Here is a 72,089-nt window from a genome sequence, read left to right on the forward strand (position 1 = left end):
TGTCAAATGGTGTTATTATTAACGACCGTGTTCATCAGGTACATTTTAGTGATGTGAGATAAAGTATGTGTTGTGGCTAACCTGTGGTGGTTCAATATATATCGCTGGTGTGATTGTCGATTGTTTCATGTTTATTTACTCTGTCGTTATCTCGAAAATATTCGTAATTGATTCTGTTTCTTGAGTCTCTGTTTTGTTGAAGTATAATAATGAGTAAAAGTAAAGTTATTAGAAATCCTCTGAAGGCTTTTAAGAAAAGGAGAAATGTTGGAAAGCCAAAGGTATGTGTTATTACTGTCAACAATAAAGACGATGGAAATCCCCAACATAGCTTGTGTCCCAAAGAAGAAGACAGTTGGTGTAAATATAACAAAGGATTGCTAACTGGTGAAGTGTACACTCATAAGCATAGTCTGCCTCATGCAATAATGGAGGTGATAAAACCTATTTTCAGAGACTTAGCAGCACCTGAACTGTTGAAAAAGTGTATTCACGGAAAAACTCAAAACACCAATGAAAGTGTAAATAGTGTTATATGGTCGAGAATCCCCAAGACTGTATTTGTTGGAATAGAGACACTTCACTTTGGTGTGTATGATGCTGTTGCGACTTTCAATGATGGCAACATTGTAAGGTGCAAGGTATTTAGAAATATGGGAATGAAGATAGGTTCTAACATGGTACGAGCGATGCTTGCTTTAGACAAGGAACGCCTTCGGGCTGCAGACAGGGCTGTAAAGAGTCTAGAAATACAAGCAAGAGTAAACAGGAGGAGGAACAAGAGGAAGCTGAAGGAGGAGTTTGCAGAGGATGAAGATAATCCATCCTATGGACCTGGAATGCACTAAAAAGTTAATCCAATCTTTGTCGCTCGATTCCCAAAACTTTTATTTTCTCATACTAATTACATGTTTCCTAAGGATCTTCCAAACATATTTGTTTCAAACTTTCAGTAAATGTTACACAGTACCTTCTGCATAATTTAACACAGCCTTTTTCCAAAAAACTGTATATTTTTGAATATATAAATAAAAAATTGCAAAAAAGTTGTGAATTTTCATTACAATTGAAAAAAATCATCTTTAATAACTGAACTAAAATTTTGTAAAATCCCTGTGTTAAGTGGTAGCCTATATTCCAATAAATAATCTGTAAAAAGTTCAACTTCCTACCTCAAATACTTTGTGAGGAAAGATGTAATTTATAAGCGTTATTTTAAGATTGCAAGTATAGGGCGTTCCGGAGCCCCTTAATGGTGAGTGCTGAGCCACGAAAATGAGCTTGTTCGTTTCAGTGGCTGACCAGTACTGAACCGATATCCGAAAAGAACATATTGCCCATATCTAATCTCGTAACGTTGGAACTAGGTGTGGTCAGGACGCACGTGCCGCTCATTCAGGCGTCGGTGGTCCCGACCTCGACTCTCGAACTGCTACAATGGCATCCTCTGTTGTTTACTGCAGCTTGCTCCTCGCGGCAGTCTCGTAATTCTGCGACACGGTATGGCAAACGACACTCTTGACGCCCTCTTATTTATTTATTTTTCTTCCTCTGCTCTTACTGTACACTGAAGAGGGCTGCTCTACCTGTTCAGTGTACCTGATGTACCTCGAAAGCACAAGCCGATTCGTCCCAAGAAGGGACTTGCTAGTTCTCATAAGGGAAAATTCTTTCGCACAAAGTACCCAGGCAGGTATCGCAGCGTCGAACCCACATCCGACACCAGTTTGTATGTCAAGGAAAGACGTGGGTCGTAACGTACTTAGAAAGAAGCTGACGCTCATATCAGACGTGACACAAGATTTGAGGTCATCCGTCTCTAGCACGCGAGTGACTGTGAGCGGCAGTGATGAGGATGAGGATGTTTTTGTTTTGTGGGGTGTTCACTGCGCGGTCATCGGCGCCCGTACCTAGTCCCAGTTTTTACACAGTCCATTTATTTCACAATCCGATCGCGTCACTGTCACAAATGATGAAGAAGATGACGGTGAAATGAGGAGGACAACGCAAACACACAGTCGCCTGGCAGAGAAAAATCCGCAGCCCGGCATGGAATCGAACCCAGGACCGCGTGATACGAGCGACAATGGAGTCAAACTGAGATTTTTCATGTCTGTGTGTGGGGAGGTAGTACAAAAATGTCTCGAATAAGCTAAGGAGATTGCAATGGTGATGAATAGGAAATGAGACTCTGGATTAGCTTACTGGTTTGCTTTAACACTTCTTGACATGTTTACTATGAATACGTAGAAAAGTACAATCGCTGGTTTATAACTTCAGTAACTGGCCTAGAGAAGTCTACTAGTATCAAACATAGACCTTTATCTGAGGAAGAAACTACTAAGAATATACGTTTGGAGTACAGAATTGTATGGTAGTGGAACATGGACTGTGGGAAAACCGGAACAGAAGAGAATCGAAGCTTTTGAGATGTGGTGCTGCAGGCGAAGGTTGAAAATTAGGTGGACTGATAAGGTAAGGAACGAGGAGGTTACGTACAGAATCGGACAGGAAAGGAATGAGGAAAACACTGATGAGGAGAAGGGACAGTATGATAGAATATCTGTTAAGACATGTGGAAATGACTTCCATGGTACTAGAGGGAACTGTGGAGGGCAATAACTGTAGAGGAAGACTGAGATTGGAATACACCCAGCAAATAATTGTGGACGTAGGTTGCAAGTGCGACTCTGAGAAAAAGGGTTGGCACAGGAGAGGAATTCGTGTTGGGCTGCATTAAACCAGGCACATGACTGATGACCAAAGAAAAGAAGTGGTAAACACAGATGAGGCTTACTAGATTCTCCAGTCAATTAGCTGAGCAAACGATCAAACTATCCTATAACTGTACTAGGATTCGGGTGTACACAGTATTGTAGGGCACTACATATTACGAACCACGGAGGTGTCACGTCCTATTTCTCTACCCGAACCCTTAGCTTAGATCACTAGTCATAATGAAGAAGATAAGCGGATACAGGTACACGAGTACATATGTACGAAGGAAACCTCGCATTCGGGAGGACGACGGTTCAAACCCGCGTCCTTCAATCGTGATTTAGGTTTTTCATGATTTCCCTATACCGCTTCAGGCAAATTCTGGGATAGTTGCTTTTCGAAGGGTAAGGCCAACTTCTTTCCCCAGCCTTCCCTAATCCGATGGGACCGATGACGTCCCTGTTTGGTCCCTTCCCCTAAATCAACCAACCAATGAACGAAGGAAGCTTGGACCATAGTCTAGATGTACGTAAGGCAAGTTTTACAAGTCCTTCTTAACACAACCTTAATTGCGTATAATTTTCGTATACATAGTATCTGCTGTAGGACGTTGCCCTTCCGATGCTGCTGACTGTAACTGTTCTATGACTAGAACTGTGCTCTGTATGGAACTCTGCTGAGTCGGAAACTCTGCCCCGTCTGACGTTCGAAGGCCTCTGCTTACGGCATTTGGGCCTGTTTGTTTGTAAATGGTACGTGAGTGTATCACCTTTCACTGCCAATTTGCAAACAGTGGGCGTAAACTCAGCGGTTTCACAGTGCATATGACCCTGCGTACTGAACTGGAGAAAGTAGCTTGCTCTATATGTCTCCATCTAAGTTACAAGGATTACTACTAATATTCATCAAACTTAGACGATTTTTCTTTGTTCTGACAACCCTTCATGATTCCGTCATTACAAATCTGTAACTATAAAACAACAGTATTAATATCAAAATTCTCCTTATGCAGTAGAAAAGTGTACTTAGTTAGATAGTTACATGTTCGATAGAGCATTTGAACGGTTCTTTTACCAAAATTATGTGGAACGAGTGAGTTCAGAAGATATGTATACATGAATAGCAATAACATTAATGAACACATTTCTTTTCGTCCTACTCATGTAATTATAATTTAAAACAATCATTTTACGTGTTACCTTTTTACATAGAAATTTCTGTATGCAATAGAAGGAGTTGTCGAGGAGCGATGATTTTACTTTATATTTAAAAACTTGCCTTGCTACTAGTCAGTCATTTTACGTTGCTGCACAAAGGAAAAAAATTCCTCTTTGCTGCATACTGAACTTCTCTCTGAGCCAGTGACAGGTTTAGTAATGGGTAATGGATTCACTTTCCCTCTGATTTTGTTGGTATGGACATCACTACTCACTTTAAATTGTGATGGGTTATTTATGATGAATTCCATTAGCGAAAGTATGAACTGTGACGGCACAGTTTAAATCTCTCACTCTTAGATGATATACCCACATTACGTTTGAGGGTGAATAACACATATTGTTCTTAGTGCTCGCGTTTTTGCAGTCTACAAAATGACCACTTTGTCTGCAGTAGGTAGGGCAAAGCGGCCAGAGACAGAGAAAGATTTTGAGTAATCTCAGAGTAACTTAATGCAAAATTTGAAGAAAGGAATTTACGTATTTCATTTTTCTTGCGTTAAGAGTAAATCAGATGATAATTTGCTTAAAATAAATTCAATTCAGTACTGAACTGAATTTATTTTAAGCAAATTAGAAACTGATTTACTTTTAACGTTAGAAAAAGGAAATATGTACCAAGCGAGCAGAAGTCACTCGCTAATCTAAATACAGAATGAATGAAATTGCAACCTCTTAAGTTGTGGCGTATCTTTAGGTATCAGTTTTTCCAGTGAAATTTTACTTACTTTAAGTGAATGAAGCTACTACTCAAAATAGCCAATTAGCTGAGATTCTTTTATGCAATACTAGAATGTATAGCTACCGCGGCAGCCAACTTTAGATTGAAACTTGTCATTAGGAAAGAAAGAAAACTGGCAGTAAATAGTTAACCAGTTTTCATACTTTTACGACACTCGGTGATTGCTTGGAAAGGAATAGGACATTGCTTGGTAATAATGCCTGAGGACAATGACAGCATACGTGCTATCAGACCAATTGTGTGATTGGATTGAATGGCTCCTAGGTAACATAACCCAGCATGTCATTCTCAACGGAGAGAAGTCTTCCGAAGTAAGAGTGATTTCTGGTGTGCCGCAGGGGAGTGTCGTAGGACCGTTGCTATTCACAATATACATAAATGACCTTGTGGATAACATCGTAAGTTAACTGAGGCTTTTTGCGGATGATGCTGTAGTATATCGAGAGGTTATAACAATGGAAAATTGTACTGAAATGCAGGAGGATCTGCAACGAATGGACGCATGGTGCAGGGAATGGCAATTGAATCTCAATGTAGACAAGTGTAATGTGCTGCGAATACATAGAAAGAACGATCCTTTATCATTTAACTACAACTGGAAGCAGTTAGTTCCGTAAATTATCTGGGATTAGGCATTAGGACGTACCCCCATGAACCATGGACCTTGCCGTTGGTGGGGAGGCTTGCGTGCCTCAGCGATACAGATGGCCGTACCGTAGGTGCAACCACAACGGAGGGGTATCTGTTGAGAGGCCAGACAAACGTGTGGTTCCTGACGAGGGGCAGCAGCCTTTTCAGTGGGGCAACAGTCTGGATGATTGACTGATCTGGCCTTGTAACACTAACCAAAACGGCCTTGCTGTGCTGGTACTGCGAATGGCTGAAAGCAAGGGGAAAGTACAGCCGTAATTTTTCCCGAGGGCATGCAGCTTTACTGTATGGTTAAATGATGATGGCGTCCTCTTGGGTAAAATATTCCGGAGGTAAAATAGTCCCGCATTAGGATACCCGGGCGGGGACTACTCAAGAGGACGTCGTTATCAGGAGAAAGAAAACTGGCGTTCTACGGATGGGAGCGTGGAATGTCAGATCCCTTAATCGGGCAGGTAGGTTGGAAAATTTAAAAAAGGAAATGGATAGCATGAAGTTAGATATAGTGGGAATTATTGAAGTTCGGTGGCAGGAGGAACAAGACTTTTGGTCAGGTGAATACAGGGTTATAAATACAAAATGAAATACGGGTAATGCAGGAGTAGGTTTAATAATGAATAAAAAATAGGAGTGCGGGAAAGCTACTACAAACAGCATAGTGAACGCATTATTGTGGCCAAGATAGACACGAAGCCCATGCCTACTACAGTCGTACAAGTTTATATGCCAACTACCTCTGCAGATGATGAAGAAATTGATGAAATGTATGATGAGATAAAAGAAATTATTCAGGTAATCAAGGGAGACGAAAATTTAATAGTCATGGGTGACTGAAATTAGAGAGTAGGAAAAGCGAGAGAAGGAAACATAGTGGGTGAATATGGATTGGGGGAGAGAAATGAAAGAGGAAGCCGCCTGGTAGAATTTTGCACAGAGCATAACTTAATTAAAGCTAACACTTGGTTCAAGAATCGTAAAAGAAGGTTGTATACGTGGAAGAATCCTGGAGATTCTGGCAGGCATCAGATAGATTATATAATGGTAAGACAGAGATTTAGAAACCAGGTTTTAAATTGTAAGACATTTCCAGGGGCAGATGTGGACTCTGACCACAATCTATTGGTTATGAACTGTAGATTAAAACTGAAGAAACTGCAAAAAGGTGGAAATTTAAGGAGATAGGACCTAGATAAACTGACTAAACCAGAGGTTGTACGGAGTTTCAGGGAGAGCATAAGGGAAAATTGACTGGAATGGGGGAACGAAATACAGTAGAAGAAGAAAGGGTAGCTCTGAGGGATGAAATAGTGAAGACTGCAGAGGATCAAGTAGGTAAAAAGACGAGGGCTAGTAGAAAACCTTGGGTAAAAGAATAAATACTGAATTTAATTGATGAAAGGAGAAAATATAAAAACGCAGTAAATGAAGCAGGCAAAAGGAAATACAAACGTCTCAAAAACGAGATCGACAGGAAGTGCAAAATGGCTAAGCAGGGATGGCTAGAGGACAACTGTAAGGATGTAGAGGCTTATCTCACGAGGGGTAAAATAGATACTGCCTACAGGAAGATTAAAGAGACCTTTGGAGATAAGAGAACCACTTGCATTAACATCAAGAGCTCAGATGGAAACCCAGTTCTAAGCAAAGAAGGGAAAGCAGAAAGGTGGAAGGGGTATATAGAAGGTCTATACAAGGGCGATGTACTTGAGGACAATATTATGGAAATGGAAGAGGATGTAGATGAAGATGAAATGGGAGATACGACACTGCGTGAAGAGTTTGACAGAGCACTGAAAGACCTGAGTCGAAACAAGGCCCCGGGAGTAGACAACATTCCATTGGAACTACTGACTGCCTTGGGAGAGCCAGTCCTGACAAAACTCTACCATCTGGTGAAAAAGATGTATGAGACAGGCGAAATACCCTCATTCTTCAAGAAGATTATAATAATTCCAATGCCAAAGAAATCAGGTGTTGACGGATGTGAAAATTACCGAACTATCAATTTTAATATGTCACAGCTGCAAAATACTAACGCGTATTCTTTACAGACGAACGGAAAAATGGTAGAAGCCGACCTCGGCGAAGATCAGTTTGCATTCCGTAGAAATTTTGGAACACGTGAGGCAATACTGACCCTACAACTTATCTTAGAAAATAGATTAAGGAAAGGCAAACCTACATTTCTAGCATTTGCAGACTTAGAGAATACTTTGGAGAGTGTTGACTGGAATACTCTCTTTCAAATTCTGAAGGTGGCAGGGGTAAAATACAGGGAGCGAAAGGCTATTTACAATTTGTACAGAAACCAGATGGCAGTTCTAAGAGTCGAGGGGCATGAAAGGGAAGCTGTGGTTGGGTAGGGAGTGATACAGGGTTGTAGCCTGTCCCCGATGTTATTCAATCTGTATATTGACAAAGCAGTAAAGGAAACAAAAGAAAAATTCGGAGTAGGTATGAAAGTCCATGGAGAAGAAATAAAAACTTTTAGGTTCGCCGATGACATTGTAATTCTGTCAGAGACAGCAAAGGACTTGGAAGAGCAGCTGAACGGAATGGACAGTACCTTGAAAGGAGGATATAAGATGAACATCAACAAAAGCAAAACGAGGATAATGGAATGTAGTCAAATTACGCCGGGTGATGCTGAGGGAATTAGATTACGAAATGAGACGCTTAAAGTAGTATAGGTGTTTTGCTATTTGGGACACAAAATAACTGATGATGGTCGAAGTAGAGAGGATATAAAATGTAGACTGGCAATTGCAAGGAAAGCGTTTCTGAATAAGAGAAATTTGTTAACATCGAGTATAGATTTAAGGGTCAGGAAGTCGTTTCTGAAAGTATTTGTATGGAGTGTATCCATGTATGGAAGTGAAACATGGACGATAAATAGTTTGGACAAGAAGATAATAGAAGCTTTCGAAATGTGGTGCTACAGAAGAATGCTGAAGATTAGATGGGTAGATCACATAACTAATGAGGAGTTACTGAATAGAATTGGGGAGAAGAGGAGTTTGTGGCACAACTTGAGAAGAAGAAGGGACCGGTTGGTAGGACATGTTCTGAGGCATCAAGGGATCACAAATTTAGCATTCGAGGGCAGCGTGGAGGGTAAAAATCGTAGAGAGAGATCAAGAGATGAATATACTAAGCAGATTCAGAAGGATGTAGGTTGCAGTAAGTCCTGGGAGATGAAGAAGCTTGCACAGGATAGAGTAGCATGGAGAGCTGCATCAAACCAGTCTCAGGACTGAAGACAACAACAACATGCATTAGGAGTGATTTAAAATGGAATGATCATATAAAGTTGATCGTCGGTAAAGCAGATGGCAAGGTTAGAATCATTGGAGGAACCCTAAGGAAATGCAATCCAAAAACAAAGGTAGTAGGTTACAGTACCCTTGTTCGCCCACTGCTTGAATATTACTCACCAGTTTGGGACCCCCACCAGATGGGTAGATAGAAGAGATAGAGAAGATCCAACGGAGAGCAGCGCGCTTCGTTGCAGGATCATTTAGTAATCGTGAAAGCGTTACGGAGATGATAGATAAACTACAGTGGAAGACTCCGCAAGTTTGGCGCTCAGTAGCTCGGTACGGGCTTTTGTTGAAGTTTCGAGAACATACCTTCACCGAGGAGTCAAGCAGTATATTTCTCCCTCCTACGTGTATCTCGCGAAGAGACCATGAGGACAAAATCAGAGAGATTAGAGCTCACATAGAGGCATACCGACAATCTGTCTTTCCACGAACAATACGAGACTGGAATAGAAGGGAGAACCGATAGAGGTACTTAAAGTACCCTCCGCCATACATCGTCAGATTTCTTGCGGAGTGTGGATGTAGATGTAGATGTAGATAAGTTTGAAGCATCGCAAGTTATTATTCAAGTAAGTCATTAAAGTTGCTGAAATAAATGTCACTGTGTAATGAAACTTCCTGGCAGATTAAAACTGTGTGCCCGACCGACACTCGAACTCGGGACCTTTGCCTTTCGCGGGCAAGTGCTCTACCATCTGAGCTACCGAAGCACGACTCACGCCCGGTCCTCACAGCTTTACTTCTGCCAGTATCTCGTCTCCTACCTTCCAAACTTTGCAGAAGCTCTCCTGCGAAACTTGCAGAACTAGCACTCCTGAAAGAAAGGATACTGCGGAGACATGGCTTAGCCATACTGGCAGAAGTAAAGCTGTGAGGACCGGGCGTGAGTCGTGCTTCGGTAGCTCAGATGGTAGAGCACTTGCCCGCGAAAGGCAAAGGTCCCGAGTTCGAGTCTCGGTCGGGCACACAGTTTTAATCTGCCAGGAAGTTTCATATCAGCGCACACTCCGCTGCAGAGTGAAAATCTCATTCTGGTCACTGTGTAATACCTGTATAGTATTAGTTATGCTCTGTCAGTTACGTCTTACGTTGTTGTAGCTGTGCAGAAGAATCTAGACGACGACATTGCTGCGCAGCTCCTGTTGCCGCTGCTGCTGGATGAGAACCCCGAGTCGTCTCCGGGATAGGCAATAATTACAGCTGCAGCTTCTTCCGCCTGCCCACTCCGATCGTGCTCTCTCTACTCGTTGTTAAATGAAGCAGGTGCGTCTACAGTGGCATGCGTGCGTGTACAGCGATCATGACTGCACACCGCGTCCTAGGGAGCGCCCAACAAACACTTTCGCACTCTTTCTGGACTCAAGCAGCGCGACAAAGACTCTCCATACGCTAAGGTGAAAAACGGCACAGCTACTGCCATCTCCCCGTTGTTATCGACGTATTTCAACGAAGTTACCTGGACAATTACCCACCAATTTACAACGTTTACTTTATAATTACAATAATTATTCACGAATAAACACACTATACATCCATTGCGTATTAAATATAGTTTCTGTAATAAAGCTTACAGGTTCCGAATTAGCAGAGTATTACAATTTATCGTCAGATATTAAATGGCGAAAAATTTGGATTATGCAGAAGGTATTTTGCCTGCATTTTCGGTGTTGCACTACGATAATTCGTTGTTCAAGGGAGCCCTCTCAGGTAACCTCCCTGCAGATGTTCTTTGGTCGGTACTTCACTCTAGAGCCTTCTCTTTACAATCATGAAGTAACGCGCACTCGAGACCGGCATCCGTAGTTTACGACATTTTCTACAGATTTCGTTGTTTTGTAATATGGGGTTGCGTTTTATGCAGCATTTGTAAATACAGTTTCGAGTTTTACACATTTAAGAGCTGTATAATATGTCAAAACTATTTGTAAACTACAGATAATTCATGAGTTACAGAATTTTCATGTCTAGTAAAATTCTATGTATGAATTTTATCCACAGTTGATGCTGTCGAACCCCGTTACTGTTCCTTTATAGGGTGTAGAGAAATATCTGCTACCAGTGACAATAAAAGGTTATTTATTTCTCACACGACCGGTTTCGGGCTTGCGCCCATCCTCAGGTGTTTATACATTCGCGTACATGTTTGCGCTGCTGGAGATCACTGTAAAAATACAAGAAAATTATTTATACAGTGATCTCCAGCAGTATAAACATGTACATGAATGTATAAACACCTGAGGATCAGCGCAAGCCTGAAACCGGTCGTGTGACACATAAATAACCTTTTATTGTGATTCATAGCGGGTATTTTTCTACACCCTATAATATTCTATGTATTTTCTAAACCTCTCAAACTATATAACGACTGCACCGTTAAGCCATGCTTCGTCAATCACGTACAAAATGTTCAAATGTTGTGAACTCCTAAGGGACCAAACTGATCAGGTCATCCGGCCCTAGACTTACGCTAAGGAGACCACAAACACCTACGCCCGTGGGAGGACTCGAACCTCCGACGGGAGTGGCCGCCCAAACCACGTGGCTCGTCTACCACCTCGTACATTTAACAGGATAAGGTCTTTTACCAAGAAACATTGGCGTTTAAAAATTAACTGAGTTTCGTTACTGTCTTAACAAGTGTACGTCTTGAAACTAGAAATCTATGATAGTTTCCAGTAGCTCCTCCTTCAAAATGTATTTCACTTGTGACCTGTATTTCATGATACTCATATTTAATTTGATGTCACTTATTGAAGTGTGGTGTGTAGTAGAGTAATAATGTAAGAGAGAGACTATTAATTACAGTACTTACAACATTTTCTCTTTTTTAGTGCTTTTAAATTACTGTCGAATATTTGCTCATAGATACGTGTCAGTGTGGTACTGAAACGTCCCCTTTGAACAATTATACGTGACTGTGCTTAAACTGATACACAATATTTTTAGCGCAACGCAATCTGACTTTCAAAAATCCCTACAAAAGAATGGCCCTGACTAACATTAACCTATACCTTTCACAGATCACTTACCTCACCAAAATCTTCGTTACTCAAGCTACTGGAATACAGCGAGCGCCACTACTGTCAGCTAAATAAAAGATTCAAACTACTGAAGGCACTAACTACTGATAGGCATAGTTAGCAAATGAAAGATTTTAATAGAGAACAAACAATGTATTTACCTTAATAGTCATAATATATACAGCAGTTCATGACATCCAGTCTTACAAATTTCAAAACTCAGCCATTTCTCTCCCGACATCCACCACTGCTGGCGGCTCACCTCCAACTGCGCAACGCTACGCGCTGTTAACTGCCAACTGCCCAACGCCACAATGGCGAATATGACAACAACGCAAAGCAGCCACAGACTGCACACAGCACAGCCAGTGATTTCCATACAGAGTGCTACGTGGCGTTAGCAATAAGAAAACATAAACAGCCTACTTACAGTACCTCCGAACATAATTTCACATTTGGAGAAACCTTAATGTTGCTGAGTGATTTTTGTAATTTTAGGAAACAACTGCTCCGCATAAAAAGTGAATACGACAACAGTAAATGGAATAAGAAAATATATTAAAATATTAAAAAAACCAAAAACCCGCCTCGATTGCGAAAAAAGCACCTAGTGTTAATTGTTAACCCAGGTTTCGGCGTATATAACTACACCTTCTTCAGAACAACAATAAAACCCATAAGTGCCTAAAAAGACCTTTGTCAATTATTAAAAGAACACCATAGCTATACATTTATAAACGAAAAAGAAAAGGAAAACACAAACAATAACATGTACAAAGTCAAAACCGCTACTTAACTTAATGGTATGAGGTGGAGCGAACACCATTAAGTGAAGTAGTGGTTTTGACTTTGTGCATATGTTTGTGTTTTCTTTTTCTTTTTCGTTTACAAATTTATAGCTGTGATGTTCTTTTAATCATTGACAAAGGTCTTTTTAGGAACTTGTGGGTTTTATTGTTGTTCTGAAAAAGGTGTAGTTATATAGAACGAAACCTGGGTTAACGCTTAACACTAGGTACTTTTTTCGCAGTCGAGGCGGGTTTTTAGTTTTTTAATATATTAACCAACGGTTGCTGACGCGCTGCGATTTTGAAGGTTCTTATATATTAAAATTTTATTACAGGGATGGCTAGAGGTGATAGTCTGAAAAGTGTACTACAGTACAATACACTCCCCTACTAACGAAAATCACTCGTTTTCCAGTCAGGTGGAACATTGCTACCCGGCTTTAATGCCGAGTGTCTTTCATTAGGATATTTCACATCATAAATAATAATATCGTAAGTATTTCGGTACGTAAATAGTTAAACTAATAATGATTTCACTTGAATATATGCATCATGCTTACTTTAAATTTTTGCATCTTCTTGGATCCCATGTAACATACTGGGGTACCAATATGTGTGTGTGGGATATTGTAAACACGGCCAGTCACTATGCAATGGAGGTTCCTTGACAGTCTAAATATTATTCTAAGAGTAATCCTATACTGACTAAAATTCCACTGCCCTTTATTTATCGTCATACTAGATTATCGACTTTGGATCTAGACAACCCCATTGGTAGATGTCCATGTCACTGTTTTGATCTGCAATTATTGAACGTCGTTGATGAAGCTAGTGAGATGGTTCGCGATAGGGACGCTAACGCATCATCTGGCCTTACAGGACCGTCGTCTTGGATCCCATGTAACATAGTGGAGTACCAATATGTGTGTGGGAGATTGTTAACACGGCGAGTCACTATGCAATGGAGGTTCCTTGTCAGTCTAAATATTATTCTAAGAGTAATCGTATACTGACTAAAATTCCACTTCCACAGGACCGAAAATTCTAGAGGCACCCAGATACTGAACGAACATCGGTCATTTGCGGCTCTAAGGGTAGCAAACAAAAGCAGGGCGGTTTGTGACCAGCAGCTAGGCGTTGTCAGGCGGGAATAATTTATGAGGAGGGCCCGGCTGCAGACTGGATTATTATTAAACAAGGTGTCGAGGCGTGCCCCATTTGTCAGCGGCTTCGTTAAGCCCTCGGTGTCCCCAGCAGCTCTCTGGCAGCTGGCTGGCTCGCTAAGCTGCCGAATTAAAAGCACAGCCGGCAAAGTCGCATTAATCGGTACGACCGGAAATTATTCTTTTTAATAAATACCCTCCTGATATTGGCTAAAATTTCATTATTTACAAGATGAAAGGGGTGAAACGTCCTACTACAAAAAGTTTCAGAAGGAAATTTCCGCGTGGCCCGAAAGTGTCCTACCAAGAAGACTAATAACAAATTTGCTTTGCAGATGTTGCCAGCAGCAGACGCTTCTCGTCGTTGATTACGAATACTGTACAGTTGCCTCCTAGTGGTTATTATAAAAAAAATTAACGTTGTTAGTACGACAGCTGGAGAAGTTTCAAGAATGAATCATCACAGAGTCGATGAACCCTCTGCGCATTAATTGGATTGACTGGCCATGTACGTTAATATAAATATTCATATTGTAAGTGTGCGGTATCCTTACACGCAAATAAAAGTATGTAAATTCGCACACTTTTCAATTACGTAAACCGAAGGTACTGTAAATGATAATAATATATAGCACAAGTATTTGCTCTGCTTTAATCTGTTGCAGTTGTAACACTTGATAATTGCCTAAGGCCGAAATCTAGATTGTGAAATAAACCTGTTCTACAGTCAAAATGGCGCTTACATCTTTCAAAGAAATGTATATGACTGTGGTTCCATACAAAAGTATAACCATTAAGTAGAACTTTATTGCTGACATCGGCAAGAATGAAGTCTTAGTAACCTCTGTGTCATTTGCGGACTACTTAGAACGAAAAGACAACTCCACCTTACAAAGTAAGTTCTTGGTACACAGTCTTAATAGAAACATACGTTTCGAAATTATATATATATATATATATATATATATATATATATATATATATATATATATATATATATATATATGATGATGATGAAAAATTGAGTTCCAATAACGCGTATTACATCCGTTTCCGTTTGTTGTTAATGAAATATAACTCTCTTTTTAATTCTAATCGGTGCTCGAGATGCAAAGTAAGCCAATGAGTACAATAATAATGTCACTACGGGAGGATCAAATGTTCATGTCGGAACTAGTTAAGTTGAGGACGATGGTCCAACACGCGGCAGTATTCCAATCAGTTGACTACCAGTGTCGTTTTCTGGACGTAGATGAACTGGATATCTTGCATCATACAGCAGTATCGTGTTTATAGTGCGTGGGGCACGCAGTTTTAACTCTGGCTTGAAGATATACATGTTTTTATAGCGTTCCACACAGATCGAACCAGACATTGCTTTCTCATAGTAGAATATCATCGTAGAATTGTTATAAAACTCTCTTGTCTGATACATAAAAATGGGTTACCGAATTGGTCAGATGAGACCCGTCACGATTTACTCTGTATCAAGGTCTTCATCTCAAAGTACACCCCACATCATCAGTTAGTTGTTGGATAGATTACAATCTTTGTCTTCCTCTACAGGTCCTATCTTCTACAACTTCCTCGAGTGCAGTGGTAGTTATTCTATGACGTCCCTTCCCTGACCCATTCCGCTAAGAACATCGTCATATCTTCTCAGTCGCTCCACAGCATCGAATCTCAAACGCTTTCGTTCTCTTCTTTCAGCTATATCGATAACCCACAGTTCACTTGCATACTGTGCTGTGCTCCAGCTGTAAGTTCTCAAAATTTCTTCCTCATATTAAGGCCGCTTTTTGGTACTACACTCTGTTTTCCCTAAGAACAGACCCGACGCAAGCCTACACAAGCGCAGTGATTGGTCAGAAGCCGTAACACACGTACAATGGTGTCATTACGTTCTTGGAAGTAGGTCCCACTTACGTATTACATATATTATTGTTGAGTTACGTTAAATGAAACTTTAAGACATACGAACGTATTAACAGCCATCAACGATTTTTTCTTAATGACACTTTAGCTGTGTTGTTTCCATTTCAAAAATCGTGTACTGCCACAATGATTATACTTTTGTGCTCTGTTTGTCGCGCTGTTAATACACAGAATCAAAATAGCTGAAGCTGCTCCCTGTTGCGTAGTGAAAGAAGCGTGTAGAATACGGTTAAAAAGTGCCGAAAATTAGGTTGTTCTTAATGTTTTTCATAAATTTACAGAAAAAAATCGGCTCTGAAGTTTTCCGAGAGACTGTATTCGATACAGTTGAGAAACAAGTACATATTGGATGTATAGCGGTATCGGTAGCGTAGTAGTCTGATACCCTCGTGCAGTTTATGGATCGTTGGTTCAAGTATCGATTTACTCTTTTTTTCGTTCAATTTGAAATACCTACATCTCGTAATTGTAAAATTCATCATCATTTCTATGAGTAATGCACGTGTTCTTGTTTCTACTCACATATTGCTCGCAAAATTTCTGCTTCCATTTAAAAAATAAATTCTTAATTATCGATATTTTATGAAAGGTTGTTCATAAAATTGCTTAAATTAAGAAAACATGACAGTTTAATATTTTAGGGCGAAAATGAAAACCAGGTTATCTTTATTTGGACTATGTCAATTGTTTTACACCACAGTTGTAGTCAGACACGGACTAGAATGATAAGTTTATGGGAAACATGAAGGGCAATCACAGAATGAGATTTTCACTCTGCAGCGGAGTGTGCGCTGATATGAAACTTCCTGGCAGATTAAAACTGTGTGCCCGACCGAGACTCGAACTCGGGACCTTTGCCTTTCGCGGGCAAGTGCTCTACCAACTGAGCTACCGAAGCACGACCCACGCCCGGTACTCACAGCTCCCGAGTTCGAGTCTCGGTCGGGCACACAGTTTTAATCTGCCAGGAAGTTTCATATCAGCGCACACTCCGCTGCAGAGTGAAAATCTCATTCTGGAAACATCCCCCAGGCTGTGGCTAAGCCATGTCTCCGCAATATCCTTTCTTTCAGGAGTGCTAGTTCTGCAAGGTTCGCAGGAGAGCTTCTGTAAAGTTTGGAAGGTAGGAGACGAGGTACTGGCAGAAGTAAAGCTGTGAGTACCGGGCGTGAGTCGTGCTTTGGTAGCTCAGTTGGTAGAGCACTTGCCCGCGAAAGGCAAAGGTCCCGAGTTCGAGTCTCGGTCGGGCACACAGTTTTAATCTGCCAGGAAGTTTCATATCAGCGCACACTCCGCTGCAGAGTGAAAATCTCATTCTGGAAACATCCCCCAGGCTGTGGCTAAGCCATGTCTCCGCAATATCCTTTCTTTCAGGAGTGCTAGTTCTGCAAGGTTCGCAGGAGAGCTTCTGTAAAGTTTGGAAGGTAGGAGACGAGGTACTGGCAGAAGTAAAGCTGTGAGTACCGGGCGTGAGTCGTGCTTCGGTAGCTCAGTTGGTAGAGCACTTGCCCGCGAAAGGCAAAGGTCCCGAGTTCGAGTGTCGGTCGGGCACACAGTTTTAATCTGCCAGGAAGTTTCATATCAGCGCACACTCCGCTGCAGAGTGAAAATCTCATTCTGGAAACATCCCCCAGGCTGTGGCTAAGCCATGTCTCCGCAATATCCTTTCTTTCAGGAGTGCTAGTTCTGCAAGGTTCGCAGGAGAGCTTCTGTAAAGTTTGGAAGGTAGGAGACGAGGTACTGGCAGAAGTAAAGCTGTGAGTACCGGGCGTGAGTCGTGCTTCGGTAGCTCAGTTGGTAGAGCACTTGCCCGCGAAAGGCAAAGGTCCCGAGTTCGAGTCTCGGTCGGGCACACAGTTTTAATCTGCCAGGAAGTTTCATGAAGGGCAATCATTTTCACAACTTCGAGCACACCATACAAATACTGCATTTTTACATTTGCCACAATACCATTGTAGTATGAATCCAAGTGAACTTATCTGGAGCCAAATTAAGAGATTTAGCCCGAGAAATAACAAGACTGTGAAGCTGTCATACGGAAGGGAACTAATGCACGCAGCTTTTTCACTTGTCACTGCCGAACGCTGGCGGCATGTGAAACGGTGCGTCATGTAAGAAGAGGAGAAAATGCGGCTCCTGTGTGGCTTCGTGAATTCTTTTGTTGACTGACTTACTCGTTATCAACGAAGCAGATGGCAGTTACAGAACTGAAATGTATTTCTCATGTTCGGATAGGGGAGAAGCTAAGAGATTACCTGATGACTGACTGTAATTAATACCATCAGAGGCTTCAGTATTCAACACAACTGTGAAATCCCTGCAGTATGCTCTTGCAACACACATAGCTCGCTCAGAAAAATTATCGTGTGATTAATTTAGGAATTTTCATCACTATTGTTTGTAATTACAATACTACGTTAGGTGAGAACGAGAGCATTTTATGCTTTCCGTCTGGTCACCTAAGAACCGTGCGGCAGTGCTGGAGTTTTGCCGAATATTATATCATTCTCTTTAAAAATTAAATGACATTCGAACCTATATGGTTTCTTTGCTCGTCTCTTATTACGTCTGAACTGTAACTGCTCATTTCACTGCAGGTTAGTTCGACCAGCCGGCTGTACAGTGCTGGCAAAGTTTAATGTGCCGGTAAAGCTGTTGTTCCGCATTATAGCTCAGTCTATGTGCGTGTAACACAGCATGAAACATATCATTATGATCGTACTTGACTGTACTGGACACAGTTTGGTTTCCGCTCCATGTGAAACGAAATCCAATGAGATTAAAGCAAACACGGAAGAATACACGGCTTAACGTTTCCTTCAGGTTTATTCTTTTGATGAACACAGTATAGCAGACTTCTTTGGACCAGGTATGTCCTCTTATCCTCTGCTTCGTAGAACGTCATGCGTTACTTTACTTCCAAGGTAGCCGACTTCCTTCACTTCATCAACTCTGACGTCAAGTTTATCGTTAATCTCATTTATGCGTCTCTTCATTACGGTCGTCCTTTTTCAGTTCACTTTCAGTCCAATTTTTGACCTCAAAAAACATTATATTCAATTCCAAATGTCCGGCAGTTCTTCCTCACTTCCACTGAGGAGAGGAATGCCATCAGCGACATTTATCACTTATTTCATTTCACTCCGAGTTATACTCCTACTTCTTAAACCTTTCTCGTATTTCCTTCGTTGTTTCTTTTACACATAGATTGAACAACAGGAGCGAGACACAGCATCCCCGCCTTACGTCCTACTGATTTCAAGCACTTCGTTCTTGGTCTTGCAGTCTTACCGTCTCCTCATTGTTTTGCAGATATTGTATATTACCCATTTTAGCTACAGCTTACTCCTATTTTTCTCAGAATTACTCCCATCTTGAACCATTCTAAATTGTCTAACCCTTTTTCTTTATCAACAAGTCCTATGAATGTGTCTACCCTTTTCTTAAGTCTTGCCGCCATTAAAAGGTGCAGCGTCACAACTGATTCCTTCGTACCTTAACTTAAACCAAATCGAACGTCATTTAAAAGATCCTCCATTTTCTTATCCTTACTTCTGCACATTATTCTTGCCAGTATCGATACTAAACGCCAATGCCAATAATCGTTTCCCCATCAACTGCCCCAGTGATTTCACAAATTCCGAAAAAAATGTTACCTATTCCATCCGCCTTATTTGACCGCAAGTCGTCCAAAGCTCTGTTAAACTCTGTCTTCCATGAGGACTCTCAAATCTTTTTCCGCCCCCTCATACAGGAATTGAGGGTTTGTTTTACTCCTGTCAGCTCCATCCTCTGTGACTATCAGTAGAGTTCCTTTTGCACTCTTGATGTCGAGGCCTTTACTTTTAAGTTGTTTTGACTTTTATATGTGCTGAATCTGTCCTTCAGGCGACCATTTCTTTTTATATTTCTTCATATTTCGTTTTGACCTCCCGACCACATGTTAAACATTAACCTTTCTCCTTTTTTCCTTCTTTTGACCTTCGCGAACTTCCTATTTATTTTATTCGTAATTGATTTGTATTGCTGTAATACTCTGTTTTTCTGAGTATTTCTGTACTTCCTTCGTTAGTCGGTCAGTTGAGTATGTCCGACTAACTTCTGTGACGTTCCATTTTTAAGATGCCCGCTCATCTTCAACTGCACTGTCTATTGCAGTACTCATTATCGCAGTATCTACAGCATTAGAGAACTTCATACGCATCTCATCACTGCTCAGTGATTCAGTACCCCACTTCATTTCTCATTGCTCCTTCCGAACAACTCTCTTAAACTCCAATCTGTTCTTCATCGTTGCTAAATCGTGATCTGAATCCATACCTGCTCGTGTATACGCCTTACAACCCACAATTTTACCGCGCTGAAATCTTCCCGTACCTCAGGCACTTTCTAACCATCCTCACTCCTCTTGTGATTTTTCAACAGTAATTCGCTGTTATTTTCTAAAAATTATTGCAAAACTCAATTTTTGGGGCAAAATGTTCGCTAGCGTTTCGCGTAGACGTCTTCTTATTGAATTCGCCTGCCTTGGGACAAGGAGATTTTACCGAACTAGCAAGATCTATCGGCAAATTACCTAACCCAATAAATCTACAGAGTGTTTTTCAACCAGTAAACCTTAAAAACGAGTGTCTGTCACTGGAGAAAGATCTTTTAGTTGGCATAATGAAATTCAGACCCGCAGTAGTTTCGAATGATGTGTTCAACTAAAATGAATAGTCATGTGGCGGTTGTAATGGTTGGTAGTGCGTAGCTTAATGGATGATTTGGTAATGAGTTTAGGACTCGAAACTGGTCATCAATAAAGAAATTTAATATTGCAGCTTCGACGGTTTTTGCAATTTATTGCCTAATTTGGTAAACCATACAGTTTCTGACGTCATGCTTTCCAGAATCCTGGAATATTTTAGAAGCTCGGGTTACCCTGTTTCATTGGAGTAGATGACCTGAATGTAGGCAACACATTTTGCACACGAACACCGCAAGGTGTCTATGCCCCGCTGCCTCTCCGGGGAATAACCAGTTACCGAAGACGTCTAACATCGCCAGAAAGCATAATCGAACATTTTGTCACTACCAAACGCTGTTCTCCATGACGTGATCTGTCATCTATAAACGTTTGGTGAAAAGACTGAAACACTCATATACTTCTCTCCCTTTCGAGTCTCGCTGCTGTTTAAACTTGACAGTGAATATGTTGCTTAAGTTATCAAATAACGATATGAACTTGCAACTTAAGTTGCAGCCTATGTAGGAGTGTCACGTCACACATTCCTAAATTATTGCAGTAAGATAATAAATTATGTGGTAAGATAGTTACAAATATTACGAGCTGCTAGATCAGCTTATTCTAGGCTGTATTTTGTTCAATGTATGATGAAACCTAACACAAAGGAAGGCCCGCCCACCGAATGGTCGTCTGGTGCAGCGTAAGGACCGGCCGGCCATATCTTGTGACGCAAATGGAAACACACTATGTAAGTTATCAGTGATTTCGTTGTCGTTCTAGAGCGAGTAGCACAACAAAGCACGCTAAAGCCTTGAAAATGTTCAGATTTGGACAATCGCTGGGTCTCTGTTGCTAACAAAGCTCTCTGGAGAGTTGTCTTTTCTGCCTCGCCAGACACGCTCATGACGTCATGTTGTTCGTATACGCTGTGCAAAAGTGCGAAGTTACTTTCTGTTTTGTAAGGAAAAAACTATCACGAAAAATCGTTAAGAAACACCGAGAACAACACTGAACGTAAGTAATTCAAGATTTTTTAGAAGAAACATTCATCACTATCTATGCTGTAGGTTGAAGAAATAACAGCTGAGTTTATCGTAGTTTCAGTATTAGGTGTGTGGATAGCAAAGCAGAACTCAGGTAAACTGTCTGCTCCTGTCAAGATGAGGAAACGACAACGGTGTGTGTTTGGAAAATGTGACAATTTTGTGAACAGTAATGTGCGAATGAAGTTGCCTACGTTTTTCTCCATAAATGAAGCAGCAACAGGGTGAATAAAAATCCTTACTACTTCATTGTTCTTGTACTACATTTAATATGAATAATCGTTCGTTACTGTATCGGATATGGCGTGATTTACATTCCACATAAAAGGATTCTCTAATGAAATAACAAACACGGAGGAAAACAAAGCGCATTGTTTACTTCCGTACTGAACTTACAGGCAATAGAGTATAAAATACACAATGTAGTCAGCGAAAGTTTAAAAAGTTTGCGAACGGTACGGTATAAGCATCATGAGGATAGTGCAACAGTGATACTCAAAAATTAATTGCGTATTTCATTTTTCTACGCACGTAATTAGACAGAAGTAATTTGCGACTGAACGGCTCTTTTAGGAAAATCTATTACAAAATGTTCGGTTCTAATAGTTGCTGTCAGCTATGGCATACAAGTGGTCGACGTAGTCACAAAATGTAACTTAAAAATATTGCTTGAAACAGTAGTGAAGTAGAGATCAGATGCGAATCGTCGTCTAACCTATGTGTAAAATTAACACCTTCCATCGGAATTATTACACAGTTTAACGGCAGCCCTTTTTAATAACTGGCAGTCGGATTGGACGCACATGGAATTAACAACGTAAGTAAGAGGCTAAATACAAATTTAAATTTCGTCTTGTTGTATGAAGGATGCCGTTGCCATCTTCCGACGTTTAAACTGACTTCAGTAGCTCGTTACTGTGGGTTACAGGTTCACGTTGTCTCAACAATGGTTTTTTGCACATTAAGAAATCGGTAACAGAGGTTAAAGGACTTAAAAGTGACAGAAAAAGATACTGCAGGCCATATTGGGAGAACTACCACGTACCTCTGTATTTACCCTTTACTTACTCTTCACTGTAGCTTTAGCGTGTATATTTAAAATTAATGTAATGTGTGATTACAGACACAATAGCCTTTTAAGGAAAGGGTTTGCTCCATACCGCAGCTATATACCGAACAACACAATGCGAAATTCTCTTCGCTCTCTTTCATCTAATAATCACTTTAACTGTTTTCTTCAGACGTCCTGCTGTTGTTGTTGACGTGGTCTCCTGTCCGAAAACTGGTTGGATGCAGCTTCTTAAACTAGTCGATTCTGTCCAAGCCCCTTCATCTTCGAATAACTACTGCAATCTTCATTCTTTTGAATCAGGTTACTGTTTTCAGCCCTTGGTCTCCCTCACATTCATGTGCCTGGCAGAGGGTTCATCGAACCACCTTCAGAATTCTCTATTATTCTAATCTCGTAGAGCGCGCGGGAAGAATGAACACCTGTATCTTTCCGTACGAGCTCTGATTTCCCTTATTTTATCGTGGTGATCGTTCCTCCCTGTGTAGGTAGGTGTTTTCGCATTCGGAGGAGAAAGTTGGTGATTGGAATTTCATGAGAAGATTCCGTCGCATCGGAAAACGCCTTCCTTTAATGATTTCCAGCCCAAATCTTGTATCATTTCTGTGACAATCTCTCTCACATTTCGCAATAATATAAAACGTGCTGCCTTTCTTTGAACTTTTTCGATGTACTCCGTCAGTCCTCTCTGGTAAGGATCCCACACCACGCAGCAGTATTCTAAAAGTGGACGGACAAGTGTAGTGCAGGCAGTCTCCTTAGTAGGTCAGTTACATTTTCTAAGTGTCCTGCCAATAAAACGCCGTCTTTGGTTAGCCTTCCCCACAACATTTTCTATGTGTTCCTTCCAATTTAAGTTGTTCGTAATTGTAAAACCTAGGTATTTAATTGAATTTGCGGCTTTTAGATTAGACTGATTTATCGTGTAACCGAAGTTTAACGAGTTCCTATAAGCACTCATGTGGATGACCTCGCACTTTTCGTTATTTAGGGTCAACTGCCTATTTTCGCACCATTCAGATATCTTTTCTAAATCGTTTCGGAGTTTGTTTTGATCTTCTGATGACTTTATTAGTCGATAAACGACAGCGTCATCTGCAAACAACCGATACTGACTATCCAGTTTTCTGCCTTTCAGTTTTGAAGTACTGATAGTTATCGTAATTTCAAACGGAAGCCTCTGTGTAGTAATAATACAAACACAGGGAAACCCAATGGGCGATCGGACTTGTACTGTACTCACAAGCGAGAAACATGGCAAACTGAAGGCACCCAAATGTGTTACCACATAACAGTACCTCTCTGCGCATGCGCTGTTGTCCCCCGGGAGTTACATTGCTACGATCTCGATCAATTGTCTGGCGTGGAGCGTACTAACCGTTTAACCACATGAATTGACTAGTTGTCTTAAAAGTTGTAATGTTCCTCATAGGTATTAAATTCGAATTTAATTCAGGGTTGAAAAAATTTTCGCTCTATGACTAACACTTTTTAACACTATCTGATTTCGTAGAATATTACGTAGACTTACATTTTTGGGCAAAAATTCACAGTAGCATAAAGAAAGGAAACTGAATTTAAGCGATGATGACAAAGCATACCAAATATCTGACCAAGCATAAAGAGGAGTTAACCAGACTTATAGCATGAGGCAGTGGAAGCATGTAAACCCCAATGTATTGTAATAACTCTCAGATGCAAGGCATGAAATTGACACACTTCTTATTCTTCTTCGTGTGGCGTTGTCTCTCATCGGCATTTGATAATTTACGGATTTAGCATGATTAACGTAGGGGGTGGCCGGATGTTCTTCCTTTCGCCAATCCTGCCCACCTGGAGTGAATGTTTGCACTCTAGTTGACTGCGTGAAGTGTTTTGTGTGTGTAACTGAGTGAAAGTTTTCTAAAAATTTTGAAGTCGTGTAAATGAGGCGAAACATGGGCACGAACCCGATATTCAAGAAGTATCATGTGGGAAACCACCTAAAAACTACAACCAACTTCTACGTTAGTCTACTGGTGGGATTCGATCCGAGGCCGACTCATCTCTCCTTCCCGCAAGCGGCGTTTTAATACGTACGGCTGACAGAGAGGTTCATTAGATACATTATCGATAGAATAAAGCACTGCGTCTTTGTAAACTGCGTTAAAACAAAAACCTATCTTTTCTGCAGGAAAGTGCGCAATGAATTGCGAAATACAATATCAGTGGTGATCATTACTCTTGTTGATATTAATCGCATTAAGGAATCGATGAAGATTCTATCAGCTGATGAAGGCAAGTAGTATATTTCACTGTAAGTTATATTGCTAATGCTGATTGCCAGCAGGTGTAATTCGTTTAAACAGAAAAGTGCATGGTACTGAAAATTGATTTGAAAGATTATTTTAATGTAAATCCATGTAAATGATTCACAGAGAGTAACTCAGTCCCTTTTTCTCTTTGGGGGGGGGGGGAGGGGGAGGGTCATCTGTCTTCTGACTGGTTTGATGCGGCCCGCCACGAATTCTTCTCCTGTGCTAACCTCTTTTTCTCAGAGTAGCACTTGCAACTTACGTCCTCAATTATTTGCTGAGTGTATTCCAGTTTCAGTCTTCCTCTACAGATTTTGCTCTCTACAGTTCCCTCTAGCACCATGGAAGTCATTCCGCCATGTCTTAACAGATGTCCTATCGTCTTGTCCCTTCTCCTTATCAGTGTTTTCCACATACGTCTTTCCTCTCCGATTTTGCACAGAACCTCCTCTCTCCTTACCTTATCAGTCCAATTTTCTTTCATGATTCGTATGTAGCGCCACATCTCAAATGCATCGATTCTCTTCTGTCCCGGTATTACCACAGTACCATGCCATTCTATACTCCAGACGTATGTTCTCAGAAATTTTTTCCTCAAATTAAGGCCTATGTTTGATACCAGTAGACTTCTCTTGACCAGGAAAGCTCTTTTTGCCATTGCTAGTCTGCTTCTGATGTCTTCCTTCCGCCGTCCGTCATTGGTTATTTTACTGCCTAGGCAGCAGAATTCCTGAACTTCATCTACTTCATGACCGTCAATCAGGATGTTAAGTTTCTAAATGTTCTCATTTTTTCTACTTCCATTACTTTCGTCTATCTTCAGTTTACTCTCAATTCATACTCTGTACTCATTAGACTATTCATTCCCTTCAGCAGATCATGTAATTCTTCTTCTGTTTCACTCAGGATAGCAATTTCATCAGCAAATCGTATCACTGATATACTTTCACCTTGAATTTTAATTTCATTCCTGAAGCTTTCTTTTTTTTCCCTTACTGCTTCTTCGATATACAGATTGAACAGTAGAGGCGAAAGACAACATCGTGTCTTACATCATTGATATACTTTCACCTTGAATTTTAATTTCATTCCTGAATCTTTCTTTTTTTTCCCTTACTGCTTCTTCGATATACAGAATGAACAGTAGAGGCGAAAGACAACATCGTGTCTTACATCATTTTTAATCCGAGCACTTCGTTCTTGGTTGTCCATTCTTATTATTCCCACTTGGCTTTTCTACATTAGTACGTGTAATAGACATTCTCAAGAAACATGTGGAACAGAAAGTTCCAACACACAAGAAATTCAAACGAAATAAAATCTTTAGAAGTCGCGAAGCACTGACAAAAGGTAATTGATAAAAGGCTGTGCTACCATTCGTATGAATTAATAGCAAACAGATTATGTACATCAATGGAATTTTCACTCTGTGGCGGAGTGTGCGCTGATATGAAACTTCCTGGCGGCTTTAAACTGTGTGCTGGACCGAGACTCAGGACCTTTGCCTATCGCAGGGAAGTGCTCTACCATCTGAGCTACCCAAGCACGACTCGCGCCCCGTCCTCACAGCTTTACTTCCGCCAGTACCTCGTCACCTACTGGCGGAAGTAAAGCAGTGAGAACGGGGCGTGAGTCGTGATTGGGTAGCTTCCGCCAGTACCTCGTCACCTACTGGCGGAAGTAAAGCAGTGAGAACGGGGCGTGAGTCGTGATTGGGTAGCTCAGATGGTAGAGCACTTGCCCGCGAAAGGCAAGGGTCTAGAGTTCGAGTCTCAGCCGGGACCACAGTTTGCATCTGCCAGGAAGTTTCATATTATGTACCTAGCCTCGAAACATACTCTCCTCACATAGACACAAAAACCGAGTCTCCACACTTAAAAACGCTTCCATACTTCCATACCATGAAAGTTTAGCTAACTTCGCGAAAGAATCAAGTAAATAATTATGCATGTACCACTCGCTCGCTGTGAATGGTTAGCCAAATCGTACTGCAAGTGTGTTCAGCTGACACAGTGTCGAGCTACACAGTACCACAGAAACGTACAGCTACACAGCAACAAGCGACAGCAGACACCAAGAAACTACCGACCTTCGGAACAGAAGAACAGAAGAATGAGATCTTCACACTCATGCACCAGCACTGTTAGCGAGGTGGGCTGTAAGGTGATTGGCTGGCGCAGCCGGAACTCAAATAACACTTCCTGAATACCTTACAGACTGACCCAAAGTTTTATTTATTTATTATTGGCTTCTGGCATACATATTTTATAGCCTTCAAAAATTAAAAGAGCCGACAGATATAGCAAGGTAAATGTTGATCATCACCATACATACAACTTAGTGTATACATTGGTAAATTTTTCTTCAGACGGAAAATGTTATTGGCGGTGACCAAAATTCAAGATATTTTTTCAGAGTTTGACTCTGCCTTTCTCGTGGCGCTTACACTAAGGCACGACGTAATTTACATCAGTAACTGTTACTTCACGACACTCGCTGCAGGATGTCTGCAGTACGCCGATTCAATTTAAGTGGTTGGGGAAAGATGCTTGAACGTGAATCAATCTCACGTTGGACGTAATTTTCGGTGAATGTTGGGAATTTATAAACAGTGGCGGTCTTAGTATAAATGACTCTACAGTTGAAAAGTTTTTAAATACGCTACTGCCCATTAAAATTGCTACACGACGAAGATGACGTGCTACAGACACGAAATTTAACCGACAGGAAGAAGATGCTGTGATATGTAAGTGATTAGATTTTAAGAGCATTCACACAAGGTTGGCCGCGGTGGCGACACCTACAACGTGCTGACATGAGAAAAGTTTCCAACTGATTTCTCATACACAAACGGCAGTTGACCAGCGTTGCCTAGTGAAACGTTGTTGTGATGTCTCGTGTAAGGAGGAGAAGTGCCTACCATCACGTTTCCGACTTTGATAAAGGTCGGATTGTAGCCTATCGCGATTGCGGTTTATCGTATCGCGACGTTGCTGCTCGCGTTAATCGAGATCCAATGTCTGTTAGCAGAATATGGACTCGGTGGGTTCAGGAGGGTAATGCGGAACGCCGTGCTGGATCCCAACGGCCTCGTATCACTAGCAGTCGAGATGACAGGCATCTTATCCGCATGGCTGTAACGGATCGCGCAGCCACGTCTCGATCCCTGAGTCAACAGATGGGGGCGTTCGCATGCCAACAACCATCTGCACGAACGGTTCGACGACATTAGCAGCAGCATGGACTATCAGCTAGGAGACCATGGTTGCGGTTACCCTTGACGCTGCATCAACGACGAACCTGGGTGCACGAATGGCAAAACGTCATTTTTTCGGATGAATCCAGGTTCTGTGTTTGGCGACATCGCGGTGAACGCACATTGGAAGCATGTATTCGTCATCGCTATACTGGCGTATCACCCGGCGTAATGGTATGGGGTGCCATTGGTTACATGTCTCGGTCACATCTTGTTCGCATTGACGGCACTTTCAACAGAAGACGTTACATTTCAGATGTGTTACGACAAGTGGCTCTACCCTTCATTCGATCCCTCCGAAACCCTACATTTCAGTCGGATACTGCACGACCGCATGTTACAGGTCCTGTACGGGCCTTTCTGGATACAGAAAATGTTCTACTGCTGCCGTGGCTATCATATTCTGCAGATCTCTCACCAACTGAAAACGTCTGGTCAATGTTGGCCGAGCAACGGCTCGTTACAATACGCCAGTCACTACTCTTGATGAACTGTGGTATCGTGTTGAAGGTGCATGGGCAGCTGTACCTGTACACGCCAACCAAGCTCTGTTTGACTCAATGCCCAGGCGTATCAAGGCCGTTATTACGGCCAGAGGTGGTTTTTCTGGGTACTGATTTCTCAGGATCTATGGACCCAAAGTGCGTGAAAAAGTAATCACATTGCAGTTCTAGTATAATATATTTGTCCAATGAATACCCGTTTATCATCTGCATTTATTCTTGGTGTAGCAATTTTAATGGCCCGTAGTGTATATTTTTGTATACATTGATCCAGTTCTTCCCGCCACGAAAGAATTAATTTGCTGAGAATGGAAACTTGGTACGGAATTGCATCTTTTCAATAGGCCTGAGGATATTAATACACGAAATAATCCAATCGTAAAAGCAGCAAATTAAATGTTTTGAAATTCGCAGTGTAAACCTAACTTCTAACGTGCATGAGACAAACTGGCACTTACTTTCGCGTTTCCACTGTGCTGGACTGTTCTTTACTGGATGCGGTTAGTGTTACATCAGGGGGCCCTCTGCTTAGCCTACGTACACATTAGTGTGCTAGTAGCTGAGTAGAAGAGAATAATTAGTTTCTCACTAATTTCCCGTACGGAAGTGTAACACTAGCCGGAAAGGAGCTAAATGAGCTGCCTGCATCCCCCCTTATCGCGAGATGCTGAGGCCCCTTCTTTTGTGGCGAGTGCAGTGGCCCCTTTGTGCGCAGGACACGCGGTCTTGCCAGTCTCTTGGGACAATGGGCGCCCGCCGCCGTGTGTGGCCACGCCCCCACACCGCGCCTGCAAATTGTTTAATGGGCTCGCCGGTAGCGCCGGCGCTTCCTCTTCATTAGGTGGAATTTTCTGTCTTTTGTGGACGGACCCTTCCGGCCGCATTCTCCGTGAGCGACGTTAATTAGGAGCTCCTGTGAGGGCTGCACAAGAAACCAGAGGCGCCGTTACATACCTCCTCTACCTGCGCTGCTTTGTGCAAGACGCCCCTGCCTGCCAGGTTTGTCACAGCTTCGCGACACCGGAAGTTTCCACGTCCTTCAAGAATTTGTGGAACGCTGCCCTCGAAGTCAGCACTAGAGGACATCAAAAAGAGATGCAGTCCTATTCTGTTTGCCGGCCAGGGTGGCCGAGCGGTTCTAGGCGCTACAGTCTGTAACCACTACGGTAGCAGGTTCGAATCCTGCCTCGGGCATGGATGTGTGTGACGTCTATAGGTTAGTTAGGTTTAAGTAGTTCTAAGTTCTACGGGACTGATGACCTCAGACGTTAAGTCTCGTAGTGCTCAGAGCCATTTGAACCTATTCTGTTTTCTGTTAGCCTTGAACTAAATGTGCACTGAAACCTCCAGCAAACAGTCTGGAGCGCAGCGTGCTCAGTTTCTTTTGCTCGGTAACATGTTGCAGAAACTTGGATGCTTTGGTGGCTAAACCACCTATTCCGTTAGTTTAGGCAGTATGGAAAATGATCCAGCTCAAGGAGAAATCGGAATGCTTGCGCGCCTCGGTTTTCAAGCGTACCAAAGGAGAATCTCAGCGTAGTAATTATATTGTCTGTGCAGGATGATGACTCTGTCGAAATGGCCGTTATTGATTCAGATGGCGATGGAGCTGCCGATACGAGCACATTTTCCGAGCTGCTATCCACAACGAAGAAAAAAATTATTCATACCTAAGAATAAACCTGATTAAATAGTAAATTTGCCATTTTTAAGAACTCACCATTTTCACTCGAAAGATAAAACCAAACTTCCTAGAATATCTAAAATATAGCCAGATCCAGCCAAGCGACCAGTCGTTTGTGATTATTGCGTCCATGAGGAATGTGGCGGATTAACGAAAGATTAAGAAGGTAGTTTCATAAGCCCAAGCTGTGAGGATAGTGATCCACAGAATGTAGCAATATGTTTCTGTCAGTTCCGTGTAATAAATAACTTAAGAGAATAACTGACCCTCCAGAAACCATTACATTTGTTGACTATGTTCTATAAAACAATTCTGTGAGACTGAATCATAACGGCTCTTTAAGTTTCGTTCTCAATTTATAACTGTGTCCGTTAAATTCCCTACAGTTAACTTTGCCACACAAGTGATCCCAGTTTATATTTGTTTCTGTTAATAAACAAAATGCATATTGTAAATCAGATTTCATTAGTTTTCCACATTTTCTAGTATTCTGGCGTTGGATTTCGTGAGGCTCCTGCTCCTATTATCTTCATTTCCAGTTTCGATTTCCATTTCGAGAATTCCTATTTCCATAGCCCTTTTCAAAATTATTATTACTATCGTAATTATTTCTGTTATGATCACTATAATTATTGGGGATATTACTATTGTCCCCATTCTGGTACACTTATCCCTGTTTACTGTTCCAAATATGTGGCCTGAATTACAATGCCTGTTCAAGTGCCTGAATAAAACATAAAAACTCGTCAACGGAATTTGTCGTCCTGTGGACCAGATCCCGTAGTAAAAATTCTGTTAGTTGTTTTCTGGACGTCATAATCTTCATCAGCACTCCCTGTGGGCAATTTAAGTGCGTTATCTTAGCTAGCTCACGCACACAGAAATCCCCCATCGACCCACTTCCGCGTCTGAAACTTGACCCATTTAGGAACTCATTCAGAAGTCGCGTTTGCATAGCTTTTCTACAGAATTTCTTCAGCAAACAATTCTCAAACACTTCAAAGGTAGTAAATGAAGGACTCATTACATTTGGCCATGACAGTGCGTTGCCTTCAAGATGCCTTGTGTACTTAATTTTTGTCTCTTCTGACTTTCCTTGCACAAAACCTTCTATACATACAGCTAGAAAATCAACTTGATGGTATTACCAATCACCAAAAAAAAAAAAAAAAAACACTTTTTCGTTCCTGAATTAACTCACGGCACACTTGTCTCAGTAGTAGCTTGATTTACTGCTAAAGAATTTAATTCTGCCCTCACATCTTTAAACTGCTGTCCATGCCGCACAGCTTCTTTGGTTAATTCAGCTTCAAAATGTTCTTTGTTCTTAAACACGTTTTTCTCGCGTTCTGTTACTCTACCTGACAAATTGCTAACAGATTTAGTGGTCACTTCCTCAAGCGTTTTTTGCTTCAGCACATAATTCTTTTCTTCGCAACCCAGCCCATAATGTATCTTTCCAACTTGTCCCCGAAATCTTTTTCCACTGTGCCCACTCTGCTGTTAACCAGGTCAACCTCTTCAGAAATTTTGCCTACATCTACCCTTACAGCTTCTGATTTTGAATCTATCATCCCTTCTACGTCGGCTTTTATAACCAACACCACCACTTTAGAGATCAAGTTCGTCAGAATTTCCCTTAACCACGTCACTGAATCACTCGCAATTACATCTCCTACCTACGATTTCATGTTCTCTGTCCCTTAATATCTTCCCTACCAACCTCACCACATTTAGCGTTTAGCCTAACTGGCACATATGCTGGGTTATGGACGCTCCATCAGTGTCGATGACGCTACAGGTACACACATTTTAACAGCTTTACGCATTTTACCAACATCCTCGCAAGTACTTAACTTAAGGTCATGTTTCTCTGTGCTGCTGCTGCTAGAAGTGTCGATGCGGATGAACTCGAAATCGTTGTGGGTACTCTGTTGCTCCTGGCCACTGCCGACTTCAACTCAGCACGCCTCTGCGTAGCCTTATTTTTCTTTCTTGAAGTTCTGGGGCGAAGTTCCCCACATCTAGCTTTTACTACCAATTCTCACGCACACAACTGCTGTAAAATCTAATGCTCAGAGCCACCAAACAAACTGTCTACATGCAATTGATTTGGGACTTTGATCACAGAGTATTGTAACGTATTAGAATTACAGTTGTAATGCTAAAGAGATTAGTCTCACATCCCGAACGAGAAAACCCCAGTTGCGACGATAACTAACGGTTATTGCTGAGTGTAGTTGCTTTTCCAAGCGTCAGTTCATACGAGCAAACCAGTTGGGTCCGCCACACAGTTTTAATCTGCCACGAAGTTTTATACCGGCACACACTCCACTGCAGAGTCAAAATATCATTCTGGAAACTTCCTCAAGGCTGTGGCCAAGCTATGTCTCCGCAGTATCCTTTCTTCCAGGAGTGTTACTTCTGCTTGGTTCACAGAAGAGCCTCAGTGAAGTTTGGAAGGTAGGTGACGAGGTACTGGTAGAATTGAAGCTGTGAGGACGGGTCGTAAGTCGTGCTTATGTAGCTCAGATGGTAGAGCACTAGCCCGCGCAAGGCAAAAGTTCCGAGTTTGAGTCTCGGTCCGGCACGCAGTTTTAATCTGCCACGAAGTTTTATACCGGCACACACTCCACTGCAGAGTCAAAATATCATTCTGGAAACTTCCTCAAGGCTGTGGCCAAGCTATGTCTCCGCAGTATCCTTTCTTCCAGGAGTGTTACTTCTGCTTGGTTCGCAGAAGAGCCTCAGTGAAGATTGGAAGGTAGGTGACGAGGTACTGGTAGAATTGACGCTGTGAGGACGGGTCTTAAGTCGTGCTTATGTAGCTCAGATGGTAGAGCACTAGCCCGCGAAAGGCAAAAGTTCCGAGTTTGAGTCTCGGTCCGCCACACAGTTTTAATCTGCCAGGAAGTTTCAGTTGGGCCTGTACCTGTGATCACTGGTACTTGCGGTACTTCGGGTTTGCACGGATTTGTCAAAAAGTAATATCTAGATGTAGTCATAGAGTCAAGCTGCGCACGTCTGCTTCCATGCCCGGCAGGTAGTTCGCCACAAGTAATAATCTACAGCAGTAATTCTGCAGTCAAATTGTCTACACATTGACTACAATATGAATTAATAAAATACGTCGGAATGCGAAATAAAAGTTAAATGACTAATTTTAATTACAAATTTCGAATAATTTAATAACAAGTGGTCTATTCTGATGTCTTCAATTGACACAGGTGACAGGGAATTACGTTGATATTGCTTATTAAAGAAGTGAGATGTCAAATAAACTGGAAGTAGTCCAACGATATTGAGTTAAAATTCTGACAGCAAAACCCGTATCAAATGCAGTAAAGTTACGTTGAGAGCTTCACGAGAATGGTGGCAAAATCCCCAAACTAAATAATCGTTGAAGATATCTGAAACTATTTCGTAATGGCCATAAAGGAAATACTCACCAGCTCAGAACAGTTCAGAGTTCAACATAATGAACCAAGAATTAACATCCGTGATATAAAGTATAGTAATTCGTACTCTGTCAGTTTTCAGTTCCGTAGATGAAGCATAAGTAGTTAGAGCCCTGTTATGTAGTGCATTCCGGCTTCTCAAAATATGAAGTCCCTTCAGAAGTTAAAGTATGGTAGTAGCTGTTCACTACCGGGAATTCAACCTATGATCCAATACCACTCGTTACCACAGACAAGTCAGCTTCCTTCCAAAAATTGCGTAGAAGTGTCCAGAACCGCTCCCTTGAACTTCTAACTCGAAAAGTCTCAGTCTCCACTTGACTTCCTTAGGGTTCTGCTACTGTCTGCTTTACCGTTGGCTAAAAACACCGTTCTTAGGTGCTACAAACATGATCTGACTCATCTTGACAAGTTCCTGGACTAATCTGACATGTTACAACAACATTTAAATACAGAACTGTCATAAACATTCAGTTATACTCCGATCATTTCTAAGTAGGTTGTTTAGGTTTTTATGTTGCTAACGCCACGTAGCTCTCTGTATGAAAATCACTGGCTGTGCTGTGTGCAGGCTGTGGCTGGTTGGCATTGTTGGAATAGTCGCTATTGTAGTGTTGAGCAGTTGGATGTGAACAGTGCGTAGCGTTGCGCAGTTGGAGGTGAGCCGCCTGCATTGGTGGATGTGGGGAGTGAGACGGCGGAGTTTGGAGAGCGGATGATCTGGACGTGTGTCCATCAGAGAGAGAAAATTTGTAAGATTGGATGTTATGAACTGGTATATATATATATATATATATATATATATATATATATATATATATATATATATATATATATATATATACTCCTGGAAATTGAAATAAGAACACCGTGAATTCATTGTCCCAGGAAGGGGAAACTTTATTGACACATTCCTGGGGTCAGATACATCACATGATCACACTGACAGAACCACAGGCACATAGACACAGGCAACAGAGCATGCACAATGTCGGCACTAGTACAGTGTATATCCACCTTTCGCAGCAATGCAGGCTGCTATTCTCCCATGGAGACGATCGTAGAGATGCTGGATGTAGTCCTGTGGAACGGCTTGCCATGCCATTTCCACCTGGCGCCTCAGTTGGACCAGCGTTCGTGCTGGACGTGTAGACCGCGTGAGACGACGCTTCATCCAGTCCCAAACATGCTCAATGGGGGACAGATCCGGAGATCTTGCTGGCCAGGGTAGTTGACTTACACCTTCTAGAGCACGTTGGGTGGCACGGGATACATGCGGACGTGCATTGTCCTGTTGGAACAGCAAGTTCCCTTGCCGGTCTAGGAATGGTAGAACGATGGGTTCGATGACGGTTTGGATGTACCGTGCACTATTCAGTGTCCCCTCGACGATCACCAGTGGTGTACGGCCAGTGTAGGAGATCGCTCCCCACACCATGATGCCGGGTGTTGGCCCTGTGTGCCTCGGTCGTATGCAGTCCTGATTGTGGCGCTCACCTGCACGGCGACAAACACGCATACGACCATCATTGGCACCAAGGCAGAAGCGACTCTCATCGCTGAAGACGACACGTCTCCATTCGTCCCTCCATTCACGCCTGTCGCGACACCACTGGAGGCGGGCTGCACGATGTTGGGGCGTGAGCGGAAGACGGCCTAACGGTGTGCGGGACCGTAGCCCAGCTTCATGGAGACGGTTGCGAATGGTCCTCGCCGATACCCCAGGAGCAACAGTGTCCCTAATTTGCTGGGAAGTGGCGGTGCGGTCCCCTACAGCACTGCGTAGGATCCTACGGTCTTGGCGTGCATCCGTGCGTCGCTGCGGTCCGGTCCCAGGTCGACGGGCACGTGCACCTTCCGCCGACCACTGGCGACAACATCGATGTACTGTGGAGACCTCACGCCCCACGTGTTGAGCAATTCGGCGGTACGTCCACCCGGCCTCCCGCATGCCCACTATACGCCCTCGCTCAAAGTCCGTCAACTGCACATACGGTTCACGTCCACGCTGTCGCGGCATGCTACCAGTGTTAAAGACTGCGATGGAGCTCCGTATGCCACGGCAAACTGGCTGACACTGACGGCGGCGGTGCACAAATGCTGCGCAGCTAGCGCCATTCGACGGCCAACACCGCGGTTCCTGGTGTGTCCGCTGTGCCGTGCGTGTGATCATTGCTTGTACAGCCCTCTCGCAGTGTCCGGAGCAAGTATGGTGGGTCTGACACACCGGCGTCAATCTGTTCTTTTTTCCATTTCCAGGAGTGTATATTATGACTTTTGAACACTATTAAGGTAAATACATTGTTTGTTCTCTATCAAAATCTTTCATTCGCTAATTACGCCTATTAGTACTTAGTGCCTTCGGTAGTTAGAGTCTTTTATTTAGCTGGCAGTATTGGCGCTCGCTGTATTGCAGTAGTTCGAGTAACGAAGATTTTTGTGAGGTAAGTGATTCATGAAAGGTATACGTTATTGTCAGTCAGGGCCATTCTTTTGTAGGTATTATTAAAAGTCAGATTGCGTTGCGCTAAAAATATTTTGTGTCAATTTAGTGTAGATCAGAATAAGTAAAGAGAGAAATGTCTGAGTACGATCAGTTCTGCTCAGCTGTTTGAAAATCCCATAACGTAACAGGTTTATCAGCACACTAATTCATAAGTTTTTCTAAGGGGACGTTTCACATTTATATTAACTATAAATACACTACTGGCCATTAAAATTGCTACACCAAGAAGAAATATAGATGATAAAAGGCTGTTCATTGGACAAATATATTATACTAGAACCGACATGTGATTACATTTTCACGCAATTTGAGTGCACAGATCCCGAGAAATCAGTACCCAGAACAACCACGTCTGGCCGTAATAACGGCCTTGATACGCCTGGGCATTGAGTCAAACAGAGTGTGGATGGCGTGAACAGGTACAGTTGCATATGCAGTTTCAGCACGATACCACAGTTCATCAAGAGTAGTGACTGGCGTATTGTGACGAGCCAGTTGCTCGGCCACCATTGAAAAGCCTTTCTCAACTGGTGAGAGACTGGAGAATGTACTGGTCAGGGCAGCAGTCGAACATTTTCTGTATCCAGAAAGGCCCATACAGGACCTGTAACATGCGGTCGTGCATTATCCCGCTGATATGTAGGGTTTCGCAGGGATCGTATGAAGGGTAGAGAAACGGGTCGTAACATATCTGAAATGTAACTGTTCAAAGTGCCACTGTTCGAAGTGCCGTCAATGCGAACAAGAGGTGACCGAGACGTGTAACCAATGGCACCCCAAACCATCACGCCGGGTGATACGCCAGTATGGCGATGACGAATACACGCTTCCAATGTGCGTTCACCGCGATGTCGCATAACACGCATGCGACCATCATGATGCTGTAAACAGAACCTGGAGTCATCCGAAAAAATGACATTTTGCCATTCGTGCACCAGGTTCGTCGTTGAGTACACCATCGCAGGCGCTCCTCTTTGTCATGCAGCGTCAAGGGTAACCGCAGCCATGGTCTCCGAGCTGATAGTCCATTCTGCTGCAAACGTCGTCGAACTGTTCATGCAGATCGTTGTTTTCTTGCAAACGTCCCAATCTGTTCAGTCAGGGATCGAGACGTGGCTGTACGATCCGTTATAGGCGCGCGGATAAGACGCCTGTTATCTCGACTGCTAGTGATACGTGGCCGTTGGGATCCAGCACGGTGTTCCGTATTACTCTCCTGAATCCACCGATTCCGTATTCTGCTAACAGTCATTGGATCTCGACCAACGCGAGCAGCAGTGTCGCGATACGATAAACAGCAATCGTGACAGGCTATAATCCCACCTTTATCAACGTCGGAAACGTGATGGTAGGCATTTCTCCTACTTACACGACGCATTACATCAACGTTTTATCAGTCAACGCCGGTCAACTGCTGTTTGTGTATGAGAAATCGGTTGGAAACTTCCATCATGTCAGCACGTTGTAGGTGTCGCCACCGGCGCCAACCTTGTGTGAATGCTCTGAAAAGTTTATCATTACCATATCACACCTCCTTCTTCTTCCTGTCGGTTAAATTTAGCGTCTGTAGCACGTCATCTTCGTGTTGTAGCAATTTTAATGGCCAGTAGTGTAGTAGTTGGCTCATAAATAAATAAGCTAGCGTTCTTGTTTAAGTGTGCTCATGACAAATGACATCAGACTGCCTTTAAATACGTTTAAAAATTATTTAGGCTTCTTCCACCGCCTTACTGGTTCCCTTTCCGCTCCCCATTACCCCCTTCTACATAACGATCGCCCCCTTCCTGACAACCTCATTAAGGCCAACCACTTCGCTTCCCACCTTTCCGAGGTCTTCTCCATCCCAGATGATGCCAACTTTGATTTTTCTCTTTTCCCCACCGTCATGGAACGTGCTGATACCTCGGTCGCTCCACTTGCTCCTAGTCTCCAGTACTTGGGGCAGTTGCCCCCCTGCGACATAAACACTCCCATCACAGCACAAGACATTAAACATATCCTCCAGTCCCAACGCAACATGGCCCCTGGTCGCGACTGTGTCACCTAGTGATACCTTCGAGAAAGCCCCTATTCCTTCCTGACTGTCCTCGCCCATCTCTATAACGTCATCCTCTCTACTGACTTCCACCCTGACCTGTGGAAGACCTCCCGCGTCCTCTTATTCCTCAAACCCAACAAACCCCCTTCTGTCGCCTCTTCTTATCGTCCCATCTGCCTCATCTCCGTCTTGAGCAAGGTCTTCAAATCCATCCTCTCCCACCGTATCCACCAGCACCTTACTCAACACCACCTCCTCCCCCTTACCCAGTGCGGCTTCCGACCGTCCTTCTCCGCTGAAGACCAACTCCTTAACTTCATTCACATTCTCTCCCTCCAGCTCAACTCCCGTCGCTCCGCCATGTTTGTTTCCCTAGACCTCCAAAATGCCTATGACCGTGTATGGCATCCCAGTCTCCTCTTTAAACAACAAACCTACGCCCTGCCTATTAATTTTGTCTGTCTGGTCGCTTCCTACCTCTCGCACCGTCCTTCCTATGTCACCCTCCACAACACCAACTCCCGTATCTTTTATCCCACTGCTGGCGTCCCCCAGTGCTCTGTCGTCTCCTCTCTCCTTTATCTCTTGTATACGGCTGATATGCCCAAGCCACCCCCACCAGTCCACCTTCACCAGTATGCTGAAGACACCGCCTTCCTCGCTGTCTATCCTACCCTTCAACGGTCCCAACATGCCCTCCAAACTCACCTTAACCAGTTCACCACTTGGTGTAACCAGTGGTTCCTCTGCCTCAACCCCTCCAAAACCCAGGCAATCATCATAGGCTGCACCACTCGCTCCTATCGTCTCCATGATTTCTACCTCACCCTTTATGGTTGTCCCATCCAACTCACCCGCACCCTGAGATACCTTGGCCTCACCCTTGACCTACACCTCACCTGGACCCCTCATCTCCATGGGGATTGCATCCTTCTACCATCCTCCACACCTACAAATCCATCTGTCCTATCCTCTGTTATGCCAGCATTGCCTGGATCTCTGCCCCACCCACTTTTACAAGGCCCTCCATATCCTTAATCGCCATGTGCTCCTCCTTGCCTTCCATATCCGCCTTCCTTCCCCCATACGGCTCCTGTATGAACTGATCCCCTTCCCCCCACCTCCTCCTGTTCCTCAAACGTCTCTGCATCCTTTATATTGTCGGCAGGCTTGATCTCCCCCACCCTCTGGTGTCCTCCTTCCTCTTCACCCCCTGCCCATTGCCGCGCCACTATCGCTGTATCCCACCCTCTCACCACCTCCACACCCTCCATCTCCTTCATCAGGGCAATTTCCAGCGCCTCCCCCTCATGGATGATGAACTTCGCCATGACGTCTACCCTTCCTTCCAACTATAAACCTGGCCTTGTTCGCCCCCCCTCCCCAGGGCCCCCTTTTTCCTCTCCCCTCCTTCTCCCAGAGTGGACCTTCCTCCTCCCCCCCTGAGACCCTGCACCCCATACTTGCCTCTTTCCTTCCCACATCCCTCCCTACCTGGCCCTCTTCAGCGCGCCCCCCGCCCATCTCCCCCTCTCTCTTCTCCTCCCTCCCTCCCTCCCTTCTTTGGGTCTCCCTCATCTCCTTGCGCCTGGAAGATCCCCTGTTTTCTTCATCGTCAGTGTTGTGTTAAGTGCTGTTTCTCCTGTGCGTCAAGAGGTGTGATTTTAATTGTGTACTGCTTTGAGGTTCGCTGTCAGTGTTTGTTATGTGCTACGCCATCCGTCGATACTTTTTATGCTCCGGTCATACTGTGCCTTGGGTTCTTTTAACAGTCGCAGTGTGTGGCCTTTTGTGTGTGCTACTTTTTTACAGTTTTTTATCTCCATTTTACGGTCGCCCCTTTTTTTGTCTATTGTCTTCCATGATGTTCCCCATTTTTTATATCTATGTTCACCATATTCTGTCCTTTGTATATTTTTCACTGTCTTCTATTGTTTGTTCTATGTCTTTTGGCTGAAGAGCAGCACATATGCTGCTGCCAGCCCACCCAATGGGGAACTGAAATACAATAAAGGAAAAAAAAAAATTAGGCCTCCTGAACAGAAGCATCTTTAGGTTCTCTTTTCAGTTATGGTCTTCGCTAATACATGCGTAGGCCACTTTGCAACTTTTGACAACAGTTGCAATCAACTTTTAAATAAAGCTACTGGCCAAAATAATAAGCTTTTCATTAAATAACTGCCCAATTATTACATTATGATGTATCGATACCGTGTTCATTTGCTGTGTAAATGTGGAGAATACGATATTATACAAACTTTTGCATAGTGAAAAAGACATCAAAGATATCGTAAATCAATAAATGAAATAGATAAGGAGCAAAATATGTGGAAAACGCTGACAAGGAGAAGAGTCAGGGTGACAGAACATGTTAAGACATCGGGGAATGACTTAGATGGTTCTAGAGAGAGCTGTGGAGAGCAAATATTGTAGAGTAACACACTTCATCATACCAGTCAGAAGACTGATGACCCAAAAACAACAGGGCAGACAAGCTTCCGACCTACGTTTTCTGTGGTGATGTATGAAGACCAACACCTTGTCGCCTGCTATTGATTTCATTATCTTCTGATCGATTTCCATAGTTGTCCACAGACGCAGCACGCCTAAGGCCCTCAAGATTCGCTGTTTGAGAGATGCACGTTCCCAGGCACCGGGCCATAAACATCCGTGCATTTTCAAAGCCATGATCTGTCATGAAGTGTGCTCATATAGACCTAGTACTTAACCAGTCGCTTAGGACAAGCGGAAAATCCGGGTTCGAGCCCCTTTCCAGCATAGCTTTTCAATGCTGTCGTTCCATTATACATCTGAAGGTAGTACATATTCACAACTCCGAATATATTTCATGTATTTCATAACAGCTGTGGTCTTCGCAGTGCCTGTTCCTTCAGACATCATATAATCATTTATGTCAGTGCATCCTCTTTTGGTGCAGTTTTTGTTGGCTCTACTCCATTTACGTACTTTCCTTACCTGCCACAAGTCTGCAATGCCATCTGATGACATTCAGATGCGAGATGAAAATCATATACCAATAAAGACTGCTGTGAAAAACCTTTATTTGTGCTGCCAGTTTCTACCGTTACAGCGCTTGTTAGAGACAAAATGTTCGATTATGCTTTCTGGCGATGTTGACGTCTTCGGTAACTGGTTATTCCCCGGAGAGGCAGCGGGGCATAGGCACCTTGCGGTGTTCGTATGCAAAATGTGTTGCCTACAGTCAGGTCATCTACACCAATGAAACAGGTTAACCGGAGTTTCTAAAATATTCCAGGATTCTGGAAGGCATGACGTCAGCAACTGTATGGTTTACCAAATTATGCAATAAATTGCAAAATATCGCCGAAGCTGCAATATTAATGTTCTATATTGATGACTATTTTCGAGTCCTAAACTCATTACCAAATCATCCATTAAGCTATGCAGTACCAACCATTACAACAGCCACATGACTGTTTATTTTAGTTGAACACATTATTGGAAACTACTGCGGGTCTGAACTTCATTAACCTAACTAAAAGATCTTTCTCCAGTTAAAGAAACTCGTTCTTAAGGTTTTCTTGTTGAAAAACACTCTGTCGATTTATTGGGTTAGGTAACGAAGATGTCCAGGAGAAAGTTAGCGAACTTTTGTCCCAAAAAGTTAGTTCTACAATAAATTTTAGCTAATAACAGCGAATTACTTTTCAAAAATCAAAAGAGGAGTGAGGATAGTAGGAAAGTGCCTGAGATACGGGAAGATTTCAGCTCGGTAACATCGTGGAACTTAATAAATCGCATTTAAACAGTATTCTGTGTGTTTACTGATATCGTCCAATTCTTGTTTCTGAGTAAAGCAGAGCGACGTACGTCATTTACGTATCCACACAAATACTGTAATCGAAAAACATTTTGCAACAAACGATGAAAATGAAAAAAAAAATACACACAGCTGGTAATGATAAACTCTTTCATAGCAGACAGCCGTTGTACACCATGATTTTTCACAAAAAAATACATTTGTTGGAATATAACTATAATATAACCAGAGATCAGGGAAACAAATGCAAGTAAAACAAAGGCAACACTTTATCTGAGCGGCATGGAAAGGCGCCTTGAGAGATACCGGGAGTGGTGATACTGAAGAAACTTGAGAGAAAGCTGCATAAAACGTTCCTTGAGGGAACCCGTATTAGGCTAGCAATATCAGTAAGATAAACTCATTTAATAAATGCTTAAGTAATTTAAGATGACTGATTCTGCTTAGCCGTGCGTGAATTTCATAGAAACGTTAGAATGTGAATCGATACCAGCGGATGTTTGTTCTTGAAGTACTGCACGAAGGTCTGATAAATGCAATATTAGATACAGGGGATCGATCTGAAATGTATCTGGTATACGGACATGCAATGCTCTGTTATTCCAGAGTGAGACTGAGTTTTTTACGTCGTCATTGTTTCACAAACATAGTTAGAATTTATTGGGATAAATTTAACATTAAACACAATACATGTACCTTGAAACAATTGTGTCTAAATGCTTCATTGTGTGTTATTTTAATAAATAATCACTAACAGATGCGATTAGAATCTTGACTGTAATGAAGAGTAAAGCCCCGATAGAGAGCCCAAGTATATTAAATGAGTCGGTAAGAACAGTAACCATTTGTTTCAGTGTTAATCATATTAACGATGGAATGCAGTTTCCTCGTTTGCCACAGACGTTTCCACGGTTTCGTCAAAGTTAAGATTGGTTCTCCCATGATTGCGTCTGGCTCTCACCTGTAGGGAATTGATTTTGAGAGGTATATGTTGGTACCTCCATTCTCTTAGCGTGTATGTTCTACTGTTTTATGCTGATCTATGGTGCTCGCGACATGCCCGTTAGTACCTGGGGATACTATGCACATTGACATCTGGGGAAGGGTGACGCATTGATGTTTGATAAAATGATTGAGTAATGAGCACTACATGTAAGAATTCAGCACACAGTTTAAGCGTGAAATATATGCTCAACGCGATTCTACCCCCAAACCCCACCCAAAAACAAAAATCATTATAGAACTCGTGAAGGAATATAAACAACATGAGCCAGTTACGCTTGTCATTAATTATAAGGCGGAATATCCCACAGAAAACAGTTTACACTACTGACGTGACATACACTACTGGCCATTAAAATTGCTACAGCACGATGATGACGTGCTACAGACGTGAAATTAAATCGACAGGACGAAGACGCTGTGATATGCAAATGATTAGCTTTTCGGAGCATTCACACAAGGTTGGCGCCGGTGGCGACACCTACAACCTGCTGACATGAGGAAAGTTTCCACCGGATTTTTCATACACAAACAGCAGTTGACCGGCGTTGCCTGGTGAAACGTTGTTGTGATGCCTCGTGTAAGGAGTAGAAATGCGTACCATCACGTTTCCGACTTTTGTAAACGTCGTATTGTAGCCTGTCGCGATTGCGGTTTATCGTATCGCGACATTGCTGCTCGCGTTCGTCGAGATCCAATGACTGTTAGCGGAATATAGAATCGGTGGGTTCAGGGGGGTAGTACGGAACGCCGTGCTGGATCCCAACGGCCTCGTATCACTAGCAGTCGAGATCACAGGCATCTTATCCGCATGGCTGTAACGGATCGTGCAGTCACGTCTCTATCCCTGAGTCAACAGATGGGGACGTTTGCAAGACAACAACGATCTGCACGAACATTTCGACGACGTTTGTAGCAGCATGGACTATCAGCTCGGAGACCATGGCTGCGGTTACCCTTGACGCTGCATCACAGACAGGAGCGCCTGCGATGGTGTATTCAACGACGAACCTGTGTGCACGAATGGCCAAATGTCATTTTTTCGGATGAATCCAGGTTCTGTTTACAGCATCATGATGGTCGCATGCGTGTTTGGCGACATCGCGGTGAACGCACATTGGAAGCGTGTATTCGTCATCGCCATACTGGCGTATCACCCGGCGTGATGGTATGGGGTGCCATCGGTTACACGTCACGGTCACCTCTTGATCGTATTGACTGCACTTTGAACAGTGGACGTTACATATCAGATCTGTTACGGCCCGTGGCTCTAACCTTCATTCGATCCCTGCGAAACCCTACATCTCAGCAGGATAATGCACGACCGCATGTTGCAGGTCCTGCACGGGCCTTTCTGGATACAGAAAATGTTCGACTGCTGCCCTGGCCAGCACATTCTCCAGATCTCACCAATTGAAAACATCTGGTCAATGGTGGCAGAGCAACTAGGTCGTCACAATACGCCAGTCACTACTCTTGATGAACTGGGGTATCGTGTTGAAGCTGCATCGGCAGCTGTACCTGTACACCCCATTCAAGCTGTGTTTGACTCAATGTCCTTGCGGATCAAGGCCTTTATTACAGCCAGAGGTGGTTGTTCTGGGTACTAATCTCTCAGGATCTATGCACCGAAATTGACTGAAAATGTAAATTCGGGTGCATGTTAGAAAGCATAATGAGCAGTCAGATAGAAATGATGGAAAAAATAAGTAAACTCTTTATTATTTCAAAATTAATCGTCATAGTTGATAATAAACTTTTCCCAGTGGGAGATCAGACGGTGAATGCCTTCATGGAAAAATATTTGCAGTTTCCTGTGGAACCATGATTGTACTTAAGCGTGCACCCCTTCGTCCAAAGCAAATCAACGGTCACGAATGAGTTCCTTCGAAGGCCGGAGTGGCCGAGCGGTTCTAGGCGCTACAGCCTGGAACCACGCGACTGCTGCGGTCGCAGATTCGACTCCTGCCTCGGGCATAGATGTGTGTGATGTCCTTAGGTTAGTTGGGTTTAAGTAGTTCTAAGTTCTACGGGACTGATGACCTCAGAAGTTAAGTCCCCATAGTGCTCAGAGCCATTTGAACCATTTTTGAGTTCCTTCAGCGCTCCAAATATATGGAAAACGCGTAGGGAGAAATAGTGACTTTACGGAGGCTGTGCAGAGCCTTCATAGTGAAATTTCGCCAGCGTGGTCGAAAAAGTCTTGGTAAAAGATGGGGAGGGGGGGTGGCCCTTACGCCACCTTTTTATCTTTCTTTTTGTATTTTTATCAGGACACATTTAATGTCTTATTCAGTGCCTACCACAAGCATTGTGGTATATCTTATTTTGCTGATCAAATGCTGCCCCGTCCCTCATTTTTTATTCCAGTTACCGTATCTGATGTTCCCATTACGTAGTCACGATCCAAACTGAAAAGAAACAGAGACACTATACATCCCTATTTTAATGCTCTCGTTATCTCTAAACGTTCTGCATATTCTGCGAGAATTTGCAATGTTCCTTTTCAGTTTGTTTCCTTTTTCCGACTACCACTATAAGGCACCCTACATTCCCATAATGCCCTGTCAAATTGTTCACTGGAGTCTATGAAACATATAACTGTTTTGCTGATATTCTGACGTTTGCTATTTGGTCCCTGAAGCCCTTGACCCTTCTGAAACCTAGTTGTTCCCTTGAAAACTATCTATCCGAGTATGATTCTTGACAGAGTTGGTGATACTTAAGAGAATGATTGTTCCGTATTTTAAGACGCGCATGTAGTGTTGCAAAAGAACCTTTTGATCACTACGGGAATCAGCATACGGCTTCCATTTACGATCCCCAGTCTCCATTTCTATGTCGTGTAATGCTACCATCAACTAGGAAGTTTTCTTTAGGAAATATTCTCGGTGCCAAGTTTAGGTGAACCACTCAATACATATACTTAATAATTCCGACGCTAATCGGAGTTATTCATGCGTACCTCTACGGCAGGGACAGCCAAGAATTCGGTTCATTAGCCGTGCCCTTCTACTCTCATGGCATCGCGACTGAGTGGGAGAAGGGGGAAGCTGTGAATATGCCGCATTTAAATGGCAACGCAGTCACATTGCATAGAACTTGGTATTTTTACATTTCACATTTCTCAACAACGCAGATGGCAAACATACAAATTTTCAGTATTGTTTAATTACATTTATCCCACTATATACATAATATAATTTTTATTTCGTACAAGCTGTCGGCATTTGAAGAGATGTGGAAAATTTCACAGATTTTTGCACACAGGTGGCCACATAATTGTGACTTATTTAGTTTCACTTGCGAGAAAAGGTCTTTCACGCACATATTATAATCGAAATATTGTAGTACTTTTATGCTCACATTATGGAGATGTGGAAACACTGTGGAACACAACGTAGACTTCCCAGACGACTCTGACGTAACAGGATTTGCCTTCAAAGCTGGAATTCCATTGCAGAACGATCAGTTACGTCTGCATATGCACAGCGACGCTTTCAACTCAAACGGAAACCGTTTAGGAAACAAATGTCAGTTTGGCAGCGTCTCAAAACGTTTAGAAAATTATCCTTGTAATTCTTTCAAGGCAATAATCAGTTCTGAAACCTCACTTTTCGTTTAATGCCATGAGCTCACGGAAATGGACAGTGTTGTTCGTCTGAATTAGTCTCTTCACAATATGATTTCCTAATATATTCATCCCATCAGATCAGAAATTAATTGTTTCTCACTTTGCAGTGTCTTGCTTTGGACATTGTCTAGTCCACTTAAAATGCGAAGTCAGCAATCCATTCCAGATGTTCTAATTTTCGTTCCTGCACTCCTTTTTTTTTCATAAATTCAACTGCATTCCGTTTGCTACATAAATTCAACAACAGTGGGTTTTAATTCGAAAACTACTTCCCTTGGACTTAACTAATTCACTTGACGGAACTGAATAATCTTAATTCAGTTCCACTGAAAATTGTTGAAACTGACAGTGGAATAGGAAAGGGGCTGTAACTTCCAAAATGTAACTGTCCATACCAGTAATTTCTTCACGTCCCTAATGACTGCATATTTAACAAAAAGTGCTTTTTGATGTAGAGAACGTAGGATTCCGTCTAGCAATCGCTGTAATTTTTTGTCTTTGACTGTCAACTAAATATTTAAATTCTTTCTGTATGTACTGAAGTGTCTTTTCATAGCAAATCTGCAGTACCCGTCGTTTATGTAACTGCATAATACAAGTTAAGCATTGTGATCCCTCTCTTCCGTCATTGCCATTTATTTTTAATGGCTTGTAACGGGAGATCGCTAGTCTGCCTCTTTTTGGTAAACAGCCATTGGATTCGGAACTTCCTTCGCGTCGTGAACTAATAGCGAAGCGTAACAACACTGACATCACCATTGTGCTGAAATGAGGAGAGTTATGCCAACCAAAACATGCCATACCGCAATACTAATTGAAACGTCGCACTGTACCGAGTATTTCCGAGAACGACTCAATAAAGCCGATACAGGGCGAGTGTCGGCCTGCATGCGGCCAGGACACGTGACTTGTAAGCCATTTGGTACGACATGGCCGGCCCTGGTCAAGGGGTTTCAAAAGACGGCCGCGTGAAAGCTACAAAACATACGTACAAAGGACACATATGGGTTGACAGAACGTCTCTGCAAGTTTCGGTTTGTAATACGCGTAGTTGTGTAGTTGCATTAGGGAGCAGATGTGTAAGAGCAAGCAGATGAATCTTCTGCTCCGTAATGTCGCACTCAGTTACACGGCACCTGCAAATAGGCAACCCAATAGACAGATTACCAAAGCTGGCTGCAGTCGCTTCTTCCCAGGCAGTTAGTGTCCTCAACTTAAATGCACGGCATGCAGGTACTGACGTTTGCTGCGTCACGAAAACAGCGTACATGTTGAGCACCTGTAATGTGAGTTGAAAACTTGGAGAGATTGTGGCGTTTGTCAGTCCTAAAACGCAATTGGTCAAAATAACGCGAAACAGGACAACTAAAAATATGAATTTAGCTAGGAATGACCGTCTTTATGTAATAAAAGTGGAGGAATCTTGATACGTCTCCCCTGATATGTCGTGTACAAATGTTGGGCAGTAAGTGACACCAAGAGTATTTAACTTTCTCCAGGATTAACAGGATACTACGACAACACATGCAAATCGCCACCAATCAGCCGAAATCAGAAGTTTCCGCTACCGAAGTACCCGGTGATCAAAAAGTCAATATGAATTTGAAAACTTAATAAATCACGGAATAATGTAGATAGAGAGGTAAAAATTGACACATATGCTTGGAATGGGGTTTTATTAGAACAAAAAAAAATTTCACAAAATGTACGACAGATGGAGCTGGACAGCAAAACGTCAGTGACTGCTCATGACAATCGTGTATAAAAGGAGCTGTAATGAGAGAGAGAATCAGATGCGCCAGCAATCGCAGCATGTTGACGTTACCTGAAGAGGCACTTTTAATGAAGCTGTACTATCAGAATGGGGAATCTGCTAGTTCAGCGTTACGATCTTATCGCCATAGGAAGGGGATTTGAACGGGTAAAGGTACGTTGACAAATGCAGCTGTGGCGAGAATGATTTCGAAGTTCGAAGCCACGGGTTGTTTAGACGATAGACCCTGTAGTGGCCGACCGAGCACAAGGCGTAATGCTGCTGAGACAGTTCAGGAAGAAATGGAGACTGTAGCGGGGTCGTCTATGCACGGGGAAATCAGCGCTCGTGCAGTCGCACGTCGCTCCGGCATTCCATACACTGCTGTTAGGTTGGCACTGAGGCGTACCCTCCTATGCTATCCGTACAAAATCCATCGACATCATGAACTGTTACCTGGCAATTTAGTGAAGCGGAGGGCATTTGCGGTGTGGGCGTTTCAAAAGATGGCGGAAGATGACGATTGGTTGAGTAACGTATTGTGGACCTACGAAGCTCATTTCACGCTCCGAGGGTCTGTCAACGCCCACAACTGCAGAATTCGGGCTACCGAAAATCCTAGAACAGTCATGGAAACTCCATTGCACGACGCGAAAGTCACGGTATGGATTGGATTTACCACATCTACCGTTATCGGGCCTTTTTTCTTCGAGGAAATGCGTGATTCTGGTTTTGTAACTGTTACCGTGACGGGTGAGAGGTACGTCGATGTGTTACAGAACCGTATCATCCCCAGCCTGGCTGATAAACACCTGCTGGAACGTACGATGTTTATGCAGGATGGTGCTCCACCCCATATTGCTAGACGCGTGAAAGATCTCTTGCGCGCTTCGTTTGGTGATGATCGTGTGCTCAGCCGACACTTTCGTCATGCTTGGCCTGCCAGGTCCCCAGACCTCAGTCCGTGCGATTATTGGCTTTGGGGTTACCTGAAGTCCCAAGTGTATCGTGATCGACCGACATCTCTAGGGATGCTGAAAGACAACATTCGACGCCAATGTCTCACCATAACTCCGGACATGCTTTACAGTTCTGTTCACAACATTATTCCTCGACTACAGCTATTGATGAAAAATGATGGTGGACACATTAAGCATTTCCTGTAAAGAACATCATCTTTGCTTTGTCTTACTTTGTTATGCTAATTATTGCTGTTCTGATAAGATGAAGCGCCATCTGTCGGACATTTTTTCAATTTTTGTATTCTTTTGGTTCTAATAAAACCCCATGTCATTCCAAGCATGTGTGTCAATTTTTACCTTCGATCTACATTATTCCGTGATTTATTCAGTTTTCAAATTTATACTGACTTTTTTATCACACGGTACTTCACGAAACACACGGTTGAATCTGATTGGCAGCTGCATGCTAGCTTAATAGCGGACACAATGCGAGGAATTGCACAACAAATACCAATACTGACACAAAAACAAATTGACACACAAAAGTAACACTAGCAAACTGTACAAATGAAAATACAAAAGCGATTAAAGGCAAATAAAAAAAAACAAATGTTATTTTATCATTGTTCTATCTTGTGAACTTCGCACTGTTAATGGTGGTAAAAAAATAAGGACTCAATTACTTTATCCTCTGTGTTAATAACAGAAGTTAGCAACAGTAATGAAGACTGTGTCTGAAATAACTGGATTTAAGCAAAACATGGTGCGAGGTACAAAACAAGTTAGATTTATTAATTTTAGTATTACTGAGAAACGCAGTTCAATATGGCTACAGGTATGTAAAAATTTGTGGCCATGAGAAGCTAATATGGCTTTTACAAAAATTATTTGTAACATTATTTATACATACAGATCGCGAATGTTGAGCTCTGTTTCCAATGTTTGCCGAAAGCCGTCTCCACTCAGCTAGTGCTGTCGAGGAGTCCCGGATGCCTAGGTTGGTGCGTCATCATTGAGCATGCATTTGAGTAATCATTGTCGTCTTGCATTTTTTCTTGATTGTAGTTTCCTGTTGTGAACGCAGCCGGAACGCACAACGTTTGTAGAATTACCTCATTTAGCACATCTACATGCAGCGGTGAAAGTAAGACAAGCTTCATATAATTAAAGCTTGTTAAAGCTCGAGATTCAGACACCGTAACATTCGTCAGCCATTATTAGCAACAGCGTGTGAGAAACCTTATGGGACTTAACCGCTAAGGTCATCAGTCCATAAGCTTACACGAAACTTAACCTAAATTATCCTAAGGACAAACACACACACCCATGCACGAGGGAGGACTCGAACCTCCGCCGGGACCAGCCGCACAGTCTACGACTGCAGCGCCTTAGACCGCTCGTTAGTAACAGTTCTAGATTTATGATCTGTCTCGGCACATTTCATAGTACCACCGTCCGTTGTGAGATAGAACAGTGCTATAAATATACATAGTAATTTGGATTAACAGTCGTAATATGCATCAAATACACTCCTGGAAATGGAAAAAAGAACACATTGACACCGGTGTGTCAGACCCACCATACTTGCTCCGGACACTGCGAGAGGGCTGTACAAGCAATGATCACACTCACGGCACAGCGGACACACCAGGAACCGCGGTGTTGGCCGTCGAATGGCGCTAGCTGCGCAGCATTTGTGCACCGCCGCCGTCAGTGTCAGCCAGTCTTCCGTGGCATACGGAGCTCCATCGCAGTCTTTAACACTGGTAGCATGCCGCGACATCGTGGACGTGAACCGTATGTGCAGTTGACGGACTTTGAGCGAGGGCGTATAGTGGGCATGCGGGAGGCCGGGTGGACGTACCGCCGAATTGCTCAACACGTGGGGCGTGAGGTCTCCACAGTACATCGATGTTGTCGCCAGTGGTCGGCGGAAGGTGCACGTGCCCGTCGACCTGGGACCGGACCGCAGCGACGTACGGATGCACGCCAAGACCGTAGGATCCTACGCAGTGCCGTAGGGGACCGCACCGCCACTTCCCAGCAAATTAGGGACACTGTTGCTCCTGGGGTATCGGCGAGGACCATTCGCAACCGTCTCCATGAAGCTGGGCTACGGCCCCGCACACCGTTAGGCCGTCTTCCGCTCACGCCCAAACATCGTGCAGCCCGCCTCCAGTGGTGTCGCGAGAGGCGTGAATGGAGGGACGAATGGAGACGTGTCGTCTTCAGCGATGAGAGTCGCTTCTGCCTTGGTGCCAATGATGGTCGTATGCGTGTTTGGCACCGTGCAGGTGAGCGCCACAATCAGGACTGCATACGACCGAGGCACACAGGGCCAACACCCGGCATCATGGTGTGGGGAGCGATCTCCTACACTGGCCGTACACCACTGGTGATCGTCGAGGGGACACTGAATAGTGCACGGTACATCCACACCGTCATCGAACCCATCGTTCTACCATTCCTAGACCGGCAAGGGAACTTGCTGTTCCAACAGGACAATGCACGTCCGCATGTATCCCGTGCCACCCAACGTGCTCTAGAAGGTGTAAGTCAACTACCCTGGCCAGCAAGATCTCCGGATCTGTCCCCCATTGAGCATGTTTGGGACTGGGTGAAGCGTCGTCTCACGCGGTCTGCACGTCCAGCACGAACGCTGGTCCAACTGAAGCGCCAGGTGGAAATGGCATGGCAAGCCGTTCCACAGGACTACATCCAGCATCTCTACGATCGTCTCCATGGGAGAATAGCAGCCTGCATTGCTGCGAAAGGTGGATATACACTGTACTAGTGCCGACATTGTGCATGCTCTGTTGCCTGTGTCTATGTGCCTGTGGTTCTGTCAGTGTGATCATGTGATGTATCTGACCCCAGGAATGTGTCAATAAAGTTTCCCCTTCCTGGGACAATGAATTCACGGTGTTCTTATTTCAATTTCCAGGAGTGTAATCCGTACTGTGCACAGTAGTCACTTTACACTCTCATGAGACACCATATTCAGCATTACAATTCTTTATATCTGTGGTGTACCGAGATACCATACAAGCAAATTCTGCGACCGTTGGTACCACAAATACCGCGGACGTTCGCCCGCAACAGCAACATCGCCATGCGCAAACCAATCACGCTGCCCGCGAGGATCACGTTCCGGAGCGGCAGTGCCAACAGGGAGAGAGACGCGCTTAAGTAACATCTACATCTATACCTACGTGATTACCCTGCTGTTCAGAATAAAATGCCTGGCAGAGTGTTCAACGAACCACCTTCAAGCTCTGTCTCTGCCGTTCCACTCTCGAACGCTGCTCGGGAAAAACGAGCACTTAAAGTTTTCTGCGCGAGACCTGGTTTCTCTTATATTATCGTGATGATCATTTCTCCCTATGTAGGTGGGTGCCAACAGAATGTTTTTGCAATCGGAGGAGAAAACTGGTGATTGAAATTTCAAGAGACGATCACGTCGCAACGAAAAACGCCATTCTTTTAATGATTGCCACTCCAATTCACGTATCATGTCTGTGTCACTATCTCCCCTACTTCGCGATAATACAAAACGAGCTGCCCCTCTTTGAACTTCTTCCATGTCATCCGTCAATCCCACCTGATGTGGATCCCACACCGCACAGCAATACTCCAAAATAGGGCGAACAAGCGTGGTGCAAGCAGACACTATAGGAGAACATGTTGCATCTTCTAAGTGTTCTGTCAATGAATCGCAGTCTTTGGTTAGCTCTCCCCACAACATTATCTTTTCAAAGGTGTGTGAAATCTTATGGGACTTAACTGCTAAGGTCATCAATCCCTAAGCTTACACACTACTTAACCTAAATTATCCTAAGGATAAACACGAACACCCACTCCCGCGCCCGGGTTCCCGGGTTCGATTCCCGGTGGGGTCAGGGGTTTTCTCTGCCTCGTGATGACTGAGTGTTGTGTGATGTCCTTAGGTTAGTTAGGTTTAAGTAGTTCTAAGTTCTAGGGGACTGATGACCATAGATGTTAAGTCCCATAGTGCTCAGAGCCATTTTTTTTAACAAACACCCATGCCCGAGGGAGGACTCGAACCTCCGCCGGGACCAGCCGCACAGTGCAAGACTGCAGCCCCTCAGACCGCTCGGTTAAACCCGCGCGCCAACATTATCTATGTGATCGTTCCAGTTTAGGTTATTTGTAACTGTCACCCCTAAGTATTTAGTTGAATTTGCAGCCTTCAGATTTGTGTGACTTACCGCGTAATCGAAATTTAACGGATTTCTTTTAGTACCCATGTGAATAACTTCACAATTCTTTTTTTTTATTCAGGGTTAATGGCCACTTTTCTCACCATATAGATTGTAGGATCCCGCCCACTCTTCGCTTATACTCGTCGCTTCTCGATACTTCGGAACACAAATATCTTACCTAAATCATTTTGCAATTTGATTTGGTCTTCAGAAGACGGTAAATAACAGCATCATCTGCAAACAATCTAAGAAGGCAACGCAGATTGTCTCCTATGTCGTTAATATAGATCAGGAACGATAGAGGGCCTGTCACATTTCCTTGTGGAACGCTGGATATTATATCTGTTTTACTCGATGACTTTCCGTCTGTAACTATGAACTGTGACCTTTCTGACAGGAAATCACGAATCCAGTCCCACAACCGATGCGATATTCCATAAGCACGCACTTTGGTTAGAAGAAACTTGTAAGGAGCGGTGCCGAAAGCCTTTTGGAAATCTAAAAATATGGAATCAATTTGACATCCCCTGTCGATAACACTCATTACTTGATGAGTATAAACAGCTCGTCCCTTCTGACTATGTGTCAATAAAACGTTTCCTTCGAGGTAATTCATAATGTTCAAACACAGTATATGTTCCAAAACCCTACTGCAAATCGACGTCAGTGGCATGGGCCTGTAATTCAGCGGATTACTCCTATTTCCCTTTTTGGGTATTGGTGTGACTTGAGCAATTTTACAGGCTTTAGGTACGGATCTTTCTGTGAGAGGGCTTTTGTATGAAGTTGCCAAAGATGGAGCTATTGTATCAGCGTACTCTGAAAGGAACTTAACTATTATAAATCTGGACCGGTGGCCTTGTCTTTACTAAGTGCTCGGATTAAAAAGAGTGTAAGACAGGGCTGTAGCCTTTCGCTCCTACTGTTCAATCTGTAAACCGAAGAAGCAATGATGGAAATAAGAGAGAGGTTGAGGAATGTAATTAGAATTCAAGGTGAAAGGATGTCAATGATACGATCCGCTAATGACATTGCTGTCCTGAGTGGAAGTGATGAAGAGTTACAAGATCTGCTGAGTGGAATGAACAGTCTGAGGACTATAGAGAAACTTAAAATCAAAGTTGATGGTCACAGAGTAGATGAAGGTAACGAATTCTGCTATCTAGGCAGCAAATTAACCAATGACGGACGGAGCAAGGAAGACATAGACAGCAGACTAGCAATGACAAAAAGGGCTTGCCGTGCCAAGAGAGGTTTACAAGTATCCACCATAGCCCTTTCTTTTGGGGTAGAAATTTCTGACAATGTATGTTTCAAGCACACCATTGTATGGTAGATGGTAGTCAAACATGGACTATGGGAAAACCGAAACACAAGAGAGTGGAGGAATTTGAGATGCGGTGGTACAGACGACTGTTGAAAAGTAGGTGGACTGATAAGGTAGAGAATAAGGAGTGTCTGCGCAGAATCGGAGGGATAAGGAACGTGTTGAAAACACTGAGAAGGAGAAGTGACAGGATGATAACACATCTGATAACTCAAGAAAATGTAAACAAATAAATAAACAAAGAACGTGTTGCATTGCTTATTAATGGGAACTGCCACTTGGTATATTAATGTTAAAAAACGATGATGTGCACTTCTGCTAGCTGTGTGAATTCTGCAAGTGTACGATTTTGAAAGTAGACAGCTCGAGCTCTTTAGTGCATAGCGCACACTACAAAGTTAAATATAAATATGGCACCGCACTTCCTTGCAGTGAAGTGGTACTGTTGTGAACTGGGAGCGCCATCTCTGATGAAAATCTCGCTCCAATGAAAAAGACTACTAACGGTTCTGCGTAGCGCGCATGCATGCGTTCTAGGACAGGACACTCCACGTAAGTAGCACAGAACAGAATTACCTTCTCTGCGTTGACTACAGTTCCATGAACACAAACTAAGCACTGTTCTCTGAACTGAAGTCGGAAGAAAACTAATCTCTTCATTTACTATTCGAAGAACCGTTCCAAATTAACAGTACTCAGTTAAATCTCCATGCAGGAAGTCTCTATCCTTTCACGATAATACTATTTACTGTCCTGTTATACCATTTTCTGCTGCTTTAATATTACCCAATATTCATCTGACCAGAAATCCTTGCCTTCTTACCACGTCACTTCACTGACCCACTCTACAATGAAGAGTCAAAGAGACTGGTACACCTGCCTAATATTGTGCAGGGCCCCCTCGAGCACTCAGAAGTGCCACAGCACGACGTGGCATGAACTCTACTAATGTCTAATGTCGTGCTAGAGGGAATTGACACCATGAATCTTGCAGCGCTGTCCACAAATTCGTAAGAGTACGATGGGGTGGAGATCTCTTCTGAACAGCTCTTTGAAAGGCACCCAGATAGGCTCTATAAAGTTCATGTATGGGGAATTTGGTGGCCAGCGGAAGTGTTTAAACACAGAAGAACGTTCCTTAAGCCACTCTGTAGCAATTCTGGACGTGTGGCGTGTGCATTGTCCAGCTGGAACTCCAGAAGTCCGTCGGAAAGCTCAAAGGACCTGAATAGAGGCAGGTGATCAGACAGGATGCTTACGCATGTTAGAGTAGTACCTAGAAGTATCATGGGTCCCATATCACGCCAACTGCGAACGCTCCCCGCCATTACATTGCCTTCACCAGCTTGAACAGTACCTTGCTCACATGCAGGATGCATGAGGTTGTCTCCATACCCGTACATGTCCATCTGCTCGATACAATTAGGAACGAGACACGTCTGACCAGGCAACATGTTTTCACTCATCAACAGTCGAATGTCGGTGGTGACGGGCGAAGACCAGGCGTAAAGCTTTGTGTTAAGCGGTCATCCAGGGTAGACGAGTGGGCTTTCGGCTCCGAAAGCCCTTGTCGATGATGTTTCGAAGAATGCTTCTCACACTGACACTTGTTGATGGACCGTCAATGAAATCTGCAGCAGTTTGCTGAAGGGCTGCACTTCTGTCTCGTTGAAAGTTTCTCTTCAGTTGTAGTTGTTCCCGTTCTTGCAGGATCTTTTTGCGACCGCAGCGATGGAAATTTGATGTTTTACCGGATTCCTGATGTGGAATGGTCGTACGGGAAAATATCCACTTCATCGCTACCACAGAGATCCTGTCTCGTGGCCGACTATAACACCAAGTTCAACTCTTTGACTACCTGCCATTATAGCAGCACTAACTGATCAACAAATGCGCTAGACTTTCGTTGTCTTATACAGAAGTTGCAGACTGCAGCTCCGTATTCTGCCTGTTTACATATCCCTGTATTTGAATACGCATTCCCATACCAGTTTATTTGGCGCTTCAGTGTATATCTAGATATCTAGATTGAGCTTTTGCATTTCTCTTTTCAGATTTTCTAGCTTCCCTGTCACGTTCAACCTGCTGACATTCTACACCCCGACTCGTAGGACGTCATTCAAACCACGTTATGCAAGATACAAAATCGTGTCGCAGATCGGTTAACCTTGCATCGGCCGCAGTACACACTTTTACTCACGTGGCAGGATATTCACCTTCTTGTTCTCCCTCGAGACTCTAGTTTTATCCTTTTGGCTGTCGAGATGTAGATACGTTTCTAAGCCGCTCAACCGATATTAATCAGCACTGCGCAGAGTAGGTTAATAAAAGTATGAACACACACCATTAGAAAAACGAAAATAGCAATTACATTCATAACAACTGTATGATGTAAATGGCTAATACAATACGGATGCTTCGTTCTAGTCATATCAATGGCACATGGTGCTGCGAGAGATCTCATCTGAAGGTGATATGAGACATCACCGGTAGTTAAAACCTCGGAGAGTAGTACATTAGTTCCACATTGCCAGCGTAAAGCTGTAGTATATCGAATGGCCCACTCTGTGGTAAATTTCGTTGCGTCCGTGTAAACACAGATACGTCTTAGCTGGCGGTCAGCACCCGTAGATTGGTTCAAATGGCTCTGAGCACTATGGGACTTAACATCTGTGGTCATCAGTCCCCTAGAACTTAGAACTACTTAAACCTAACTAACCTAAGGACATCACACACAGCCATGCACGAGGCAGGATTCGAATCTGCGACCGTAGCGGTCACGCGGTTCCAGACTGAAGGGCCTAGAACCGCACGGCCACACCGGCTGGCAGCACCGTAGAAATGGCTCCGAGTTCCTCAGCTCTCGTAATGGCTGGCAATGGCTGCTTTGGAATCCAGCACCAGCACCAATTTTTCTTCACCAGCCTTCTGAATGGTGAGATGCAGCCCCCCAGATATTCCTGTCCTCTGTTAACAGCTTCGTATTAGAGCATTAGTTGCACCTAAAGTCCTGATCTATTTGTTGGATGTATATCAGTGACTATAGTTCTAACCTATACAGCTCCCTCTACTACCAAGAAAGTTAATCCGTGATGTTTAAACACAAAACAATGAGTACAACGAAAGGACTTTACACAGTTCCTAAAATAGCTCCTTTGATGTATCTAGAAGTTAAAGCTGAAAACAAGGGCCAACCGGTGTGGCCCAACGGTTCTAGGCGCTTCAGTCTGGAACCGCGCAACCGCTACGGTCGCAGGTTCGAATCGTACCTCGGACATGGATGTATGCGATGTCCTTAGGTTAACTAGGTTTAAGTAGTTCTACGTCTAGGGGACTGATGACCTCAGCTGTTAAGTCACATAGTGCTCAGAGCCATTTGAACTATTTTTGAAAACAAGAAGGAAACTACGGGCGAAAATTATTGTGTAGTGTCGTAGCGTTATATTAACAAGATACGCTATCAATTTATATCGCCTATTTTACGTATTTCACATTATCGCGCAGTCCTCTTCTGAAACTTTGGAGATGCTTATGACAAATCGTGTAGCGTCGGCTGCACGAGTAGAAAATTCTGTTGCTGCTGTAGAAGTGATCCTATTGAAAATAAGGGTCAGTGGATTAATCGCAAAGCGGTCATCGCATGGACAGACAGATGCTTCGCCTCCTGTGACAGTGTATGCGCTCGAACTCCCCGGTCATTAAAAGATGCACGGGGATGAATGACTCTGTAATTACTGTCCCACGCTGATAGCGATACCAGAGGCACGGCGCGCACACACTGTGGGTTCCATGCGAGAGATAGTGCTGAGTTAATAGTGCCGTATATTTTGCGCTAAATAAGGGACCCGCTCGGTGCGGAGCGCTACCTGCAATATCGTTATGCGCGCCGTTATGACAGGTCGGGATCTTGTTTATAGCCGGGCGGAGTTCCACAGTGGCCCTGCGAGGGCCATGCGTTAGGCGCGCAACATACACACAAACACCAATAAACGTACTTAACCCGCGCGGCACCGCGCCGGGCGTCCGCTTGAGCTCTCCTGATGGGGAGCGCGATAACGGCGAAACGCCCCGCTCTGTGCCCGCCAACAACAACAACAAAATTCGCGTAGGAGGTAAAAAGAAGAGAAGCGGAAAAAAAAGTTGCCATGGACACTGCAGCTTCGCTAATGTACGACGCAGCGATGCTTATCACGGACAGTTCATTGATATTACCCATCAAGTTACGCCTACGAAGCTTGGAATTCCTGTTGCAGAATAACAGTGCCAGCAGAGGGGTGGAAAGCGTCAGGGCGGGGGAGGGGGGAGGTTTAGATAATAACAACACATTTTACGGGAATTAATTCTACCCGGCGTGGAAATCAGTTTTCATTGCAATTAGTAGCATATGCAGTTTCTACACCGTTGAAATGGAATTTCATACGACTTCATGGGTTTTTTTTACACTGAGGTGAGAAAAGTCATAGGATAGCTGTAAACACTTATACAAATGGCGGTAGTATCGTGTACACAGGGTTTAAAAGGTTAGTAAACTGGCGGAGCTGTCATTTGTATTCAGGTGATTCATGTGAGGTTTGCCGGCCGGAGTGGCCGAGCGGTTCTAGCCGCTACAGTTTGTAACCTCGCGACCGCTACGGTCGCAGGTTCGAATCCTGCCTCGGGCATGGATGTGTGTGATGTCCTTAGGTTAGTTAGGTTTAAGTAGTTCTAAGTTCTACGGGACTGATGACCAAAGTAGTTAAGTCCCATAGTGCTCAGAGCCATTTGAACCATTTGAACCATGTGAGGTTTCCGTAGTGATTATGGCCTCACGACGGCAATTAACAGACTCAGAGCGCAGAATGATAGTTGGAGACAGACGCTTGGGACATTCCATGTCGGGAATCTTTGGGTAATTCAGTGTTCTTAAATTTAAAGTGTCAAGACTGTGTTGAGAGTACCAAATTTCAGGTATTGCCTCGCCTCTTGGGTAACGCAGTGGCCGACGGCCTTCACGTAACGATCGAAAGTAGTGGAATTTGCGTAAAGATGACAGTGTTAACAGCCAAACAACAATACGTGAAACAACCGCAGAAATCATTGTGGGACATACGGGTTTAATGGACTAAGGCAGCAGACGACCGACGCAAGTGCTTTTGCTGGCAGCACGAAATCGCCTGCAGCAACTCTCCTGGGCTCACGACCATATGGGTTGTACTCTAGAAGATTGGAAAACAGTAGCGTGGTCACATTAGTCTAGATTTCAGTTGGTAACAGCTGATGGTAGGGTTCGAGTATGGCGCAGACCCCATAATGCCAAGGACCCAAGTGGTCAACAAAGCACTGTGTAAGCTGGTGGTGGCTCCATAATGGTGACGGCTGAGTTTACGTGGAATTTACTAGGTCTCCTGGTCGAGCTGAACCGACTGTTAATTGGAAACTTCTTTATTTATTACTCGTTCTGCCCATGGGATATTGAAGAGTCTGCAGTAGATCCGCATACAAAAGCGTTATTAATATGGCTGAAACTTGGAACAGTTCATACCATACCGTAGCAATGAAAATTATTCGCTTCAGGTCGAAGTCTGCCTTGACAGATGTGATTCAGACTAAATACTCTTATCTGTGGGACTATAATATGGAGAGTCTCCACGAACCTGTGACCAAATATGGAGGATCAATCGCAGATATGGCAATTGGTCGATTGCAGTTTTACATTTTCTTCTACATATGTACTCCCTAATGTATGAGATGCGTGGGAGATGGCATCTCCCATTAATTTCCATCATACCGTGTACTAGACCGTCTCCGTATAAAAGTCGCTGACTTCGGGGCAGCAAGCCCTAGGTTTGATTCCCGATGCCTATTCAATTTTTCTCCGAGGTGGGCCGATCTGGTGCAGGATGAGCATCTACCGGCAGTAATGGCTGGAGGGATTGCAACAAGCTGATCACGTGTTCCCAGACCCTAATCCCCCTTCGTACAGACTCGAAGGCAACAGTCGATGAGTCGGAATAGGCCTAAGGCCTAATCCATGATTGGTGTTTACGTTTCACCACGTATTAAGATTTCTACTTGTTCCGTTTGTGTATGAAGCACGGGAAGATTGACTGCTGAAATTCTTCTGTATATGCGACAGTTAGACTTATCTTGACTTCACGGGAGTGAAAGGTAAGAAGGTTATAGTACGTTTTTATGATTTTATTTAACATTGTTTTTCTGAACTTTTTAAGCAGGCTCTGGAGGACAGCTACCGCCTATCTTCATTTCCGTATAGGTTTCCGTGGACCAAAAAAATCTGTCACAATTCGTGCTCCTCTTCTTTGTGTGAGTTCCTTATCCATCGTTAGGTTGGTTGGTTGGTTGGTTTGGGGAAGGAGACCAGACAGCGTGGTCATCGGTCTCATCGGACTAGGGAAGGATGGGGAAGGAAGACGACCGTGCACTTTCAGAGGAACCATCCCGGCGTTTGCCTGGAGTGATTTAGGGAAATCACGGAAAACCTAAATCAGGATGGCCGGACGCGGGATTGAACCGTCGTCCTCCCGAATGCGAGTCCAGTGTCTATATCCATCGTTAGGCCTGTTGGATATGTGTCCGGCAGACTTGAGCAGTGCACTACGGTTGGTCACACTACTGTTTTCTAGGCAATCTTCTTCGTAAGTTGAGTTTGTATTCCCTTTTCCCAGTTTCTAACCACTGAAACTGCTTACCTACGACTGAGCTTACGATTTCACTTCATATATTCACACATTGGTTACTTTGTTACTGACGATGAAAGGCTACGAAGATTTTGTAAATGAAGAAATAGAAGATTTATGTTTTACTGGTTGTAATATTTTTGGCTCTTGTAACCACTGCTTTATTCCCACAGATTACATCTGGGCTGAGTAGTTGGCAGCCCTGACGACGGCTACGAGCTTTCCCTTTGCTGTGTTACGAGATAAGTAATTAAGCTAGTAATTTAACTGTTTTTCTGTATATTCTATAGTATTTATGTGCATTAGTGTCTGATAGAATTGATAAATTGAAGATTTCAGTTTTTATTTTCTATTTAGGACAATTTAGGATGTATGCAAACGTTTGTTTACATTTTGAACTGACGTTAAAACGCGGGATTATCAATTAAGTCAGCGTACAATACTCAGTACGTAAGTTTATTAGTGTCATTTACACTCCATACATTGCAAGTAACAGTTTTTATACGTTTTATTAGGTAATTTTAGCGTCTACGTAAACGTTTACTTACATTATAAATATGAGGGTTAATCAGCTTAAGTTAGTGTAAAATTCTCAGTACTCACGGTTATTAGTTTTATTTAGACTCGATACATTGAAGGTACCAGTTTTTATACGTTTTATAAGAAAAGCAACACTTACAGTGAATTCTAACCTCATTTGTATACGCTTGATTAGCGCAACCTGCAAGCGTTAACAGTTAAGCAAAGGTAAAATACGTGGTAAACTAGTGTTACACTACAACCTCTGAGTAAATCAGTGTTATAATACAACTTCTGAACCCTTCTTACATACGGTTTAGTTAGCAGAAAGCTAAAACTCACCTCACCGTCTTAAAGTAATAGAGATGTGAGAAGCTTCTTTGCATTATGGTCTTATTACCGTCGTTTTGTCAAAGAACTATAGATTGTGGTTTATTGGTAGAATGCTGAAGCGATGCACTCCTTCAACAAAGGAAATAGCTTACAATACTATAGTTCGTCTAGTCCTACAGTATTGTTCGTCTGTATGGGACCCTTACCAGTGGGATCTGATTCAAGAGATTGAGAAGGTCCAAGGAAGAGAGGGAAGATTCGTGACTGGTACATTTAGCCATCGCGATAGCGTTACAAATCTCATAGAAAGTTTGAAATGGGACACACTTGGAGGTAGCCGACGCTCTAAACGGAAGGGGCTGCTCCTTAAATTACAAAATCCGATCTTCGTCGAATTTGTAGAGCATGTATTATTATCACCAACTTTCATATCGCGCAATGATCACCATTCAAAAATACGGGAAATTACAGCTCGTACTGAGGCGTTGAAACAGTCGTTTTTCCCAGGCGCGATTCGCGAGTGGACCAGAGGGGGAGAAATATGACTTTGACGCGAATAGTGCCCTCCGCCACACCCCGCTTGGTGGCTAGCGGAGTATATATGTAGATGCATATGTGGGTATAATAGCACATGTATGATATCACACGATGGGATGCTGGTACCTTGGCCGCGCGGAGTGGCCGCGTGGTTTGAGGTGTCATGTCACGGATTGCGTGGCCCCTCCCGCCGGAGTTCCGAGTCCTTCCTCGGGCATGAGTGTGAATATTGTTCTTAGCATAAGCTGGTTTAAGTTAGTTTAAATAGTGTGTAAGTCTAGGGACCGATGACGTCAGCAGTTTGGTCCCTTAGGAATTCACACACATTTGAACATTTGATACCTTGATGCAGCACCCAGCGGAGTTTGCGGCAACAGAAACTACCTGCATTCTGATTGGTTACTGTAATGAGAGTTACAAGGGCTTGCTTTCGTGTGCCAAACCGCTTACTTTTATTTATTAATGATAGCTAAATTAATACTGATATATATTCTAAAATACCCTGGGTGACCCTCTCGATGATGTACTCTTACGCTGTAAATGTAACTTCGTTCTCTAGTCGACTTTAATGACTTACTAAGAACTTACTAAGGAGAGAAGAAGTACCTCGTGCATAATTGGCAGTGTTACGAATAACTGCCCAACTAAGTGGTTCACGCCAAACAAGACAGTGTCAAGTCTGACGGCCCGGTGTTCTGGCAATGCGCGGCTAAGATTAGTCGTCTGAGAGCAAAGCAGAGTACATTATCTGTTTGAAAAACTTAAATTTGTTATGAAATTTATATATAATATGTACTCTTAGTAAGAAAGTATTTGAAGATTTTAATTTGAGTAATGAGAACGACTGATGATTTTGTAAGCGAGTTTTGCAGGGGTGCACATGATTGCGGTTCATTGCAGTACAGTTGCTACTTCATCTGAAAGAATATTTATAGCGAAAAACAGCTGATATTCCTATGAAATGCTGACTTCGTTATTTAAGTGAGATAAAAACCTTAGCCTGTTGCAGTGTAGCTCCATCAAGGCAGCGGGCTCAGGATCAAGATAATTTTTTGCGCTAGGAAAGCCACATCGCATGTTGGTGGAAATATTAGAATTCTAGTGTCTCGGTCAGATGTCGCAAGATACAACTAGGCCCATTACACTTCCCACCTCTCTAGTAAAAATGGCCATCTGTGGTGAGACAGAGAAAGGAACAGCGCACGGATCTTTTTTAAGCACGAAACAGTTACTAGCCCCGTATTTAATCGTGGTTACCTGACATGATAATTCAATGCAGGTCGCGATCTATAATTTTGTACTGTACTCTTCATTTGAAAATCAATTTGTTTGCCAAGAGCGCTTTTTTAACACAATTATTGAATTATTAGTTACCACACTATGTTTTGTCATCCTCAGAACCATAAAGCTGGACAGTGGTAGTCACATCGATGCTTACGTCACTCTGTCACATGAGGAATATACAATACGTACAGAAAAAGGCCTCATATTTTTTAGGCGTATTTTGTAGTTCTCATGTGTGAGAACAGTGTAAGAATTGTGTGATCTAACTACTATTCCCCGGTTTTACGTATCTGAGGATGGCAATACATATTGCCGAAATTAGTAATCCAACAATTGTGTTATCATAGCAATCTTGGCAAATAAAGTGATTAGCTACAAAGTTTTTCGCGACGGAGTTCTTGCCTAAAAAAGTTGTAGGTTCATTCGACTCGTCAAATTCCGATAAATTTGCAAGCATTCGATGACACCCACTATAATCGCAGTTACGGACTGAAATTGACGGAAGTGAACTGGCAGGTTTTTCTCTTTTATAATCACTGGGCAGCATTCTATTGGCTGGATTACCGCCATGATTGCGGGTATACAAGTGCTGGCACTACGTCCAAACATTTTGCTTGTTCTCTCTACCTAGCACTGCTTGCAGCGCCATCCATCGTATGAGGCTGAGAACTGCGACAAGCATTCTTCCGTGTTCTCTTCCTTATCAAGTGCACGCTTCCATGCATTGCTATGTTCATAGCCTGTGTCTCTATTAAAGTTGTTTCCACAAAGTCCCATTTCGACTGCTTTCCCTATTACAGAGTCCCAATTGTTTCTACGTGAGCAGGTATTCTCCTTTGTTCAAACAAAATCTGCTAATTTAATAGGCTTTGCTATACCCTCATCGATCGATTGCCGTGTCAAATTTTAAATTATGATTTACACTTTTTACTCTCATATGGCTGAAAAACTACTTGCATCTACTAAAAGCCCATTCCCCACCTGTTTGAGGAGAGAGGAATGAAATGCCATTAAAGAAAGAATAAAAAGCCACTGCCGATGTCACTAACTACCCGTATTCAAGGTCACGCTGATGTTCTGCACAACTATCGGCAACCATCCCTACAGACTGTCCCATGTGACTCTTGCCATACATTCGCAAGGAATGTTATAAATTCCTGGCATTCTCAGGCTTAGATTATCTTTAACCGCTCGCAACATTTCTCTGTGTGGCCGGAAGACTGCTTTGATTCCTTGCCTGTTTAGGAATCTATCTTTTTGGCTGGTTGCACCGCGAAATGGAAGCCACCCCTGCTGTGTGTTGGCCCTTTTTGGGGTGTTTGAATGGCGCCACTCCTTGGTTTTATCAACAGCGTTGGTCTAATGTCACGGACGAATACCCATTCCTATTAAAGACCGTCTTCAAAGGCCTAATCTCTGAACCGAGGTGGTCCAATGTCCCCAATAGTTCTGACTCTGTGTTCTAAGATGTTCAGTACAGCTCTCTTCTATGCTGAGTGGTGAAAGCTAGAAAGCTACGCCCACTGAGATTCAGATGCGTACGGTTGGTCTTTTTCTGTTTTACGCACATATTTTTTGTTTTTACTTGCTGCTGAAACGGCGTGCTATTTGATGTCACCACAGCTGGGAGGAGGTGACTTTAATTACGCCGTACTCTGTTCTATCAAAGTTGGCTTATTGTTCCTCGTTATTGGGGAATAGTGGTTGCTACATCTCATGCCTGTCCTGGATGGCCGGCCGCGGTGGTCTCGCGGTTCTAGGCGCGCAGTCCGGAACCGTGCGACTGCTGCGGTCGCAGGTTCGAATCCTGCCTCGGGCATGGATGTGTGTGATGTCCTTAGGTTAGTTAGGTTTAAGTAGTTCTAAGTTCTAGGGGACTGATGACCACAGCAGTTGAGTCCATAGTGCTTAGAGCCATTTTTTTTTTTTTTGTTCTGGATGAAATTCGCTGCAAAACCCAAGACGAGTGAGGGGTACGCACAGCGACATAAACCGTTTAAAATCGATCGAGTAATGGCTATAATCTCTAACCGAGTTAGAGACTGACGTCCATCGACAAGGACCGGGAGAAGCTGAAATTCCCGCTCGTTTTTATGAGGAAATAGTTGCGCCCTGGCATCTGCACGTCACTTTGATTCGCGGGACGGAAACGCGAATAATTGCGTTGCGTGTTCGTGGCCGAATATTGGTAACAAATTGCTTCACTCCTCTATGCGTGTCCCGAGAGCCAAAAATTTGTTTGCAGTGGCTACCTGCCGCTACCTCCCCTCCTCTGTCCTTTTTCCCCCGCTTCTTTTTTTTTTTGTACCAACCATGACGTGTGGCCAGTCGTGGCGCACTTTTTCAAACCTCTTTTTTTTTTGGCAGCACCTGCCCGCTCTACTTGCTATTTCCATTTGCACGCTGTCTCGCGCGTTTCCTGCGACTGTGGCGGGGGTGGAAACGTTCGTGGCGGCCGTGGAAGGGGCTGTGCTGGGGAGTCGACCAGAGGAATGTAGTAGCTGCGCATGAGTGTGTGTGTGTGTGTGTGTGAGTGTGTGTGTGGGTGTGTGTGTGAACGTGTGCGAGCTGATAGGGGCGCCCGTACATCTGAATCGACATCTCGCTGTCATCGAAAAAGTATTAGTAATAAATTCGCCGCGACGCCGGCTGAAATTGAGTCGCGGTCTGCGGTGTTGGAGACGTGCGTCGCAACGATGTGGTCGCTACCACTGTGTTACGCGCCCCCTGGAGGCGACCATTATTAAATATAAAAAAACATAGGTTTACTGTTAGTACAACTCAATGAAACGTAATATGGAAAATGACTTACTTAGACTGACATATTCTGGGTGAGCACCACATTCCCGGTATGTTTAAACAACGGTAACCTCAGGCTGCTGGCTTAAACGCAAACTTTATTTAGCAGTACTAATTAGTTTCTGGTGTAGGGAAGAGTGTTGTACCTAGAGGTTAGTGTCCTTACGAACATACTGTGTTTTGTGGGTACCTCAGTCTGATGACTGATTTTCGAATCAAATGGAGGACCGCCACTCTCCTCGTATATGAAGTGTTTTGCGCGTCATTTGTAAATATTTCTCGTTCTACACATTTCCCAAGTGCGACAATAAAGTAATGAGACTGATGTGAAAAAAAATTTTGCTTACCGTTTTAGTCAAGTTTAGTGTTGTCTCCTTCAAAGTAGTTCCCTTCTGACTGCACACACTTTTTCCAGCGCTTCTGCCATTGATGGTAACATTTCTGGAACTCATCTGCTGTAATATCCTCCAAGACCCTCGTCACAGCGTTTTGGACTTCTTGTGTTGTTAGAAAATGGTGTGCACTGACCGCCGTTTTGACTCTAGGGAATAGAAAAAAAGTCGCACGGAGCAGTATCTGGTGTATAAGATGGCTGTGGTAGTACTGAAATCTGTTTTAGTTAAAGTTGCTGTACTGACAGAGGAGTATAGGATGGCGTATTACTGTGATGCAGAATCCAATTATCAGCAATGTTGGCATAGACACAAAAAACTCCTGTAAGAAGTCTTTCTAAAATTTCTTTGTAGTAATGTTGTTTATCTGTTGGTCCAGGAGGCACCCACTCTTTATGGACAATTCCCTTGGAATCAAAGAAGAACACAAGCATGAATTTCACTTTTTATGGTCGTCCACTGCTGTCTTCATCTTCAACATTCGTTCCGCCTTCACTAAACATTTTATGTGAACGAAAAACTTGAGCTCTTGACATAACCTCCTCTCCAAAATCCTTCTGAGGCTTACCGTAAGTTTTCATCGCGTTTTCACCCAATTTAAAGCAAAAAGAAATGGCTTACCGTAGCACAATATTATGCGGTTCCATTTCCGTGACGAGAAACACAACACGTGTTAACTTATTACAGCACAACTCACGACTGAGCAGTGGCATCGATGTGACGCTTGGACTAGAAGCAGCTTATAGACCAAGGTCAAAGATATTGTGCCTACTCAAGCCGGCAGGGTTGCCACATCTTGCAAAGAAAATCAGTCTCATTATTTTATTGTAGCACCTCGTAAGTGCTGCATAATATGTTAAAGCAATTTCCAGTACATGTGGGGCCATCAAAAAGTTACTATTCGAGAACGTTGCTGCAGCTTATAGAGGGTGAACATTAATAGAACCGAAAAAATTCAGGGACAGACCCCTGATTGAAAATGGAGGAAAGTAGGTCCTACGAACATGTGTCCAGAAATGAAAGGTGTGCGTGCAATGACAACAAACCGTTCTGAAACACACAACAGGGCTGCATCGCATCGACGTTACAACAGATGTTCAAAGCGGCCTCCAATGGATTACAGGTGATAGGTATAGCAGTGGTTGTCATGCAGGATACGCATAATCGCACTTTGGCTTACACCATGCTGGCTGGCCTCTTGTCTGGAGCTTGTACGAGGAATCGTCTCAGTATGCTGTACACCCTGGTCCACCAAATCCGATGTACGCACTGTCCGCCGCCTCCCTGCATGTTCATGTGTAACAAAGCACCAACGATTACACATACGCCTAAAAAGGGCTTGAAATGTTGTTTGATGTCGTTGGTGTCAGTGAGGGTACTTGTTTTGGTGTAGTTGTGGTACTACTCGACCGTTTCGATCTGCTTGGCACATTATCTAGTCTTATTCGCGACGTGATTTCCGGTACATCCTGTTGCTCACAGTACGCTGCGTCAGTCACACATCTTGCGACACACAAGGAACAGACGGCACGTGATCAAAGGAGGTTTAATTTTCAGCACCATGTACTGCGACCACTATGCACTACCGGACACATGTTAATAGGACCTTTTTTCCTCCATTGCCAGTCAGGAATCCGTTCCTGTAGTTTGTCGGTTTCATTAATGTTCACCACGTATAGAACGTAGAGCGACCGATGCGGGCACTGAGCGAGGTGCCGCAGTGGTTACCACATTGGATTCTTATTCGGGAGGGCGACGATTTGAAACTCGCGTCCGGCCATCTAGATCTAGGTTTTTTGTGGTTTCCCTAAATCACTACAGGCAATGGTTTGTTTGAAATGGCACGGCCGATTTCCTTCCCCATACTCCACACCATACAAGGTTGTGCACCGTCTCTGATAATGTCGGAAGTTCCATGCGGCTTTTCGCGGATGATGCTGTAGTATACAGAGAAGATACAGCATTAGAAAATTGCAGCGAAATGCAGGAAGATTTACAGCGGTTAGGCACTTGGTGCAGGGAGTGGCAACTGATCCTTAACATAGACAAATGTAATGTATTGTGAATACATAGAGAGACACATCCTTTATTGTATGATTATATGATAGCGGAAAGGTAACAGTTACTTCTGTAAAATATCTGGGAGTATGCGTGCGGAACGATTTAAAGTGGAATGATCATATAAAATTAATTGTTGATAAGGCGGGTGAAAGGTTGAGATTCATTGAGAGGGTCCTTAGAAAATGTAGTCCATCGACAAAGGAGGTGGCTTTCAAAACACTCGTTCGATCTATACTTGAGTATTGCTCATCAGTGTGGGATCCGTCCCTGGTCGGGTTGACAGAGGAGATAGAGAAGATCCAAAGAAGTGCGGCGCGTTTCGTCACAGGGTTATTTGGTGATCGTGATAGCGTTACGAAGATGTTTAGCAAACTCAAGTGGCAGACTCTGCAAGAGAGGCGCTCAGCATCGCGGTGTAGCTTGCTGTCCAGGTTTCGAGAGGGTGCATTTCTGGATGAGGTATCGAACATATTGCATCCCCCTACTTATACTTCCCGAGGAGATCACGAATGTAAAATTAGAGAGATTCGAGCGCGCACGGAGGCTTTCCGGCAGTCGTTCTTCGCGCGAGCCATACACGACAGGAACAGGAAAGGGAGGCAATGACGGTGGCACGTAAAGTGCCCTCCGCCACACTCCGTTGGGTGGCTTGCGGAGTATAAATGTAGATGTAGATGTTCTAAGAGGTATGCGCTGTCTGCGATATGAGAATCGCTGACCAGAGAGCAGTGTTGACTGCAGTACGAACTGTGTAACTGTAGCAGTTAGTTGTTGCTAGTCGCTAGTCTGAGGTTGTCTGCGCTTGTCTGCAGTCTGCTCTGGTCGGGAATTTGGAGGCTGAGTATTATTGTATAAGGTAAAAAGCAGCCTCGCGCATATCTAGTAATGTATCTGAACTGTCATCCAAATGTTTAAAAAAAATGTCCTAATAATAATTTTTGTAATATAAAGTAATTTTTTTAAAAAAAGCATTCATTTTAAAAAAAAGTCAGTTGCTTCCTTTCACAAATCACAAATGTATAGGCCAGCATTACATGGAGCTGTACCGCAAAAATGTTAAGTAAGAGCAGATATATTCGCCGTTTTTATTGAGGTAAGAGTTTTTGCTTTTCATTCAGAATGATCTTACAGGGCCACGACGCAGCACTGCTGTTGTCCAAATTTTACCAGGTTACTGAATTTATTTTTTATTACGAGGTTTAGGAATTTTTCTGTTTCGAGCTTACAATAAATGGGAGACAAATTTTGTGTGGAGGTTAAATGTGAATGAATTTCTGTAGAGAGGTTACACTAAATTAGAATCACATTCCCTATTCATATTTAAATACATTTAATTTATTTCGTGTGGGGAGGTTACACTTGGCGACCCTGCCAGGATCGTATTTCTTTGTGAATCTCTGAGAAATAGTCATATATCTGCTCTTATTTACTTAAATGTAGTTTGCATCTGGTGCAATGCATTTACTAATTTGTCACTTTTTCTTTCACAGATCATCAGCAATTTATTGCTCTTTGTTGTTTTTGTGTTTGTTCCATTTTTGCTTTGTCTTTGTTTAATTTTTGTGCTTAATTTTGATTTGTGAAAAATGCCACGAAAAACTGTTAACAGTACATCGCGATGTGCAATGAGTGTAATAGCCGACTCGAATTGCTTGACCGATAACATTTGCGACACTCAGTGTAATAGTGAAAATCCCCTAATTACAGATAATCAGTGTGTACCGAACACTAATATTGATTTTGATCCTAATGATGAACAAACAAATTCAATTGTGTCCTCTGTTAATTTAACGACAATTGATGACGCGGCACGTTCCATTACAATGAACGCTGCCCAGTTTGACACACCCGGTTTGCAAAATTTACGTAATGAACAGACAAATTTTTCTAACGAAAATGAACAGTGTAATCAGAATACGTCAGATTTATTTAATTCCGGTGTAGTGACCAACAGTGCACATCCGATTAGCAAACATTTTCAAGAATCACAGAATAACCAAATGGTTACACAAAACGTGACAATTGCAGATACACCATCGCACAGTACAGAGAATAGAGCCGATAATTTTAGCTGGGATCAAGTTAGGGCATTATTACTACAAATAAATGAAAAACTAGACAATGAGCACAAACAACTTAATGAAAATCTCAAACGAATTAATGAATCGTACAAACAACGTAATGAAAATCTCGAACAGTGGAATGAAAAACTAAACAACAATTTCAAACAACTTAATGAAAAACAAGACAACAATTCCAAACAGTTGAATGAAAAACACGACAACCATCTTAAACAACTTAATGAATCATACAAACAACTTAATGATAAATACGACAAACTTAATGAATCGTACAAACAACGTAATGAAAATTTCGACAATCATTGCAAACAACTTAATGAAAAAGTAGACAATAATTATTAACAACTTAATGAATCGTGCAAACAATTTAATGAAAGTTTCAAACAGTCGAACGAAAAACACGACAACCTTAGTGAACAGAACAAACAACTTAGTGAACAGATTACAGCCGTTACCACACAACGTCATGATAATAAAGAACAATTATGTGAGGAAATTAAGGCTTGTGCTAGTAACAGTAGTGAAGAAATGAGATCTGTGGCACAAGAATTAAGTAATACAGATGC

The sequence above is a fragment of the Schistocerca nitens genome, chromosome 1, assembly GCF_023898315.1.
Source record: "Schistocerca nitens isolate TAMUIC-IGC-003100 chromosome 1, iqSchNite1.1, whole genome shotgun sequence".
NCBI lineage: Eukaryota > Metazoa > Arthropoda > Insecta > Orthoptera > Acrididae > Schistocerca > Schistocerca nitens.